Here is a 72,089-nt window from a genome sequence, read left to right on the forward strand (position 1 = left end):
AAGGCCACAACTTCATAGAAGTGATCTTGATACACCCTTGAGATGAATCTCTCCATCTCCCATGACTCGGAGATAGAAGCTTTTGCCTTCCCTTTCCTCTTTCTAGAGGTTTCTCCGGCCTTGGATGCCATAAATGGTTATGGAAAAACAAAAAGCAATGCTTTTACCACACCAAACTTAAAGGGTTTGCTCGTCCTCGAGCAAAATAAGAAAGAAGAGAGTAGAAGAAGAAGAAATGAGAAAGAAGGGAATGGCTTTGTGTTCGGCCAAAAAGGGGGAGAAGTAGTGTTTAGGTTGTGTGAAAATGAAGGAGTGAAGATGGGTTTATATAGGAGAGGGGGGCTCATGGTTCGGTCATGTATGGGTGGGTTTGGGAGGGAAAGTGGTTTGAATTTGAAGGGTGAGGTAGGTGGGGTTTTATGAAGGATGGATGTGAGTGATGAAGAGAAGGATGGGATTTGATAGGTGAAGGGTTTTTGGGGAAGAGGTGTTGAGGTGATTGGTGAATGGGTGAAGAAGAGAGAGAGTAGTAGGGTAGGTGGGGAACCTGTGGGGTCCACAGATCCTGAGGTGTCAAGGAAAAGTCATCCCTGCACCAAATGGCATGCAAAATTGCGTTTTTAGCCATTTCTGGCGTTAAACGCCGGGCTGGTGCCCATTTCTGGCATTTAACGCCAGCTTCTTGCCCTTTTCTGGCGTTTAACGCCAGTCTGGTGCCCCTTTCTGGCGTTAAACGCCCAGAATGGTGCCAGACTGGGCGTTAAACGCCCAACAGCTAGCCTTACTGGCGTTTAAACGCCAGCACGCTCTCCTCCAGGGTGTGCTATTTTTCTTTCTGCTTTTCATTCTGTTTTTGCTTTTTTTATTGATTTTGTAACTTCTCATGATCATCAACCTACAAAAAATATAAAATAACAAAGAAAAATAGATAAAAACATAAGATTGGGTTGCCTCCCAACAAGCGCTTCTTTAATGTCAGTAGCTTGACAGAGGACTCTCATGGAGCCTCACAGATACTCAGAGCAATGTTGGAACCTCCCAACACCAAACTTAGAGTTTGAATGTGGGGGTTCAACACCAAACTTAGAATTTGGTTGTGGCCTCCCAACACCAAACTTAGAGTTTGACTGTGGGGGCTCTGTTTGGCTCTGTTTTGAGAGAAGCTCTTCATGCTTCCTCTCCATGATGATAGAGGGATATCCTTGAGCCTCAAACACAAAGGATTCCTCATTCACTTGAATGATCAATTCTCCTCTATCAACATCAATCACAGCCTTTGCTGTGGCTAGGAAGGGTCTGCCAAGGATGATGGATTCATCCATGCACTTCCCAGTCTCTAGAACTATGAAATCAGTAGGGATGTAATGGTCTTCAACTTTTACCAGAACACCCTCTACAAGTCCATAAGCTTGTTTTCTTGAGTTGTCTGCCATCTCTAGTGAGATTTTTGCAGCTTGCACCTCAAAGATCCCTAGCTTCTCCATTACAGAGAGAGGCATGAGGTTTACACTTGACCCTAAGTCACACAAGGCCTTTTTGAAGGTCATGGTGCCTATGGTGCAAGGTATTGAAAACTTCCCAGGATCCTGTCTCTTTTGAGGTAGTTTCTGCCTAGAAAAGTCATCCAGTTCTTTGGTGAGCAAAGGGGGTTCATCCTCCCAAGTCTCATTTCCAAATAACTTGTCATTTAGCTTCATGATTGCCCCAAGGTATTTAGCAACTTGCTCTTCAGTGACATACTCATCCTCTTCAGAGGAAGAATACTCATCAGAGCTCATGAATGGAAGAAGTAAGTCCAATGGAATCTCTATGGTCTCATTTTGAGCTTCAGATTCCCATGGTTCCTCATTGGGGAACTCATTGGAGGCCAGTGGACGTCCATTGAGGTCTTCCTCAGTGGCGTTCACTGCCTCTTCCCCCTCTCCAAATTCGGCCATGTTGATGGCCTTGCACTCTCCTTTTGGATTTTCTTCTGTATTGCTTGGGAGAGTACTAGGAGGGAGTTCAGTAATTTTCTTGCTCAGCTGACCCACTTGTGCCTCCAAGTTTCTAATGGAGGACCTTGTTTCAGTCATGAAACTTTGAGTGGTTTTGATTAGATCAGAGACCATGGTTGCTAAGTCAGAGGTATTCTGCTTAGAACTCTCTTTCTGTTGCTGAGAAGATGATGGAAAAGGCTTGCTATTGCTAAACCTGTTTCTTCCACCATTATTATTGTTGAAACCTTGTTGAGGTCTCTGTTGATCCTTCCATGAGAAATTTGGATGATTTCTCCATGAAGGATTATAGGTGTTCCCATAGGGTTCTCCCATGTAATTCACCTCTTCCATTGAAGGGTTCTCAGGATCATAAGCTTCTTCCTCAGATGAAGCTTCTTTAGTACTGCTTGGTGCATTTTGCATTCCAGACAGACTTTGAGAAATCATATTGACTTGTTGAGTCAATATTTTGTTCTGAGCCAATATGACATTCAGAGTGTCAATCTCAAGAACTCCTTTCTTCTGACTAGTCCCATTGTTCACAGGATTCCTTTCAGAAGTGTACATGAATTAGTTATTTGCAACCATTTCAATCAGCTCTTGAGCTTCTGTAGGCGTCTTCTTCAGATGAAGAGATCCTCCAGCAGAGCTATCCAAAGACATCTTGGACAGTTCAGAGAGACCATCATAGAAAATACCTATGATGCTCCATTCAGAAAGCATATCAGAAGGACACTTTCTGATTAATTGTTTGTATCTTTCCCAAGCTTCATAGAGGGATTCTCCTTCCTTCTGTCTGAAGGTTTGGACTTTCACTCTAAGCTTACTCAATTTTTGAGGTGGAAAGAACTTTGCCAAGAAGGCATTGACTAGCTTTTCCCAAGAGTTCAGGCTTTCTTTAGGTTGAGAGTCCAACCATGTCCTAGCTCTGTCTCTTACAGCAAAAGGGAATAGCATAAGTCTGTAGACCTCAGGGTCAACCCCATTAGTCTTGACAGTGTCACAGATTTGCAAGAACTCAGCTAAAAACTGATGAGGATCTTCCAATAGAAGTCCATGGAACTTGCAATTCTATTGCATTAGAGAAACTAATTGAGGCTTAAGCTCAAAGTTGTTTGCTCCAATGGCAGGGATAGAGATGCTTCTCCTATAGAAGTCGGGAGTAGGTGCAGTAAAGTCACCCAGCACCTTCCTTGCATTGTTGGCATTGTTGTTGTTTTCGGCTGCCATGGGTTCTTCTTCTTTGAAGATTTCTGTTAGGTCCTCTACAGAGAGTTGTGCCTTGGCTTCTCTTAGCTTTCGCTTCAAGGTCCTTTCAGGTTCAGGATCAGCCTCAACAAGAATGCTTTTGTCCTTGCTCCTGCTCATAAGAAAGAGAAGAGAACAAGAAAATGTGGAATCCTCTATGTCACAGTATAGAGATTCCTTGAGGTGTCAGAGGAAAAGAAAAATAGAAGGCAGAAGTAGAAAATGCGAACTTATCAAAGAAGATGGAGTTTGAATTTTGCATTAAGGAATAGTGTTAGTCCACAAATAGAAGGATGTGAGAAGAGGGGAAGTAATTTTCGAAAATCAAGTAAAAGATTTTGAAAACATTTTGAAAAAAACACTAATTGATTTTCGAAAATAAGAGTGGGAAAGAGATCAAGTGATTTTTGAAAAAGATTTTGAAATTAGAAATAAAAAAGATTTGATTGAAAACTATTTTGAACAAGATGTGGTTAAGAAGATATGATTAGTTTTAAAAAGATGTGATTGAGAAGATATGATTTGAAAAACATTTTAAAAAAAGATTTGATTTTGAAAATTAATGACTTGGCTATCAAGAAAAGATATGATTCAAACATTAAACATTTCTCAACAGAAAAGGCAACATACTTGAAATGTTGAATCAAATCATTAATTGATAGCAAGTATCTTTGAAAAGGGAAAGAAATTGATTTTGAAAAAGATTTGATTGAAAAGATATGATTTGAAAAAGATTTGATTTTGAAAAGATTTTGAAAACTTGAAAAAATTTGCATTGAAAACAAAATCTTCCCTCTTGTGCCATCCTGGCGTTAAACGCCCAGAATGGTGCACATTCTGGCGTTTAACGCCCAAAATGCTACCCTTTTGGGTGTTAAACGCCCAACCAGGTACCCTGGCTGGCGTTTAAACGCCAGTCTGTCCTTCTTCACTAGGCGTTTTGAACGCCCAGCTTTTTTTGTATAATTCCTCTGCTGTATGTTCTGAATCTTCAATTATCTGTATTATTGACTTGAAAAGACACAAATTAAAAATATTTTTGGATTTTTAATAATCAAAATGCAACTAAAATCAAATAACAATGCATGCAAGACACCAAACTTAGCAGTTTGTATACTACTGACACTAACAAAATGAGAATGCATATGAGACACATAAACACTCAAGTCAAGAGAAATTAAAAATCAGAGCAATGAAATCATCAAGAACAACTTGAAGATTAATGAAGACACATGCATGAATGCAAGAAGAACAGAAACATGCAATTGACACCAAACTTAAAATGAAACACTAGACTCAAAAAGAAACATAAAATATTTTTGGTTTTTATGATTTTGTAAAATTTTTTTGGATTTTTCGAAAATTAAGTGGAAAAAGAAAATAAAGATATCAAAATTCTTAATGAGAATTCCAGGAATCATGCAATGTTAGTCTAAAGCTTTTAGTCTAAAGAAATTAGACATGGCTAAACAAGCTTCAGCAGGACATTGCATTCAAGAGCTAAATTGATGAAAATCAATCAGCTTTGGTGATGATAAGAACATCACCTTGAAACACTAGAATTCATTCTTAAGAACTCTGAAGAAAAATACCTAATCTAAGCAACAAGATGAACCGTTAGTTGTCCATACTCGAACAATCCCCGGCAACGGCGCCAAGAACTTGGTATGCGAAATTGTGATCACTACAACTTCGCACAACTAACCAGCAAGTGTACTGGGTCGTCCAAGTAATAAACCTTACGCGAGTAAGGGTCGATCCCACAGAGATTGTTGGTATGAAGCAAGCTATGGTCACCTTGTAAATCTTAGTCAGGCAGACTCAAATGGATATGAATGATGATATACGAAAACATAAAGATAAAGATAGAGATACTTATGTAATTCATTGGTAGGAATTTCAGATAAGCGTATGAAGATGCTTGTCCCTTCCGTCTCTCTGCTTTCCTACTGTCCTCATCCAATCCTTCTTACTCCTTTCCATGGCAAGCTTAAGCAAGGGTTTCACCATTGTCAGTGGCTACCTCCCATCCTCTCAGTGGAAATGTTCAACGCACCCTGTCACGGCACGGCTATCCATCTGTCGGTTCTCGATCAGGCCGGAATAGAATCCAGTGATTCTTTTGCGTCTGTCACTAACGCCCCGCCTTCAGGAGTTTGAAGCTCGTCACAGTCATTCAATCATTGAATCCTACTCAGAATACCACAGACAAGGTTAGACCTTCCGGATTCTCTTGAATGCCGCCATCAGTTCTAGCCTATACCACGAAGACTCTGATCTCACGGAATGGCTGGCTCGGTTGTCAGGCGAGCACTCGGTTGTCAGGCGATCAACCATGCATCGTGTATCAGGAATCCAAGAGATATTCACCCAATCTAAGGTAGAACGGAGGTGGTTGTCAGGCACACGTTCATAGGTGAGAATGATGATGAGTGTCACGGATCATCACATTCATCAAGTTGAAGAACAAGTGATATCTTGGAACAAGAACAAGCGGAATTGAATAGAAGAACAATAGTAATTGCATTAATACTCGAGGTACAGCAGAGCTCCACACCTTAATCTATGGTGTGTAGAAACTCCACCGTTGAAAATACATAAGAACAAGGTCTAGGCATGGCCGAATGGCCAGCCTCCCAAAGAGGGTTCAATCATAAAAACATGATCAAAAGCTCTAATACAATAGTAAAAGGTCCTATATATAGAGAACTAGTAGCCTAGGGTGTACAGAGATGAGTAAATGACATAAAAATCCACTTCCGAGCCCATTTGGTGTGTGCTTGGGCTGAGCAATGAAGTATTTTCGTGTAGAGACTCTTCTTGGAGTTAAACGCCAGCTTTTATGCCAGTTTGGGCGTTTAACTCCCATTCTTGTGCCAGTTCCGGCGTTTAACGCTGGAAATCCTGAGGGTGACTTTGAACGCCGGTTTGGGCCATCAAATCTTGGGCAAAGTATGGACTATCATATATTGCTGGAAAGCCCAGGATGTCTACTTTCCAACGCCGTTTAGAGCGCGCCAATTGGTCTTCTGTAGCTCCAGAAAATCCACTTTGAGTGCAGGGAGGTCAGAATCCAACAGCATCTGCAGTCCTTTTTAGTCTCTAAATCAGATTTTTGCTCAGGTCCCTCAATTTCAGCCAGAAAATACCTGAAATCACAGAAAAACACACAAACTCATAGTAAAGTCCAGAAAAGTGAATTTTAACTAAAAACTAATAAAAATATACTAAAAACTAACTAGATCATACTAAAAACATACTAAAAACAATGCCAAAAAGCGTACAAATTATCCGCTCATCAAGAAACAAAGGCTATCATTCCACCTTCACTTAAGAAATACTCGAGATTCCCATCCTAATGATAATCTTTTAGGGAGGTTCATTGTATTTTTCATAAAGTATTCATAAAAAGTTCTTCTCTTTCTAACTTCCTGTGGCTTGTTAAAAAATTTGTCCTGTTCTAATTTTTTATTCAACTAAAGTTATTTCCTCTAATGCTTTACCAAAGCTACAAAAAATATGTCAGCATGAATCATAAAACATCCTATCAATATTTATGATTTAATAATTATATCCAACTATACACCTCATTTTAATGAATTATTTAGTACTTTTTTTGGTTTGTGCCACTACACCTGCTTAATTTAGGCCTACTAAAAAATTTATATTCAACAATCGAAATGATATTTTTGACAAAATTTTGAAACAAATTTGTTAGTAATTTTTCTTAGTTTATATTTAGGAATCACGAATTCAGTAAGTTACTCTTTTCATTTGTATTTATTAGTGATGTCATACCCAAACTATATGAAAATCAGGCTCAGTATTCACCAGCTTGACTTTATTGTAGTTTCTTGAAAATTGCTTTAGATCAAATTCTGCAGCATCAGGCAGCACCTATACTGATCAGTCTTTATGCAGACTGCTCTGCTTTCTAACTTATTAATTTCTCTATCTTTGTATGTATCCCTTAGTTGCTTCTGAATTCATGGAAGCATTGAGTGATGGCTATTTTGAAAAAATTTCTTTTATCAGATAGAACACCATACATATAGAGTCTCAGTTAGTATTTTGTCTATAGTATGAATTTCTTAATTATCATCATATGTGTCCCTCCAATATTGACAATGTGATCAGAGCACTTTATTTTCATATTAGTTAGCTCTAACCCAAACTTTATAAAAAACGATTTTAGTATCCACAATGTTATTTTTATCCTAATTTCTTGAAAACTGATTTAATATCACCTTCTGCAATATTGAGCCATACAATTCTGACCACTCCTTATACAACTTGATCTAAATTTTGAATTATTACTAGTAAAGTAGTAATATGATATATATAACATCCCTTAAAAATCTTAAATCTCGTGAAAACATTGACTGATAGCTAGTTTGGAGAAATTTCTTTTGTCAGTCTGAACACCATACAAATAGAGCTTGGATTGGCATTGTACCTAGACTCTGAATCCTTTACTGATTATGATATATGTTTTATGAATATTGACCAAGTGATCAGAGTACTTGTTTGTCAAGTTATTTCGATATCCTTGTTGGAAACATGAAAATTTTTCTCCGTTCTTTAAAAAAGTAATATCAAATAATGCTTTTTCATGAAATATTTTACCATGAATAAGAACCCGACTGAACACTCATCATGCATATTGTTTTATTTGTCAAAATATTTTGATATCTTTATTCGGAACATGAAAATCTTCTTCAATTTATAATCTTTACTTTTCAAAAATCTGTTTTTCATAAAGTGCTTTACCAAAACTATGTTAAATTTTATTAATTATTATTTTTTATTTTTTTTCATTATATCTTTTTTATATGTTTATATTTTAGTTTGAAACTATCTATTTAGGGACACTCATCATTCAAAAAAACTAAGTAAATTTGGACAAGAAAAGCACAATAACTTTTTTAATGCGTTACTTGTCATGATGTGGAACCTTTCGCATGTTGAGTGTTTAGTATAATACTTACTTACCAACATAACTACATCCACCACAATTATCTTGGTCAAAATCACCTAGTTTTGATAAAATCCTCCACCAGACATTAAAAATCACAAATGTCCGTTGTTAACACTATTTCTTGCTTTCCATATTAGTCAACTCTAACCTAAACTTCAAAAAAATGGTTTTAGTATCCACAATGTTATCTTAATCCTAGTTTGTTGAAAACTGGTTTAATATCACCTTCTGCATCACTGAGCCACACAATTCTAACCACTCATTATGCAATCTGGTCTAAATTTTGAATTATTAGTGGTAATATGATATGTATGGCATTCTTTAAAAACCTTAAACCTCGTGAAAGCATTGACTGATTGGTAGAGAAATTTCTTCCGTAAGTATGAACAGCATAGAAATAGAGCCTGGATTGGTGTTGAACCTAGACTTTGAATGTGGAGTATAGAATAAGACTTCATGATTTGTTTACTTCAGACACCAATAATTTGCTTAATTCATTACTTATGATGAGTTAGAACCTTTAGCATGCTGAGTGTGTAGCATAAGACTTCATGACCAATAAAATTACAAAATTATACAATGATAGGACTTTAAATGTCTACTTTTGATGAAATCTCCTGTTTACCTCATTTCTTGATAGATGTATTAGTGAGGTGTAGTCCAAACTGGATGCAAAATCGGATTTGGTGCACACGATCTTATTTGTATCCTAATTTCTTCAAAACTGCTTTAAGATCACCTTCTGCAGCATAAATCTATACATTAGCAACATGTTCTAAATTTTGAATTATTACTCATTGTATCATTAGTATGACATGGTTAAATTACTTTTTATTTCATCAAGACTTTGACAATGTAGCCTCCATTATAGTATCACGCTAATAACTTTCTTCACTATTTAGGCATGCTTATCTCCAACATTGATAATCTGAGCAGATTACTTTATTTCTTCTATCTCAAACAATTAGACTTGACACATTTTTTACTAAATTGTTCAAATTTTGTACTACATCCAATATTAACAATGTGATCATGCATACTTTATTTTCTCTCTCAATAAAAATTAGACTTGACACTCTTCGTATAAAGTATTTCAATTTTTTCTAACTTACTATTACGATGAAACATGAGAAAACCATTTTTCAACTCTAATTTTATGGCAGTATTATTAAATTACAGTTATGAAGTAAATTTCTATATCATAAAGTCCACCCCTATAATGGTATCTCTTTTAGAATTTATAGTATATGTGATCCATTAAGAACCACAAACTTATAAACTTTTTCAAAAACTAATTTTTTTTCTTCTTTTGATAATTGTAAATTCAAATGTACATTACTTATGTAAAGCGGTTGTAATATTGATAGTACTTAGTTACTATGAAACATGGCATCACCTAGATCACCACTCTTGTGATGTCTATGATGTTAAATAAAGTCTTTAAAATCAACATTTTATATAGAGAATCTTACTATTGATGGACTTAATTTAACATTGTTAGTATATATAATACAACACTAAGTGGTTTAGCTCTCTTGTCTTCAAGGTGCGGTAGGAGATGGTCAACCAACTCACCAAACAAAATGCAATTGTTCCTATTATTCCTAAGTATAACACAATCAAGGATAAGGTTCTGTCACCATAACTTGTCAAGAAAATAATTTTTACTTAAATCTTTAAATGTGTATATAATACATACTCGAGGTCTTGCTTAGTCTCCTTCCCTTTACTAGTGATCAAATCTCTAGGATCTTCCTTACCAACAACCTCTCCGATCAGATCTACACTTGTTAATAATGGTATTAGCTTCTGTGAAACATAAATCCAAACTTTTTTAAATGCATAATCTATCCTATAAGTATATATGATACTCACAAAATATTTCAGAATCAGGTAATTTATTAGCATTTAGAAGATCCACATAGGACTTAAGACAGAAAGCCTCGAGGAAAAAGTTTGACTTCTTAATATGATTGACCAAAGTCCTTTGAGAGAATGTCAACACCATCCTACTCACATTATTCTTCTTCTTATACTTCTGATCGAACACAATAAAATTAGTCATTGTGTACATTTGAAACTCAAGAATAACACCACGTTATTTTTTTACCAATCCCCAAAAAATAGTACAATGAATTCTACCATCCTGTTTTAGCATTACAAACATATTTAGAAATAAGTAATATATTTTATCTATTTCATGTATCACACTACTATAAAAATATTAATAATAATTAGAAAGAATACATATTTCAGTATGAGAATGATATCTTTGCATCTTGGAGAACCATTTTAATCGATCTAATCTTTTTCTCATTGTAGTTGTTAAGAATCTCTCATATTCTAACAACATATACTTTGCTATTGAAACTTTTTTGGATTCACATTAGTTACTAAATCAAATGTTTCTTTCATTTTTTTCAAGTTCTACATGAAATTGATGGGAAGAAAATGAATGAAAGATATATTTTATAAAATACTTACTTCCCAAGACATGGGACAAGCTATTTAAATGGCATCTTGAAAAAGTTGATGTGTCATTTTTTTTATAAAATGTTTACTTTGAATAATTTAAATAGGTTATACTCAGTTGGCTTGTAAAATTTTTACTGTCCAAATACATGACTCTATTATTTGTTTTCTCTTGCTGTTATTTAACAACTAAATAGCTATACACTTCTCATATACAAAAATTATACATTTGTCAACAAAGAAACATGCACTAGTTGTTTATTATATATTAATTGATATATATGATAGGATTTCAGGTATTTCGTTGTTTTTCCTATACGGCAATGGCCTGATAACTACTTTTGTTATAATAAAATGTTTTAAAATTATATGAAACTAATGTATATATTCGTATGATATATAAGAAATATCTACTTAATTCATATTTTTATAATATTTTTAATTTTACTTTTATTAATTTATATAAAAATATTAAAAATCTTAATTCATCCTCTTAATTTTTAAATAAAAAAAAATTGTGTATTTTTTATCTTTTTAATATTTTTAAAAAATAACACATATATTTAATTGCTTTTTTTATTTAAGTATTAAAAGGATCATTAAAAATAAATAAATAACCGTACTATTTTTAATCATAAAAATTTTAGGCGTTGACAAATTTAACTATAAAAAAAATAAAATTAATATTATATTCATAAAAGATAAGTTTTTATCGACAAAATTATACACAATTTTTAAAACCTATCACCACCATTCCAACCCTTTCCAACAATAAAAAGTAGTAATGAAAGAATCCACCAAAATTCCATATAGCCACTGTTATAGCTATGCACCCTCGTAAACTCGTTTTTCGCCTCCATAGCCTCCCTGGATTCATCTTTGTCTCTCTTTTTCAACTCACGCTGCTGGAACACAAACTCTGACAACAAGCTCATGGTGCCAACCACATTCTCCGGCGAGAATGTTATAGCTGTTGACCTGTTGTGGCAGAAGAATTTAAAGTCTTCGATCTCAGCATCTCCTTATTATACGCCTCCAGTGATAACAAATTAGGTCCATTCTATTCTTAGGCACGAGCTTTTCGAGTTTCCACAAGCCATCGTGAATGACACCGAAGTTGAAAGTCTCTTTCTTCCATCGTGCACCATAACGGAAAAATTCACGCCCGCATGGTTCGATTTGTAGAGATCATTGAATGAATGTGGTTTGACCGGTGGAGTTTTCGCATTGAATGAATGAGGGACAAATGTTGAATTTGACAAGGTGTGGGTGATTTTGCTATTGGGTTCACGTACAAACAAAGGAAGAGCAGAGGTAGTTGATGGTGGCTGCTATTAATGGAATTCTAGTAGGAGAAGTTTTAACTATTCAAATCACATGAGAATATTAATATTGGAATGTTGTAGCACTAATTTTGTACAATGTTATTGTGCCTTTAACTGATCTTGGTTTTACTAATTGATACGAGTTATGTGGGACAAAGAATTGGCATATATGCCGATTGGTGTAATTACAAGAGTAACAATTAAGAGAGTAAAAGAATGTTTTGCAAACATGACTAAATCATTTGTTTAGGAGATGCATTAAGAATTGGATAAGATAATGATTAATAATTATAGAAAGTCAAACATGTTACTATTTACAAGATGCATTAAAAATTCTCGTTAGTCAAGATGAATCAAATAGGCATCACTTTTTTAATATTTATTTTATGTTTAGGGAAAAGCTCAGTATACAAGCGATTAGGGCTTGTAACTATTACAAGTTTATTAATGCCTAATCCACCAAAACGTGTTGCAACTCCTACGTCACTTACACGCGCTTTATTCATGCCGTTTCACATTTTTTTTGTGCCTCTTTTTCTTCTTTTTCTTTCTCCGTGCTTCCTCTTCTTCTTCCTCTTCCTCTTCCTCTTCTTCTTTCTCTGTGTCTCTTTTTTTTCTCTTCCTCCCTCTTTTTTTTATTGAAATTTCTTCTCCTCTTTTCGTTTTCTCTTTCTCCTTCATCAAAATCACTAGAAAAAACGAAGAAATATTATTCAAGGTACGTTTCTTGCCTTCTCTTTCTCATTCTTCTTCTTCTTCTTGCTACACGTTCTTCTTACTCTTTCTGTTCTTCTTCTTCATTTACGTGCTTTTCTCTCTGTTTTCTTTTTTCGTTATTCTCGATTTCTATTGTTTTTTGACATCAAGCTCTGAAATCGTTTTTGAAGAAGAAGAAGTAGCAGAAGATGAGGAGGAGAAAGAGAAAGAGTTCTGAATTATGCATGATTTTGGGTGTATTTTCTTAAATCCTTTGGGTGTATTTTCTGTAATCTTTTGGGTGTATTTCTATAATCGTTTGGGTGAATTCCTGTAACCGTTTGGGTGTATTTCTGTAATCTCTTGGGTGTATTTTATGTAATCGTTTGGGTGTATTTCTGTAATCTCTTGGGTGTATTTTATGTAATCGTTTGGGTGTATTTCTGTAATGCCTGCTATTTTTTCTGAAATGAAAAATACACCCATAGATATCAGTAAGATACACCCATAGATATGAGTCAGATACACCCATAGATATCAGTCAGATATCACTCAAATACACCCAAATGATTACAGAAATACACCCAAAAGATTACAGAAAATACACCCAAACGGTTACAAGAATTCACCCAAACGATTATAGAATACACCCAAAGAGTTACAGAAAATACACCCAAAGGATTTAAGAAAATACACCCAAAATTCGTTGAAGTACATCTTATGCATAATTCAGAACTCTTTCTCTTTCTCCTCCTCATCTTCTGCTGCTTCTTCTTCTTCAAAAACGATTTTACCATGAAAAATTGAAAAAAACGAGAAAACAGAGAGAAAAGACGTAAATGAAGAAGAAGAAAAAGAAATCGAGGAAGAAGAACGTGCAGAAACGAAAGAAAAGGAGAAGAAGAAGAGTAAGAGGAAGAAGAACGTGCAGCAAGAAGAAGAAGAATTTCAGAAACCATGAAAATCGAAAAAAACGAAAAAGAAGAAGAAGAAGAGGAGGAGGAGGAAGAGGAAGAGGAAGAGGAAGAAGAAGAAGACGAAGACGAAGACGAAGAAGAAGAAGAAGAGAAGAAGAAGAAGAAGAAGAAGAAGAAGAAGAAGAAGAAGAGGAAGAGGAAGAGGAAGAGGAAGAGGAAGAAGAAGAAGAAGAAGACGAAGAGGAACCGTTTGAGTGGGGCGCGTGTAGTTATGCTCCATTCAAAATGAGTTAGTGCGCGTGTTAATAAAGTTTGGGCTGATAACTTGTAAAACTTGTACGGTCTTTTTACTTGTATGTGTAGCAGGCCCCTTATGTTTATTTTATTTTAATTTGTTTTATTTGTTTTAGACCCAATTATGACTTGATCCATTTTTATTTTAATGAACTTATGAGTTAGGATTTTAAATCTAAGAGGTATAAGATTTTTCTAAAACCTGATAGCCACTTTTTTTTTAATTTTGATGAATGAAAATTTTTTGGAGTTTCTTTAAAAAATTTGGGTATGAACTGAATAGATACAGTAATTTTCTTAACTATTATATTAGAAAATCAAATTAAAATAGAACAGTTATTTTTTTTATTTTCTATTTTACTCTGAGTTATGTTCATTATCATTTGTTATTAGATTTCAAGTATTAAATTAATCTTATTAATCTATATTTATTTTTTTGTACTTACAAAAAATCAACATCTCTTCCTTCTTTGTCATCTTCCTTTATTTTGTTATTGCCTTGTTCTTCCTTGTCGCTTTTTTTGTTCAAATTAAAAAAAAAAAACCAAAAAACAAAAGGCAGCATTAGTGTCAGCGTCATCATTACTCTTATTTATCATTTGTCCCCATTTGAAGTTTCGTGATATTGTTCCCTTACTTTTTTAATTTTCTTCTTTTTGTTCTTATTATTATTGTTAACTATCTTCTTTGATTGGTTTCATTTTATAAAAATAAAATACCAAATATATTTAGAGTAATCACGGTCAAATTGTAAACAAAAAAAAGAGAGAAAATTGTTTTATCATAAAAAAAAAAACAAAATCTTAAGAGGGAGTGTTTTAAATGCAAGAAAGCAAATTAAAAGAGAGGGAAAGTAATCAAAATCATATCCATACTTAATCTTATGTGGTAATTGACTCTCAAGTGGGAATATTATTACGGTCCAAATTTTAAACTAGGTCGTAGACCATAATTCGCCCAAAAGCACTTGCAGGTGTGTGTTATTATATAGAAGACATAATTAAAATAATATCTATGTTAATCTCATGCATTTTTTATTTCTTATACGAATCCTTTCAAATTTTTTGATTATCACCTTTCAAATACTAGAAATAAAAGGACATAATAAGTGTCAGAATTTTTTATAGGTACTTCTACCAACTCGTTCGAGGAGGTTTAGAAAGAGTTTTTGTCTTTCTCATTCAAATAACTTCACTGAATAATTATTTTTTATATTAGTTGCATGAATGAATCTTCTAAAAGAAAATTGACCGATTATATGAAACATGTTACACACTTACACTTCAACAAAATTAAAACTTTGAAAAAATAATTTCTCTTTAATTTAAGAAGGATAAAAGAGCAATGAGCCAATGACCATATTAAGGCTGGATTTGGTAAAGCTTTTTCAGGAGGTGTTTGTGCTTTTAAAAAGCACAAGCACGTCAGCGTTTGGTAAATTAAAAAGCTCAAGTGTTTGTGCTTGCGGCTTTTAAAAGTTAGGGGTACTTTTGAAAGTACCTAGGAGGGAACTTTTCAAAGCTGACTTATGTTTACCAAATTTTTTTCATTTTTCCGCACATATTTCTCGCTATTATATTGTCATTAAAATCTTCATATATTTCTAACTTCTCTTCCTAACCTTCATAAAATCTAACACAATCTTCATATATTTTTTATTTTTCAACCTAATCTTCACAAATTTCAACACAAATACATCTCTATCACATATTAGGTATGAACTTCTATCTATTTATATTATATAAAATTTTAAAGAATTTGAAAAAAAAATTATTTTTTTGTTATAAACATGTTTATTATAATTTTTTCAACTTTTAAAAGCTATTTTACCAAACACAATTATGGTGCTTGTACTTATTAAAAGTCATTTTTAATTTGATTTTACCAAATGTAAGTGCTGCAACTTTTAAAAAGCTGTCTTTTAAAAAACAGCTTTCATAAGCTACCTTTAAAAAATAAAAGCTTTACCAAACTAAGCCTAAGTTATTAACAAATCCTTTTGTGCAGTCCCTGGGCCGAAATTACTACCGCCTCCCGCCACTATACGAACGCGATTGAGATGATTGGCGCGAAACTTCTAGCGCAGTCACAGTAGAGAGCGCTGAAAATATTTCAATTTCAATGCTAACCATTCCCAAATTCCTCGTAATCGTCACCGCCAATCACCCTAATAATCTCCCCAACCCTATCACTTCCCTCTTCCTCCCACACTCTCCGTTTCTCCCGCGGTTCGCACTCCGCGCATCCTCCCCCGTTTCGAAACGTCTCTTCTGGTGGACCAGAAAGCCAAACCCAAAACCATTTCAGTCCACAATGCCTGGTTCGTCTATGTTGGCGGAGTACGCGAAGTCCAACCGGTCAACGTGCAAGGCGTGCTCGAAGGCGATCGAGTCGAAGGCGCTGAGACTGGGCGTTGTCGCAAAGGGCAAAGGAGGGTTCGACATTACCAAATGGCACCACCTCGATTGCTTCCCTTTCCCCTCTGACTCTGAATCCCTTCTTGCTTCCCCTGAGGACGCTATCAAAGGCTTCTCCTCATTGAAGGTTTCGCATTTTCTTCTCTCCTTTAAGTCCTGGTGAAATTTGTTAGGTTTTCACTTTTTTTCTGAGTTTAGAATTTAGGGTTTAACCATTTTATTGCGGGTATATATCAGTCCTTAACCATTGAGACTCGGATAGTTCCCAACGGAAAGAATTGTGTCTTCCGCATTCAGTGTTCAGGATTAAGTTTTATTTGGGACTTAGTGTTCCCTTGAATAATGGTCACTTATTTGTCTTTCACTTGTAAGACTTCTTACTTCTTAGAGGTATAGGTTTTCACATTTTGGGTTAAACTTGAATCTAAAATTTCCAATCATACACTTCATTAAACCGCTATAGTTGACAATGCATTAGTTTATTCTTTTAGTTTTCTAATCAGTCAAACAAGTTTTTAATGTTATCATTTCGATTTTAAGAACATCCCCCCCCCCCCCCCCCCAATTTTTCCTTCCCAAAATTTCAAGATACAAATATATATTTTTTTATATTGTTGTATGATGCAACCAGTGAAAAATGAGTCAAGTTTGTTAATATTGCAATTTGAATTTTGAAGCTTATGATGAGAATTTTGTATCAACTTTATTGAGGTGAAGTTTGGCACGTTTTTTGTTTCTTCAGAGTACTGACCAGGAAGCTTTGAAGAAGATATTGGTAGGTGCACATGACAAGTCTCAAAAGAAGGTGAGATTTCCATTATTTCTTTAAAAACAAATCAAATATAAATGTTGAGAGAGATTATGTCATAGAGCAAAGTTAACTTGTGATGCCAGTATAATGAGTTATTCTTTCTTTTCCAATTTTCTGTGTTATTGAACTTAATCAAACCTGTCTCTTTTCAAATTTTACTGACTGTTTGTGTGTACACTTCTTTGATAGGTTGATAAAGCTATAGAGGACATAAAAAAGGATGAAGGCAGGGATACAAAGCGAAGGAAGGCAAGCATGTGTACTCATTCGTTATTTTTGTTTCCACACATGTCAGAATTGTGGATTTGATTAAGCAACAACATTTGAGAAAATGATATTGTATTATTTAATATCAATTTGTAAACAACTTTGAACAGTTCAACTAGAAACCACAAATTGTTGGTTTAGGTTGTTTGCCGATGCTTGTTTTCTCCATCAAATGCTATACGTCAGCTTAAATTGGATTTACTGTTAACTCCCTTTGTTCTTCATGTTTATTGCATGCAGCTGTGTGAATCAGACATTGAAGCAGTAGAGGAAATTAACTTTTCAGTTTCTGAAGTGAAGAACAACTACAAGGTAAGATTTTCCCTTTCTCGTGTTTATTTCATGACCTATTAATGGCTTTAGTGTCTAATGGTGAAAAACTGAAAATTTATCATGTTTATATCATTATGGTCATAATTCTTATCCTCTTAACTATTTCTATATTTCTCTATTTTTTTTTGGCTCTTCCTATATTCAACGAATGATTACCTGATACAGGATGCTACCCTCTTACCAAAATGGAAAGCATTTCAGACAGTCATATATCTTGAACGGGTGAGATTACTGGGTACCTTTTTTTTTTTCTATCAAATAGATATAGGTCAGAATTTGCAGCATTACATCTTCTGGTTGATATAGATTTGCAGATAGCCAATTGAAAAAAATGAGGTACTCCATCATCCAGAATTCATGCAGCCTTTATATTTTCACCCATTTCACTTTATTCTATGTTATGGATTCTTATAACTGCAGGATGATGGCCTGAATGACTCAAGCAAAATTGCTGCATTTGATTTTGATGGGTGTCTTGCAAAAACTGCTGTGAATAAGTATGCTTGAATCTGAAGTCTAAAATTTGCTATTATATTTGTTGATGCTGTTGGTTTACCTTTTGGTAGCGTCAGGTCTTGTGACCTTATGTGGTGCTTTCGCTGCAAAGAAGTTCTTGGATTTAATATCTTTTATAAATTACAACCTTTTGATTTGATGTATTAAGAAGCTTATTTATTTATTTATTTACAGAGTGGGTGCAGATGCTTGGTCCCTCATGTATCCTTCAATTCCTGATAAATTACAAAGCTTATACAAGGATGGGTACAAGCTGGTGTGTCTGTTTTATTTTTAAAAAAAATGGCTGTAGAATTTTCTTTGATTTTTAGAACTCTTCTATGCTCATCCTCCTTTATTCGTATCTTGTGATGGTCACAATTTAACTAAAATGAATAGATAATAATGGCATTTCTGGTTCTTATGCTGTTTATTGTCTTGCTATTGTTTATTATAGGTAATTTTCACCAATGAATCCAATATTGAACGTTGGAAAAATAAGAGACAAGTAGCTGTGGACTCAAAAATTGGACGTCTCAATAATTTTATTGAGAAAGTGAAGGTTCCAATTCAGGTGACTTCTTTGAGACTCCACACATCTGTCTTCTACTATTATTAGCAATGCAAATATTTCTTTTTCTTACTAGCTATAACAATCGTTTTCTGGTTCAATTGTTTTCTGTGTTTGGGATATTGCTTTGTTGACAGTGTTCATATTAGTTAAACAAAATTGGGTGATGTTAAAATTTGATGATATCTTTGGTGGTGCTCAAGGTTAAATATCCTTGTTCTATCTTTCACCTGTTGGTAATAGTTATTAGGAAACATGGGTAATTGGGCATACGACACCTAACACAGATACAATGCAACATCATCTGTTTAAGGCCTTCTCTAACCAATATATCCAACGGGATTGGCTTACATAGTTAGATAGTTTCTTTTTTTAGGTGTTAACCCTTTATTTTGTATATGTGAGGAAATCTCATCCTCATTTTTGTCTTTCTTTTCTTTTAATTTCATTTCCTAAAGAAAAAGATACGCTAGGTAATATAGGATTAGGAATGAATGCATTCCAAAGAAAATTAAGGTAGCAATTTACATGATAGAGGTGGTTTTATCTTGTATTTAGCTCATTTGATCAGTATGAAGAAGACTGATAGGCTCCCATAGATATTAACCTGAAAAGTGCAAGAGAATATAACAAGGAATAACGGACAATGACAGAACCTAAATTAGAGCACTATACTAGTTCTCACTCTCCTAAGCCTGTGACAACATAGCAGTTAGACATGCCAAAGCCTTGAGAGTAGATGAGGTTTTTTTAATCGGAATTGCATTAATCATGATATGAAACATAGTGCAAGTATGAAACTTGGCTATGTATATCCAAGTAGAATTGATATTGCTCATGTATCAACGTTGTTGTATCTCTTGAATCGGGTTTGTTGTATAGAAGGGTTGTTGTATCTCTCGAATCGTGTTTGTTGTATAAAAGGATCTTCATGTGAAGAACTGTTATATCCAGCAGATTGGAGTGGTGTATTATAGACTTAGTCTCACATAATACACCATAAACAATAGAAAAATGCTGACCTCCATATATGTGACTCACTCCCTCCCCCTACCAAATCTTATAGAATATGATATTCTGTCCTTGTCAACAAATAACAAACTACACCATATAACCACATGTTTATGTTACATTTCTATCTGCTATAACTATCTTGGGTCCTATTACTTTCTTCCTTACATGCAAAATGTATTTACTCTTACTAAGCTTGCTCCTATGTTAGTGGCTATTGCGACCAAGAAACTATTTGAAAAACCATGAAAAATTATTTGGAATTAATTGTATATCTATAATTGTGGCCTTATGGCTGATGCAAAGGCGCTATCTTATCATCCAATCTATATAGGCTATCTCCCCTGGACTCGAGGCTTGGTGGTTGTTGTTACTGGAATACTGGTTTCTTGCTCAAGCAGTTACATGCTTTATGCAGCAAGTGACAAATATTAAAAAGGAAACAAAAAGTTGCAGTACATTCTTCAATAAAGTTTTAGGAAATAGGTGAGGATCCGACCTGAGAAACAATGTTTCATCTGTATGCAGGTGTTTATTGCTTGTGGGGTAGGTAAAGGTAAAGCAGACGGAAAAGACGATCCTTTTCGCAAACCTAAATCAGGGATGTGGCATCTGATGAAGCAGCACTTTAACTCCGGCATTGCCATTGACATGGATCAGTTATTTTTTCCCCCTTCCATGTGATAGCACTTTTGAGTGCTACATTTTCATTGTTATAAATTTTTGTTTACACCCATGAAGGTTCGAGAATGTAAAGCACACGTTTTTCTTGATGTAGATCATTTTATGTTGGTGATGCAGCTGGGAGAGAATCAGATCACAGTGATGCAGATATCAAATTTGCAGAGGTATTTAAACCATTTTAGCCATACTGAATTTGCTTCATAAATTTTATGCCAGTATTTAGCACTTGTCTTCCAGATAATGTGAACTTTAATCATTACATCTAAGTAACCTATTGAAAAGAATGAAGATGATAGCTGGGACTCAGTTATTCTTCTCGAGAAGGTTATAGGTTGTTGAGATTGTTAATAGTATCATCGCCTTCTTTACTAGTTTTTATGTTGTTTGACATTAGAAATTGCTTTATTTGTTCCTCACATGTTTATTGTCTGATTTGTTTTCCTTCATTGATTTTAGGCCATTGGTTTAAAATTTTTTGTCCCTGAAGAGTATTTCGATGCCTGATATCAAATCTCGGATCATTTAAAGCCATGTTTGCTAGACATTGCTAACTGGGAGAGTCATGTAATTTACATGCTATTGTCTTTAATATATCAGTTGGAAGAATGTAAATGGATTAATTATTGTAATTTAGATTGTAGGCATCTAATTTGGAGCAATCTTAAATTTCTTTGTAATACTGCAATTCTATGATCATGTCGAGTAATCATTTTGAAATTTATGGCGACAAAAGAACCAACATCGTTGCTGCGTGGTTTTATGGTTCATACATGTAGTGACGGAGTTTGAAACGAAATTTTGGGGAGTAAGATAGAATATAATTATCAAAATACTTTTGATATGGATCCCATTTAAGATAAGTTCGTCTAACCTCATCTCTTTGATTTAAATGATATTGCCAAATTTAAGGCTATTTTTTAGGGTATCGTTCCAAAGAATTAAGGTTAAACTCATCAGATGCAACTCTTTAACTTTTGAAGGTTGTATCTTATTTTTTTTGTGATTCATTAAAGTAGAAGAACTATCTATAAGTGTTGATATTGTAAAAGTTAAAAGTTATATGTTTTCATTTTGAATATTAGCCTTCTTCTTAAAAAATGCATCATCAACTCTTTGATTTTTTATGATTATTTTATATAAAAATTTAAATATATATCCGATAAAATATGTAAAAAAGAAATTAGAAGGACAAATATTAAAGTTTATAATATTTATTAAATTTTTATCAATTTATACAAATACAATAATATCAATACTTATTGAATATTTTAATATTTTTATCATATAAAAAATTAAATTAAATAAACAATAAAATATAAAATAATATTAAATTACATAAATAAAAAATACCTAATTTTTTATATTTGAACTCAGGTAGAGGGAGTGTTGCTTATTGAATAGAGAGCTGCGAAATACGAATACACTCAATTCAGTTCAAATTCAATATGTTTTGAATGTTTAAAATTAAAAATTATTGTGCAATAAAAATAAGAGATGAAGATTGAACTTTAGTATTTTAAGTCATAATAAATATTTGAGCCAACTGAATTATTTTTTATTTTTTAAAAAATTTTACTAAATTTTTTAATAAAGGTTTGGGAGGACCATAATCTCCCCTTATCTGAACTAAGCTCCGTAACTTTTTATATGGTGCATGTTGTGAAGGTTATGGAAACAACGATGGTTATATAATTTTGACAACACTTAAAAAATAGTTAAAATTAAGGTAGTATTGCTTTTGGTCACTTCAAATTGATTTTTATGGTTAAATTAGTCAATAACTACATTACTAAAGGACAAAACTGAAAGGGGACTTGGTAGTACAAGAAACATCGTATTCCGCACTTTTGGGTATATACTAAATATTTTATAGAATTGAGAATTTTGAAATTACTAAGAGAGGAACTAATTGTTTTACGAGTCATATATTTCAATTTTTCTTTCGATATCTAGATAAATATAAAAAACATATTTGATTGATCATTGTAAAATTTTTATTTTGATTTAAAATATTTAAAAAATTAGCTAAAATATAACTTAAGTTATGTACCATTAAATATAAGTTAAAATATTTTTAATTATTTTTAGAGTTTAATTTTGATATATTGACAATATAAAGCATTTTATACAGTTATATAATTACATCTATTTTTTTAGATGACAATTTAACCGGTAAAAAAAAGGGTAGTTACTTTAAGGGATAAGTACTTTTTTCGTTTCCAACGTCTTGAGTCAAAATCAATTTTGTCCCTAATTTTTTTTTGTTATTAAAATCATCCTCAATTTTTACAAACACATTAAAATCGTCCTCCTCCCATTTACGAAAATTTTTTGACACATTTACCCCTGAGGGTCCCTAACGCTTCGTTTTTCTTTCCCGCGAAAGGCATTCACTATATCATTTGTCATTACACACTTCAAAGGTGATGTTTCATGTTCAATGATGCCCTAGCAGTGGTGTGTCGTCACCGGAAGAGTATCGGAACTGGATTTGGAGGTCACTAGCAATGGTGAGGAAGGAGGTCGGTCCGGCATTGTCATCAATATTCAGGTATCTATGTAGCATTTGTTACGATTTTGTTTCGAGGTTGAACGTAATAATGTTTGAACAGATTCTCTTAATATCTTAGAATTGCGAGGGTTTGATTTACATTTTTTTGTGTCTTTAAGAAATGGAAAGCTTTACTCTGACTGTCCACCATGGGGTCGATTTGGATATGAAGATGGGACGTTGCAGTATATAGGGGGACAAAAGACAGTCATTGAAGATGTTGAGAATGATTGCTGGTCTATATTTGAGGCATATGCAGAACTAAGGCAGTTCGGATACACCAGAGAGAACATTTCAGCTCTGTGGTATAAGGATCCAGCTAGTCAATGGTTAGAGAAGGCCCTGAAATTATTTGTTACGGATAAAGATGCACTTAAGATGTGCAGAATAGCGAACTTGAGGAGTCATGTTGAGGTGTTTGTGGTGCATGTGGTTGAGGATGCAGAAGAATTTTCTGAAGTTGGGTTTATTGATGTTGGAGGCCAAACAAAAGAGAATCCCGGTAATCAGTTGGTGGTTTATGAGGGTGAAAAAGGTCAAGAGGTGGAAAATGATGATGTGCAACAAGGCAATGAAGGAGATAAGTTAAAAACAGATGTGGCTGCTGAAAATGAATGGGCTGAGACAAATATCGATGATGACAGCGATGATGAGGAGTTTATTCCGTCTGATCTTGAGGTTGATAGTGCAGGCGACATTCATTTTACAGATAGTGACGAGGAATATGATGATGAGAGTGGGTTTGAGGAAGATACAAGTGCCAAGAATAGTAAGAGGGTTGATAAAGGCAAAGGGGTTATGAATGGCGATTTTAGTGATGAGAAAGGCTTCAATAGCGATGAAGTGGATTTGGAGTATGAGGTTGGTGTTGATTCAGATGATGAGGAAGGACAAGGGGAAGATAACAATGAGACAAGGAGCTATCCAATTCATAAGGATTGTAAGGACATGAGTAGTTACAAGTGGGAGGTGGGAACAATTTTTGCTTCAAGAGAGGAATTTAAGGACACTGTGACGTCGTATGTAGTACAAACAATAAGGGGACTCAGGTATGCCAAGCTTGAGTTGGTTAGAGTGAGGGCTGTTTGTCAGCCTGGTTGTCTTTTTTGGTTATATGCTGCTAAGATGAAAGAGGAAGTAACTTGGCAGCTTCGGTCCATGAACCTTAAGCATACCTGTGGCCAGTTGCATAGGATTGGGATAATGCATACTTTGTGGCTGAGTAGAGTTTTTAAGAATAAGGTGGAACATAATCCGAAGGTTAAGATCAAGGAATTGGTGAACAATGCACAAAGGAAGTGGAATCTGACAGTTACAACCTCAATGGCAGCCAGGTCATGGCAAGCTGCGTTGGATGACATACAGGGAGAGTATAGGAAGCAATACAAGAGGATTGCTAATTACTGCTCGGAGTTGCTACGTGCTAATCCAGGATCATCAATGACGCTCAAGGTATAGAGGTCCCCTAACTTTGAGATTAAGAAGCAACACTCATCCTTGAACAACTACTGCATATTTCAAAGACTTTATGTATGGCTAGACGCTTGCGAAAAAAGCTTTGTGCACTGTAGGAAGTTCATTGAGCTAGATGGATGCTTTCTGAAAACACCTCAAGGGGGGCAGCTGTTGACTGCTATAGGTTGGGACCCCAATGATCAAATGCTCCCTATCGCCTATGCCGTGTGGAGTCAGAGATGAAAGATACCTGGACTTGGTTTCTGAAGCTGCTAATTGATGATTTCGGGTCTGAGACAATTGGCAGGGCAACCTTCATGTCTGATCAGCAGAAGGTAATAATAATTGTGGTAAATTGAATTAATATCCTCAATTAACATACTTATGCATAGACAATTTTACCTCCTTTTGCTAGGGTTTACTGCCAGCTTTTGATGAAGTAATCCCAGGTGTAGATCACAGGTTTTGCATGCGCCATCTCTACAGCAACTTCAAAAAAAAGTTTCCTGGACTGTAATTGAACCGATTGATGTAGAGGTGTGCAAAGACTACACACTGGAAGGATTGGGAGAGAGAAATGGCAGTGGTTCGAGCGGTCAATGTGGATGCTCACAGGCACCTCAACTCTATTCCTCCTAGATTTTGGAGCAGGTCCAGATTTAACTTCCATTCCAAATGTGATACTCTTGTAAATAATATGTGTGAAAGCTTTAATGGAGGCAAATTGGAGTCTAGGAAAAAGTCCATTATTACTATGCTAGAAGAAATTAGGGTGTACCTAATGAGTAGATGGACTATTAATAAAGAAAGAATTCAAAAGTTCAATGGAACAATTTTACCTCGAATTAGGAAGAAGATATAGAGAAGAGATAGGGCAGCCGGTGAGTGGAGGCCTTATTGGTCTGCAGACTTATGAGGTTGTCAATGGGTTGAGCAAATATGCTGTTGATTTATCTCTTCATGAGTGTTCATGTAGGAAATGGCAGCTAAGTGAAATTTCATGCACACATGCCATCAGCTGTATAAACTTCAAGGGTCTTGAATTGGATTCGTATGTGAATGACTGCTACAAGAGAGAGGCCTATGTCAAGTGCTATGAGGCGGTAATCAACCCTTTCAATGGCCCAGATCTGTGGGAGCACACTAACTTCGATGATGTCATGCCACCACGCTATCGGAAGTCTAGCCACAGATCAGTGAAGAAAAGGAAAAGAGGTCCTGATGAATCAGAGGCTAGATGCCAGACACACTTGTCTAGGAGGGAGAAAATACAGAGGTGTTCAAACTGTGGTGCATCAGGTCACAAGAGAGGAAGGTGCAGCAATTCACCCCTCCTTGTAAGTTCAGTTCTCCACATGACTGTTAGGCTTTATTGCAATGTTTTCCATATGTATGTTAGTGTTTATCTGTCTCCTTGTTGTTGTATTGCAGGCCCAACCACTTAAACAATCTGCTGTGAAGAAGAAAACTAATGGAGGAAGGAAGAGATCAATTTCACAACCTGCTGTGCACTCTGCTACCAGAGGGAGGAAGAGGTCCAAACCACAAGAAAAGTCATCATCACAGCCCCAACCAGCCACCAGCTCAACACCCATAACCAGGTCCAAGTCATCCCATTCTCAGCCTATCTCCAAGCCCACAACACATGCATCTAAGCCCAAGACAACACCAGCAGCTACTCCCCAGCGAAGGCCCAAGATGAAGCCCATCAAAAGCTCAACCCAACCACCACCAGCTACCAAGGAAAAGGGTGCATCTAGCTCAAGCCAACCAGTTATGAACAAAGTCTCCTTCACTCACAACATTGCACTACATGTTTCTCCAAGAAAGTTGAGACTGATGGCAAAACTGCCTCCAAGGGATTAGGGAAAACTTTAACAATGTTTAGACACTATTTAAGTTGTTAGCTGGTTAATGTAGAGGTAAGTTGATCATACTGTATGGTTGTGAGATTTCATTTTGATTGCAACTTATTACATACTCTTTATGCTTAATGTTGGGTAAAAGTGAACCGAATTAGTGTTGTTTTGTTCTAAGTCCAACTGTCATCTGATTTAATGAATGGTTTAAGGTTATTACGCTTGGTTTGTTAATGAATGAAGTCTCATGGTTGTGTTTTGATGTATCTGTTTTTGCTTTCATTCTAATGTTGAGCAAGTAATACATACTACATATTATGCATTATTAAACCAGACACAATTCTTCAGTCATAATTCTGGGCAACCATTTTCACTTTCATTACCAATTTCTTGTGAAATTACAGACACACACCATCACTTACATACACATAAACTAACCTACAAAAACCAGTTTCATTACCAAAATACTATCCAGCCACAGCAGCAGATTTTAATTACATAAAGTAGACTTCAATGTCTAAGTACAAACTAACTAAAATTGCCCTATTTTCTACCTAACTTTCATCAACCCAGTTTCAGAGGTAGCAAACATGGTAAACCCTGCCTGTGATTCAACGAAACCTGCAACCAGCAAAATAAACAACCAACCCAGCCAACCATGCCTAACACTGCAGCAACCTTCAACTTCCACTCAGATGCCTTCACGTCTGCCTTCAGGGCTACAACTTTTCTCTTCAACCTTGCAACATGCGGATGTTCGCTTTCAGCTTCTGGGTCTGTCCAACGAAAAAACTAACACTCATCTTTAACCTACATGAACCCACCAAAGTCAGTGCCCAGAAACAAAACGTTGGGGTCAGCTGAGAACAATACAACATGAACTTACTTCATAGTAGACGCAGCCCCAGAATCGGCGACCTGGGTTTTCTTTGGTTCCCGAAACTCGTAACACTGGTCTCTCTCCATGCCCACAAAGAAGCCCCCTCTTCTGCGCAGACCCCCTGGTCCAAGACGACCTTGAGCTCTCCGACGCCATTACTACACTGGAACCCTAGCCCTAGCACACGCTTTATGATTCTGGTTTACGGGTGAGGTTTTTAATTAAAAATAAAACTTAATTTTCTATACCATTATGTGGTTCAACTACCGGTAACAACCTCAGGGGTAAATGTGTCCAAAAACTTTTGTAAATGGGGGGAGGACGATTTTAATGTGTTTTTAAAGATTGAGGATGATTTTAATAACAAAAAAAGATTAGGGACGAAATTGATTTTGACCCCAAACCTTGGGGACGAAAAAAGTACTTAACTACACATCCAAGCATTTTTGTATCCAAGTCCAATCAAGCAGGCTCAAACTCAACAAAAAACACTTTAATTACACCAGTGTGTACACACGCATTTCAATAACGCTTCTTTGTTTTCATGTTTTTTCTTCTTCGCGTTCTTCCTTCTTCTTCTTTGCCTTTCCTCCTTCTTCTTCTTCGCATGTTTTCTCTCAATCGTCTTTCTTTTATTGTTATTGTTGTCGCTGCGTTTTTTTTCCCTCTTTTTAATTGAGGTTCATTTGAATCCAAAATTGAATTCAATGTGGTGTTGTTGATGATTGAGTCTTTTTTATTGCTTGTTGAAAATTGAACTAATTTCAGTTCATTTGTGAATTGATTGAGGTTCACTTGATACTGCTGATAAGTATTGACCAAATTTTTTATTTCTTAAGTAAGTTTAGTTTATTTCTTAGTTTAATTGAAATTCATTTGGATCCAGAAATAAATTATATGCGTTTTTGTTGATAATTGAGTCTTTTTTACTGCTTTGTTCAAAGTTGAACTTATTTCGGTTCATTTGTGTGTTAATTGAGATTCAGTGGATGCTGCTGTTAGGTTTTGACAAAGTTTTTTGTTCCTTAAGTAATTTTGGTTCATTTAGAATTCAATGTGTTAGTTTTTTGTTCCTTAAGTAATTTTGGTTCATTTAGAATTCAATGTGTTTTTGTTGATAATTGAGTCTTTTTGATTGCTTGTTCAAAATTGAACTAATTGAATGAAATAGAATGGAATCTAATGCCATTGAATAAAGTGATAATGAATAATTTCATTCTTCTTTGCTAAAAAATTTGATCAATACTTATTTGCAAGTAAATCTCAATTAGCACACACATAAACCAAAATTAGTTTAGGTTTGAACAAACAGTTAAAAAGACTCGATCATTAACAAAAACACATCGAATTCATTTTTGGATCCAAATAAACCTCAATTATATTTTTGGTCAATACTTATCAGCAGCATCAAGTGAACCTCAATTAATACACAAATGAACCGAAATAAACAAAAAAATGAACCGAAATTATTTAATAATGGCATTAACTATAAAAAAGTTAGCAAAATGTTAGTGTTATTGGTGATGAAAATAACGAAAAAGGAAAGAAAAAAAAGAAGACGCAACATTGGGGAAGAAGAAAAATTTTGTGAATTTGGAAGAAGAAGAAAGAGAATGAGAAGAAGAAGGGAAGAAAAAGAACCTCCAAACACGAATTTGAAAAAAAGAAGTTGAAAAAAAAAAAGAGGAGAAGGAAAAAGAAATAAAGAAGGAGAATGAGAAAATAAAGAAGAAGAAAAAGCTAAAAAGAAAAAATGAGACACTTGATTTAAAAAGTTATTATAACAACTTAGTTAGATTTTGTTAAATATTTTGTTTAGAATGTAGAGTTTTATTATTATTATTATTATTATTATTATTATTATTATTAATTTGATTATACGAACTCGGCGTGCCAAGCTCGAGAATGTCACTAGTTGTTGGACAAAATTGGGATATTACTTTCATTTTCAATTGACGCGAACGGACCGAAAAGAAGAAGAAAAAAGAAAAGCAAGGTGGAAGCAAGCAACATCGTCATCCTCATGGTTTTGGTATTGTGATGACGGATTGGTGATCCACTTGTGTTCGATCGCAGCAAAACAGAGCAGAAGCAATGGCAAGGCGATCCTACAAGATCGACTTGGGCTGCATAGCCTGCGACGAGCTCACCGAAATCGGCGCCGGCAAGTCAGGCTGGCTCGTTGACAACCCAAACCTTCTCTGCGCCATCGACACTCATTCCCTCGCCCTCGCCAACCGCTCCTCTATTCTCCTCATCCTCTCCTGGTCCGACTCCAACGCATCTCGCGTCATGATCCGACCCGAATTGTCTCCTATCGAGGCCGAATTCATCTCTGCCATCGAGTGGTTCGTCTTGGATGACGTCAGCGTCGTCGTCGCCGGCACCTCCTGCGGTTACCTGCTTGTTTTCTCGCTCCGTGGGGAACTCATTCATAGACAGGTAATTGACAGAACTGGTTTGATTTGTGCATTTTGAATGGGAAACAAAAACAAAACTTTGATCTATTGATGCGTTGAATTGCTATTGTTCTTGTTGAAAAGAAAGAAAAACCTATTTTAATTCCTCATGAAAACTTTGATCTATCTTGAAGTCGAATGTGCGTTCGTGTGCGTGCGTGTTTGTTTGGGATACAAATTTGGTTTAAAGGGTCAAATATTTTTTCTTTTCTAGATACAGCAGAGATATTTATTTCTCAGCATTTCGGCTTTCGTGAATGCATTATTCGATAATAGAAACTGTAATCTGCTTGGTATTATTATAACCTCATGCGGATGTTTTGCTTCTCTGTATCAAATAATCCATCAAAACCACCACCTCTATATCAAATACTCCACCTGCAGATACAACACAGTTATTAACGCAGCACCGACTGGCAAACCATGACTACTACATCATAAATATAATAATCCTCTGCCCTCCTTCCTCTGTTATGACTTATGAGTGGGTCTCACCGTAAAAAGGTCGCTACTCCTTTTCTTTATTGTCTAAAACTGAGGCCAGTTCCTTTCTCAAAGCTAGAGAGTTTGAATGTTGGGTAGAGGTGATGAAGGGTTTCGTTGTGATTGCCGTTGGATGCTAGTGGGTATAAAAGAGTTAAGTTATGTGTGGGAGGCTGGTTCCTATCTCAGAGCTAGGTAATGAAGGCAAAGGGTGTGATTGCTGTTGGATGCTACATGCTAGTGGGTATATAAGATTAAGCTGTGAATGAGCTGGTAGAAAGCTCGTCTCATTGCTACGGGCAAGGGCCATTCAGACTAAAGGACTGACATTTTTAACACCTCTCTTGTGAGAAAAAAATGTTTGTAGTTCAAAGTTTGGACATTGCTGACCTGTGTAGTGGTCCAAGGGTGGTTTCTTTGTCAATTGGATGTTAATAACTCCTTGCAACTGGGGTTGGAAGGAGATGCACTAAGAAGATAACACTCACCGCTAAGTCTTGGCTAAATCATGGCAAGCATCCAAGTTACTCAAGTCATTTTATTACCTTAACAAGCATGCTGAAGGTTGCATTCACGAAATTTTCCCCATTTCTTGTTGAGTGTGGATATGTCCCAATATATGGGAAACATTTATGTCTAGTAATGCTGATATGATAATTCAGTTGAGAAGTTGGTCGTTTATCTTGTGACAGAAATTGTAATTTTCGGGTTCTTAATCATATGTTCCCCAAAAATTTATTCAAATACTTTGTTCTTCTTTCAAAAAACCTTTATGACAGAATTAAAACTTTCAGTGCTACCTTGTCATCTTAAGCGTGGGAAACTCCACAGGGTATACAAATCAGATTATGAGTAAAATCCTCAAAACAAATTTAGATTTATATTTGTTATATTCTTTTGCTATTTGTTAATATGTCTTATATAATTTGCTTCTACATAGATGATTTATCCTGGACGAGTTTTAAAGTTAAGAGTTCGGGGAACAAAGAAAGACTTAATTCAAGATACTTCATCAGAAGAATTTTGTGTCATTATGCCAGGTGTAGTTGCCCGCTTTGATGGCTCCGATATTCAGGTAAACATCAACTTCTGTATTTCAGCTATTTATAACTTTCTGAACTGTAGTCCTTGTGTTAAATGTAAAACTTAGGATGCTTTCTTGGGTATTAGAATACTTTATCTTGTTTACTGTAAAATTGTTTGCTGCATTTAAGTGGATCTTGAAAAAGATTAAAGTAAATCGGAAAAATGCTACAATCTTAAAATGTAGATTTTGAGTCTAATAGTATCCATTGCAATGTTGAAATGTAGAATATGCTTCAGAAATGGTTTGAAGAAGAATATCCTCAATTTTGGGTTCAAAAGCCAAAGAGCCAAGATTCAGAGGATTTTGAAAATCAATATGTAAAATTACCTTACCAGTTATGGAATATTGGCAAGTATGGTACTTGTGCTGATGCAGCACTCACAGGCATAATGCCTCCACCACTATTGGAAAACCAGGTAAAATCCATTCAATAATAATGATGTCAAGTCTGCATCACTGATGATACAAATTCCTTTCATGAAACACAAACATCATTTTGTTTGCTTTTTGCATTGTATAATCGCATGTAACCTTTTTGAAGTCACCCTTTTTTATTTCTTTCTTCCATTTAGCTATTACTCCTTTAGTTGCTAGTTAGCATATTTAGGCATTCTTTTGCCGTTCCTCCATAATCTGAATGACTATCAAATTCCTGCTGACTAGGAAAATCACATATAATTGTGTCTCTCAATACAGAAATGATAATAAATTTTATTTGATAAATTTCCTTGATTTCCTTTTTGATTTAATTTATTTGTTTTTATTTATTTATTTTTATTTTTTCAATTGCGCAGCTCATCTTTCACAGTTTCACTTTATCTTACTGTGATTTTCATCTTCCATAATGATTGTTTTTGGTTAAATCCTAGAAAGTGGATGCTTTCTGAAGTCATTTCTGGTATTTGAATTCAGCTGCTTTTATTCTTGGGCAGTCCAGTCAACGTTATTATTGTGCAGTGGCTGTTGGAGAGGATGCTGTGATCTCAGCATACAGGTACTTCGTGGATTATGTAATGTGCTTCTTCAATATTTATATGTGCCCTGATGTGCTTCATTAAGTTTTTTATTGATCAAGTTTGGTTTGACCATTTGGAAGACTCTCTGAGGACAAAGGCAGGTCTTTAGTGGGAGAACTCTTGTCTAAAGTTGTACCCGCAGCATTTTCCACAGTAGCATCTTTTTCGAAGTTGATTTGGCGGAGTGAACAGACCTCTCCCAAGAAATCTCCAAAGAAATCAGAGGAGAAGCCACAGCCCTTTGCTCGAGGTAGGAGGAACTAATATCATAGTCTTTGCTTGTTGTGGTTATAACGACACTTGAACTTGCAAAATATTTTGGATATGAAATAAATAAAGCTTAAACCAAGTAAAAGGAAAGGGAAATTTTATAATTTCCTGGTAGTTGGAATTATTTAGTTGCTGAAGTTTAACCATGATGCTTGAATAGAGACCAGGGTCCTTGAGTTTTTACATCAGTTTGGTCCCTGAGTTTTAAGCATACTCAATTTGGTTAATAATTGTGAATCAAGTTAATTCTTCTGTCTCCAATTTAGTTAATAGAATGCTTATGTGTACCTCACCACTTTCTATCTTGAATCAAGTGCTCCTCCCTAACCCACCTCCATTGCCTCCCTACCCGCTCCACCTTCCTCTGCCCTCCTTGCTCCTCTCCCTCCTTTTTTTTCCTAGTCTTTCTTCTAAATTGACCATTTTGCCCCTAGACCACCTCTCCACCTTTGAAAACAGCAAGCGTGCTTCGACACCATCGAAGTTGCTGGGGTGAGGAATTTGGGGATTCACAGGTTACGAACCCTATGAGTGTGAATGCAAATGGAAATGGGTTATCTAATCACAAGAATGGTTTTGGAGGTAACAAAGGGAGTTCAACTGCAACCGCATCTCAAATGAGTGAAGATGTGAACGTGGAGCATGTATAGAGCAATGATGGTAGTAGATAGTTGATTCTGGTGTTGGTTCGGCCAAACCAAATTGGATTGAGTTCCATTTGTTAATTGATTGTCAATTGAATGTTGAGATGAATTCTACTAATTCAGTGATGGTGATGGTTTTTATGTTGAATATAGCGGAAGGGGTAGTTTGGGAATTTAACATGCCACACTTGCTTATCTCTTAATGGAGTCAACATAGATTTAACATTTGGATACTTTTTGTTAGACGAGGCTCTTTTCTGAGTACAAAGTGAGTTTAATTCTTTTGTTAATAATTTTGTGTTTTTAATTTTCGTCTTTCTAGAGTAGACATAGTAGTGTTTTTGTCAAAGGGGGCCAAAGAACCTAGAGGATATTTGAGAACCCTCTCAACCCTCCTCACTTTTTTGCTATTCATTTCAAGTCTCCCCTTATATATAGTAATTCCATACAAATCCCACCGTTGGATTAGAGGCTTATATATTGTAGATAACGTCTATAGGATTTCACATTAATCCAAAATAATTTGACATAATTTTTATAGTTCAAAATTGAAGGTAATATAAAAGTTTATAATGTGTTTGAATATGAGTTGCTAGTTCATGATTTTATTGATGTTCAAGTTTACAAGATTTGGAATGATCTTCATGATAGATGATTGTAATTCAATGGTGTCATCAATAAAAAAAGAATAATTTTAGAGGTGCGAGTGGTGTAATTTGTTTAGAGAGATAGAGGTTATGTTATGTTGGTTGTGTTGCTTCTATTGTATACTATAAAACGTGTTATGTTGGTTGTTTGCTACAAGAGAGTTGTGCTCAAAGGCACAACGTGTAAAATTTACCTACATATAGAGGAGGGTAACATTTATCCCAACTAAGAAAATTTATTCCCCATATTTTGTTCATTTATTCAAACCAAAAATATATTTTTTCCAATAAAATAGGAGATACCTCTTTTAACTCAATCTTTCCTAATCTTTATTATCTATCTTCCTTGCATAATTCTCCTATTCCATCCTTTTAGATTTACTCAGGCTTCCTCTTTCTCTTTCAGACTTCCATTTCTTTCATAATCTTAATGATAGGGAATCTTATGAACTTAATTTTGATTCTCTTAGGTCTTCTTGATGGTTTTCCGTCTTTTAACCTCGACAAAAGTGTATGGTCTCTTTACATCTCTAGTAGTTATACTTGTAAATCCTTTTCCAATTTCTTACCGATTCACCCAACACAACTTTCCATCTAGACCCCATTTGGAAGTCCAAAGCTCCTTCTAAAGTAAAATCTTTTATATGGATAGCTCTGCTTAACGGAATTAATACCAAATGGCATGTTACTGGTTTGAAGGCCACATAAGGATATCTTCCCTGATGTTTATGTTATGTGTGGGGAAAATTCAGAGTCAAATTCATGTGTTTTTTCATTGCCCGATGGCCTCTTTTATATTGAAACAATTTGTTTAGCATCTTTGATGGTCCTGCAACCCTAGGCAAATTTCTATTTACTAGGTTTGTTTGGTTTGCTAGTAGAAAATATGCAAAATTTTTGTGGCACTGTGCAGTTTTTGCCATTATCTGGACAATTTGGTCGGAGCGTAATACACACACCTTCAATGACAGATTTTTTGACTAGCATATTTTATGGGCTAGGATTAGACACGTGGCATCTACCTGGTGTAAAACTCATGATTTTATGAGGGACTTCCCCCCTCAGAGGCTTATTTTGATGTAATTTGATATTAAGAAGCTTATTTTGAGTGTTCTTTTAATTAAATTCAAATGATGGACACTTGAGTCTAATCAAGAAAACGAAAGAAATGTTGTTGGACCTACCCTTTTCTAGCAATAGATGAATTGATAAACTGGTTGTAGGGTTAATGTCCTCCTTAGTTGTCTGAGTTTGCTATCATTGTTAAATGCAGCTTCACCTTTGACTTGTTTTAAGGATCACCCTAGGAAGGGTGAGAAGCTTACCTTATCCCCAAGTGGTACATTGGCTGCTATAACAGATTCACTTGGTCGCATATTGCTGCTTGATACTCAAGCACTTGTGGTTGTGCGCTTGTGGAAGGTTCTCTCTTGAACCCCAATTTTCCCTCCCTGAAATATCAAAATATAGTATCTGTTTTATTCTCTTACTATGGAATTCGCAGGGATATAGGGACGCCAGCTGTCTATTCATGGAGATGTTGGTTAATAAAGACACCACATCGTCAAGCTCTAATCACTATGAACCTGTGAAGAGTGATTACTGTTTGTGTTTGGCTATTCATGCACCTAGAAAAGGAATCATTGAGGTACATTACATATTTTACCTTTACATTGCAATTAAAAACTTGAATTACTAAAATGATATTATGACTAATTTTCTGAGTTCTCTCATTTGTTGTTAGTGTAACACTGACATTTGACAGTTGAACTTTATTAGCATGCATAAATAATTGAATAAACTTTCTTTTATGAGGAGGGTTGTGTTAGGTCTTCGGCAACCAACATAAAAATATAGCCGAACCCCATGACATGACATGAAACTTTCTTTTATGAAAAATAAATAAACAAATAAGTGAATAAACTTTTTAATTGCATGAAGTGGCTTAATTTCTTTCCTTTGTGAATGACATGAAGATCTGGCAAATGAGAACTGGACCTCGTCTTAGAACAATTCCTTGTGCAAAAGGTAGCAAAATGTTGCAACCAACGTACAGGGTTGGTGCTTCAACGTCTTCCGCTCCATATGTGCCACTTGAAGTTTTCTTCTTAAATGGGGACTCGGGTGTGATTTCAGTCTTAAGTCGAACCTTGGATTCTTGAAAGGTTTTAAGTTTATTTTATTTTTCTCTCACCTTCTATACTAAACTATAATACATGCATTGTTAAAATTTCAATTTAGTTAATGGTGATTGTTGTTTTATCTTTGTATTCAGTTAAGGTCAATGGTCGCATATTAACAAATACCAATATCACATAGTAACATTAAGATCTGTAAGTTTCTCTTAGAAAAAAATGAAAAAAAAAAGGACAAAAGGGGATCCCTAACCGTAATGATTTCCTAATAAAATTTGCATGCCGATGGGGGGTAAATGTGCTTGATTAAGGTTGACTGTATTTTCTTCGTTTTGGAATTGGTGATCATAATTGTTTTTTATTTCTTAATCAACAAATTTTCTCTAGAAAATGGTTATGGATCGATGCGATGGGGACGTGGAAGAATGCTGCATTAGCTTTCACTGCACTTCTATAAGTTGAATTGGTTCCACAATTGAATAATGTACAAAATTTGTTTCCATGGCAAATTGACTGTCAACTAATCAAATGGCTAACATGGCTCGAATGAGTTGCGCTTTTGGGCTTTTAATTTTTTCATTTAAATAAAATAAAAAAGCTGCTAAATGTACAAGAGCATAGTAGTATAGAAACCATGGTTCTAAATCCGAACCGAATTGGCAAGGTGAATTGGTTCAACTAGAAATCGATGCTTAATTCGGTTCGATTCTTAACAAAATCGGCAGGTAACTACAAAACTGTCGGAAATTGGTATCTTAGACTACAGCTTTTGAACTTTTTTCAACTTCATACTGTTGAACTCTTTCTTAATCCGAATATTTGTGTCAAAATTTTGGCTCAAAATGGTTAGGAAGCAATTCATATCTTCATTACCGATTGATAAGTACCAAGGTTTATTAATTCAATTTTTTTATTCATTGAAATTAATGATACCTACGTTCATAACCTTTCATAAATTCAAAGTGACAAGCCTTCATTTACCTTTCATGGATACTAACTTTTGTATTATATTGTACAATTGTTTTTGGCACACATGTTCTCTCTCTCATACAATTATACCCAATCTTATCCCCTTCTAATTTGTGTATACACATCTAACACAGTGTATTGCTCAATCAACTTAAAAGTTAAAACCATAAATAGCAAAAAAAGAAAAAAGCAGACAACAAAATCTAAATCAATCAACTTATGATCCATGTTTGAGAAAATCCGTAATCAAATAGAAAACCAAAAAAAATGAAATCTATAAAACAAGGAACTCATAGTAAAAGAATTACATGCATGTATGGTTACAAAAAAAAAAATATCCAGGTAAGATTATCCTAAAGAAAACTGCTATACATACAAATTTTTTTATGAATTAAGTCTAACTAAATTAAATAATAAAGTTTGAGTGAGTAAGTAAATGAGAGTGATGAGAATGATTTTTATTGATATTAGACCAACTTAATTAAACTTAGTTAACAAAAAGACTTGTATGTGTAGTATTATTCTATTCTAAAAGTATCAATCAAAAAGTGTGATGTCCATTGTCACTAAACTGTCTAAATAAATATCATAATATATAATACCAAAAAAATTATATATGATAATACATATTATTATATATATTGTCTCTGAACTAAAAAAATCATTCACATAAATTAAATAATAATGTCGATTCATTTACACTAAGAGCAATGTGTCTTAGTTTACATTTTATAAATACCAAGCAATAAGAACCTTAATTCATCGACTTATTATAAACACCAAGCTAAGTTTCATTAATTTAACTTTACAACTATGATATTAAACTAAATAATTTATCTTTTCAGTATTTTTGACTATATAATAACATAACGTTGTTAATCATTATACCTTATTAGCATTATTGATTAAAACTTAGAAAAATGTTAAAGACTATCAGAATTTATTATTTTTGACAACCACTTAGTCATTAATATCAATTTTTTTAATTTAATAATCTAATAACATACTTTATCTCATACTTTTAAACATTAATAACTAACCGATGACCAAAACAAATAAATTCTAATAATTCTCTAGCATTTCTCTCTGATTTGACATACAACAAATAAAAAAAGTGACATGCCAAACAATGGAATGAGTTTTATCTATATATGCCTCTCTACCCTAGAGTTGCATATATGTGGAAAATGTATCATAATTAAGGGTTGTTGGCACTGGATGTTTTATAATGGCCAAGTTCTCTACGACAAACCTCTTTTTACTTGTCCTTTTGGCTTCAGGTTCTCACATCATTCTATCACATCTGATATTCATATTTTTTGTCTAATCTGTATATATTTTCCCCCTCGTTCTATGATCTATTTCAAAACGTCATGTTTAATTTCACTCTATTTTCAGTTTTCTCAAGGACAATTCAAGTTGTTAAGGGAGCATTTTGTAGAGTACAGACGGGTAACTTTTGCATACAAGACAACATTTGCGAAGAAAAGTGTGAAAAGTTTCAACTGGGAACTTATGCCCTTGGATATTGTGGTAATTCATTTTGTATTTGCACCTACATTTGTGGATTGTAGTCTTGTAGATTAGAATTTCGGATTACCTACAATCGCAATGTTGTTACAACATGGAAGACTAAAGATTTAAATAATTATCATTTATGTGTTTGAAGTGAAATTGTATTGAAGAATGGAATGAATATCAATAAAGTGTGTTGTCCATTTACCTTTAAAATTAGTATTTTTGCCCTCTAATAATATTACGAGAATATAAATTTTAAAAAATTACATTAACTTTGTCCTACCATTATAGATTATAACAAAAAATATAAAATGAAACTATTTTTACAAAAAAAAAGTCATAAAAGACAAAAGTTTTTCACAGCTAAAAAGACAAAGATTTTTGTAGATAAAAAAAATCAAATAATAATTTTTTAGTTATTATTTTTCTATAAAGGAGTTTAAATTTTTTATTAATAATAAATTTTAATATTCATTATCTAAAACTTGAAAGAATTTGATGTGTATACTTTTATATTTGATTAGGTGTTAACTTTATTACACAAATAAAAATAATTAACTTTTATATTTGTTATTTAAAAATAATATTTTTTTCTCTATAAAAATATGGTTACATATTAGTATAAAAAATATATCGATAGTTATAAAATTAACTTAAAATTAATTTTTTTTTAAAATAATTCAATCTTGATTCTAATTATTAATTACAATATTAATATTTTCTTCAAATTATATGTAATAAATATTTGAAAAAAATGAAAATATAAATAAAAAAGATAAGAGGTAAAAATTTAAAATTAAATAAAAAACTAAAAAAATATGCATATAATAATATATTTTTATGTGAATAATATTAAATAATTACTTTTTAATTATATTAAATTATACATTTAATGTATTTCTATAATTTTATAAATTTATTTGAAAATATTTAAATTTATGTCTTTTATGGTATTTTTAAATTTTAAAAACTATTCTACCAAATATAATTGTTACTATTTGTGTTTATTAAAATTTATTTTTAATTTAATTTATTAAATATAAATACTATATTTTTTAAAAATTATCTCTTAAAAAGTAATTTTTACAAATTATTCTTAAAAAATAAAAATTTTCTCAAACTAAGTCTTAGTGTTAACCAAATTGCACACCATTTTTAAAGTGTCGGCAAATCTCAATCAGCAATTGACAAAAAAACCAATTGCCACCACACGACAAAAGATTGGTAACTAGATAATATATTTCAAAAACGTGCCAATTTAGTAATTGGATCTAAAATCAGTGGCAAATAGGTTAAAAAGAACCTTGATTGACCAACAAACTCAATGTGGTTGGAGAATGGGGGAATTTAGGACAACTTTCACAATCAAAAGAAATTTCAATTATAAGATAGCATTAACAGCTTCAGCAGTAGTAACCACCAATTCCTAGAAAACGTGAAAGCTTTCTTTTTTTTTGTTTTTGGTAAGAAAAACAATGGAATGACTCCATCCATTTTTTAATTTGAATATGGAAACATGAGTGGTGTTGGATTCAGATATAGAAAAAAAAGATGCTTCACAACATTGTGGTGTCAGTAAAATCAGAATTTGGACAGTACGATTTGATGTTCCATTTTATATACAAAAAAATCAAGATTAGACAATACAGAAGATCCGATTTCAACCTTCCAAAATTCAAATTTCTCAACTTATAAATTGAACCATGCAATTTATTATGCAAAATTTTAAAACAAAAGAACTCGTACGGTCTAAATTTTTCTTTTCCACACTACCAAAAGGCTGTCCCACATATTTGTCTTGTTTCCCATAAATCTATATGGGAGAAGATCACACATAGATCTTCCATTTCCATAAAATTGAACCTGAATCCATCCAACAAAAGTTCAAAGCCCGGCCTTATAAAAAATGAGGAAGTCTTCCAACCAAAAAACCCAACATCTTACTCAACATCATTAATCCACCTTGTCCGACAGCAGTCGAAGCTTGGAGCTAGTGGTAATCTCTACTGTTTCACAAGAAGTTGTACCCGAATTTAAATTCTATAAAAAGATAAATAAATCTTTAAATAAACTTATGTAATGCATGTGTGAATATATTGTGTAAGTGTATATTATATAAACAATACTTAAAATTAAAAACTGTCTAATCTATCTGACAAAAAAAAATCCACCTTGTCCGACACTTTCTGCATGCTGCTGAGACAGCATTCCACGCGTCACGATTTCCAGCTATCCACGCATCTTCCTCACCTGCAGAATAGAATTTGCTTCGTCATGTTGGCATTACCCATATATCATGGCCATCTATGGCCGATTCATTCCAAAATTGGACCAATGAATTGATTAATACTCACATTATCAATATTTATATTATTAAGATTATTAATATTTTATTTTAAATTGATGATAATTTTATTTATTAATTGGACTAATATTTATGTACCTATTTGTCAGAGATTTTTTTAAAGAATTCACAAAACATTTATTTTATTCGTAGATTCATTTATTTTAAGGTTAAACAATTAATTAGTTGATATAAATTATTATTATAATTAATTTAATTTAATAAATAAAATAAAATAAATTAAAAAATATATCACATCAAATTTTATTACGAAGTGTAAAAACAGAACTGCTACACATTCAAGTATTTTTTATCTAAGTTTATCTAAGGAGGTTCAACACTAACAAAAACTAGTCTCATTAAAAAAAGTGTCATTACACACGCTTTTTCTTCTCCTTCTCCCCGACGCTTCTTCTTCTCCTCTGCGCTTCTTCTTCTTTCAAATAAACGCATACGTCATCTTCTTCTTTTAAATTCACGCATACCTCCTCCTCCTTTTTCTTCTTTGCACATGCAAATTCTTCTTCTGCTTCTCCTCCTCCTCTTCCTCCTCCTTCTCTTCTTCTTCTCTATCGTTATCGTCATCACCAACAATACCAATATTTTGCTAATGGATTATTTTTTCAATCAAATTGAATAGAATACAATTGCTAAATGAATTAAATTGAATGGACGTAGGTGTTCTGAATTGAATTGAATTGAATTGATAAATCTCTACATTGTAGACACATGTGTTTTGAATTTGATTTTATATAATGAATAATGTTCCGTTCAATTAGTACTATACAATTGTTTCACCTTAATAACGTGTTCGGTTAATTATGTAGAAAGCTGTTTTGAATTTGATTTTATATAATGGATAATGTTCCGTTCATTTAGTACTATACAGTTTTTTACCTTAATCACATGTTCGATTCATTATGCAGAAAGCTGTTTTGAATTTGATTTTATATAATGATAATGTTCCATTCATTTAGTACTATATATACAATTGTTTCACTTTAATCACGTGTTCGGTTCATTATGCAGAAAGCTGTTTTGAATTTGATTTTATATAATAGATAATGTTCCGTTCATTTAGTACTATACAGTTGTTTCACCTTAATAACGTGTTCGGTTTATTATGCAAAAAGCTGTTTTGAATTTGATTTTATATAATGGATAATGTTTCATTCATTTAGTACTATACAGTTGTTTCACCTTAATAATATGTTCGGTTCATTATGAATTGAATTGAATAGAAGTATGTGTTCTAGTTTACCTGCGTATGCAAATTGGGAAGAAGAAGAAGTTTGTGTATGTTTCGTTGGAAGAAGAAGAAGAAAGAGGAGGAGAAGAAGAAGGAGGAGAAGAAGAAGGGAAGAAGAAGAACTTACGCAAATTTAAAAGAAGAAGGAGAAGAAATGCGAGGAGGAGGAAAAGGAGAAGAAGTGCGTGATTTGAAAAGTTGCAACTTTGATAGATTTGGTTAAGGATTTTGTTTAGATATAGAGCTTTATTCGCGTAGAAATATGATTTCATCTACTTAATATACTAAAACTGGGTTTTCCCCCCAACTAATGAAGGTGAGGTGTCGATCTTTCGTAACTCTGTTTTTTCTCCAAAATGAACTTTCCTATTCTCTATTCTAAATTATTTTATAAAAAAATATCTTTATTATAATTATATTATAATTAATATTTAATGAATAATACATAATTATACTAATTTAGAAACATATCTTTATTATAATTATATCAAATCAATATTTAATGCATTATTAAACTACTTATCAATTATCAATTAAAAATATTTTTAATAACTTTAATAATAATAATAATAATAATATATGATAATGATATGATAATTACACCGATCGTAGTAATCATGATAAGAATATTTGAATCTAATCATAAAATGATCAAATTTTATGATATTAATAACGCACATTAATTTTAAATATTTTTAGTCATTTTAAATATATTAATTTTAAAAATATTAATATAATTCTAATTCTTATTTATTATCCAATAATAATAATAATAACAATAACTTGAAAAATCCGTATATAAACTATTTCAATTACCCGTGTATTATTATTACAATTCTATATGTTCCTAAATATAAGTCTTGAAAAACACGACATGGCACGGGCTATTAGTGTAGAGTTGTTTAGGTTTGTTTAGGAAGATATAATCGAATTTATATTTCTAAATTTCAAGACATATATTTCTATTTCAATCTGTGTATATCAGGAATAATATTCTTATTCATTGTCCGAGATTTCTTTAATTATGATAGAAGATAATGATTCTAATCATATTATGAAAAATTATATAATTTTAACAAAATTAATATCTGATATATAATTATTGTATATAAAAAAATTACCTTAGTAATAAATAATTTATATATTTATTTTTGTTTTACTAAAGTCAATATATAGTATTTTTCTGTGGTACATGAATATAAATTTGAGAGTCAAACTCATAATTTTATATTTATTAATTTTTTTTACTACTTCATAAAATAAGAATATATTCTTCGTTAGTTTTTCATCGAAGTTGATCCTTTTAAGGTACAATTTATAATTTTGATACACTATTAGTGTAAAGTAGTTTTACACAAATATTCAATGACGTAATATTATATCAAAAAAAATAACTATCTTTTATATTGATTGTATTCACCTAAATAATAATAAAAAAATAGACATAATTAAACAATTATATAAAATATTTTATACTATCAATAATTAAAACTAGTCTCTAATTTGTATCTAAAAATATAAGATAAAATTATATATTAAATTAATTTAATAAAAACAAAATATTATTGTAACATTATTTAATTAATAAATTTATTTAGTTAAAGGTTATATCTTTGTTTTTTTTTTCAATTCCACTTTTATATTTACTAGTAAATTGAAGAATTTTGTATTGGATATCTATTTTTATAATTAGTTCTCAAACATAAATTAAAATAAAAATTAATTAAAATATTAACGTATTTTGTACTTTTATCTATATAAGTAACTAATTCTATTATTATTATTATTATTATTATTATTATTATTATTATTATTATTATTATTATTATTATTATTATTATTATTATTATTATTATTATTATTATTTGAAATTAATTTTTTGTCTTTCTTTTATTAAATAATTAAATAATAATTAAATAATCTATAAAATATATAATGATGATATGAGAAATTTAGTATAGATTTTTTTTTAAAATATCATTTATTGTATATAATTCATAAAAAATATATTTCACTTTTATTATTGATTAGAAGATAATCTATTTATATTTTGATTAATTTCATTTATTATTATTATTATATTTAATTTACAGAAAGATAACTTAATAACCATATTATTATTTATCAATATATTAATATTGATAATAATTACATAAAAATTATTTAATATTTAATATTTTTATATTATTTATTTTTTATATATTTTGATATATTTATAAATATTTGTTATTATTTTTATATGCTATATGTTTATTCCCATTATTTAAAATTTCTGGATCTGTCACTATTTTTGAGCGTGTTTTTTAATTTATCTTTTATAATTCATTGAATACAATTTATTACAGTAAATTAATTATATCAACTAATTGATTTGATTAGATATTTAAATATCACACGATTTATTATAATTCATATCAATCAAATAATTGTAATTTATTATATCAATTATTATTTGTTACTTATAATGATTAAATACAATAAATACAGATTAATTTAGTTAAAAAAATCATTGTCTCATATGTTTTCCTATTTATTTTTTTAATTTATTAAATCCAATCAACTATAATAAATTAATTATATCAACTAATTAATTCAATCAATATAATTTATTTTTTAAATTCAATAAATCAAATAAAATCAATTATACTAATTATTTGTATCAACTAACTAATTTGATTAATTCTTAAAAATATTTTTGTTTAATTTATTTTATTTATTTAAATACATGAATTGTAACTGATTAGTTATTTAATTTTATTACGATAAATATCAAATTCTATTCCAAATATAAAAATATAAAATTTTATTCCTTTCGTTTTTATTTTACCACTATAAAAGACCATATATATGCTAAAAAATATCATTCATTTACCAATTACTCTTTCATTAGGTAGCTTTTACAACAATTCTTTTTCTTCCTTTGAGGCATCGTCGCAAGAAGGCAACTATCGTGGACACAAATCACCACACACTTTTCAACTCTCGTGCTCATCATTCAAAACAATATATGATATGTTATCCATGAAGCATCTTATAGATCATGGTGTTATCATGTTTGCATAAATTAAAAAAAAAATACGTAATTAAGCTTAAGTCACTTATCTGTTTGTGTGGTATATTATACTGTGAAATTACTTTCAATTTGTGTTGTGCAATGATATTATGGTTTAATTTAATCTTTTGTTTAAGAACTGTATTATGATTTTATCTTATCATTTTCTCTTAGATATCAAGTTGGTGTATTTTTATTTATTATTATTGAAATGAATGTGATATAAAATTTGTAATAAAAAAAAACTCTCACACTCAATTTATTTTATTATAGTCTTTTATCTCTTCTATTTTTTTTATTTTCTTCTTATTCATTTTATTTTTTTAAATATCATATAATTTATTATAATTTATACCAATTAATTAATTATAATTCATTATATCAGTTAGTTTAATTCATTAATTTATAATATGCATGATAAAATAGATTATTTGTTACTTATATGTTCTTCTAAAATCTAAATCTGAATAATTATATTTTTAGTTTTAGTTATGAACAAAATATTTTTAATAATAAATAATAATTAACCACTCATACTTTTAATCAAAGTGTTTAAATAATTTTTATATTTATTAATATTAATTGTTAATTATTTTTTGTCAATAAATTGTATTATAATTTTATGTTAGTTCATAATTGATTAATGATTAATATTCATGAAGCTATGTTATTCTAAATTTTATATTTTATAAATATTTTATTTAAATATTTTTTAAACATAAAAATGTATTATTTTTAATAATATCTTACTTTTACTTTTTTAATTAATCTAAATGAATATTTTATCAAATACTAATTAAACCCATCCTTCCATTTGCTTTTACTAATTTATTATCTAATTATTATATAAAATTAAAATCGTATTAATGAATTTAATATTAAAGTTAATTTGACTTTTTATTTAGAGTATTTTTTGATTTTTTTTAGTCTAATCAACCAGAACTATTCAATTATAAATAGTCATTTCTATCTTATTTTATATTATTAACTAATTAAAATTACTAAAATTTAATAATACAATTCTGTTTTATATTTTTATATTTAATTCAATCCATCTAAGCTATATAATAACCATTTTAATTTTTATATTTTATAATATAATACTACATCCATTAATAGTAAAATAACATAATAAATTTTCATGTTTTAATATTAAATATAAAATTAATACGTACAAAAATTTTTAAACTTTTAAATCAATACGAATTATTGTAAATAATACTTATTTATGGCATAAACAAAGAAATACAGAATCTTAAGTTTTGCATATAAAAATTTAGGAACATGTTATATGTACAAATGTAATTGCATAGTATTTTTTTTAATGGTGTAGACCAACAACTCTAATTTTATTTAATGGTCAAATTTAAAAAAAAGTCATAATTTTAAAGGTAGTAAAAAAAACAACAAAATTAATAAAAAAATAGTTAACTTATATTATTCTATTAATTTATTTAATATATTAAATTATTTTTATTTATATTAAGATTAATTTTAAATATTTTAAAATAAAAAATATAATTAATTATAATTTGCATCTTAAATTATATTGAGTACATGATATTCTATTGTGCTGCTAAAAGTAAAAATGAGATAACATATATAATTTTATCTCTTAATTCAGTATATTTATTTATATTTTATACTTTTTTTACGATTAATTTTGTACGGTGTTGGTATATTAAATAAAAATATCTGTTATAATAACAATAAATAAAATAAAATTTCAACCAATAATTTTATATTTTATATTTTTTTTCAATTTTATTTTGAATTTTAATTTATTACTAAAAGATAGTGAAATTCTATTGATATTGAAATAAAGTTGCAAAAAGGTCCATAAGCTAATAAGTAAAATAATGTGATACCCACATTACAACATCCAAATAAAACAACCTAGGATCTAAAATGTTTATCTTTCTCTTTCTCTCCGTCTATTATATTATCGATTCTATTATATAAAAATTATTTTTTTACATTTAATGATAGAGTCAACGTAGTATGTTTCTGAGCGTGTTTCTTAATTTATTTTATTTAACTCATTAAATATAATTTATTATGATGCATTAATTATATCAACTAATTGATTTGATTAGATATTTAAGTATCACACAATTTAAAATTATGTATATTGATTTGATTTTTATGATATATAAATTTAAGGAATAAATTAAAATAATATAATTTATTACTTATTTAAATTGAATACAACAAATACAAAATTAATTTAGTCAAAAATTTATTATTTTCTAATCTTATATACATAAAAATGACAAAACAAAATTGTAAAAATAATCTTTTTATCGTTTTTGCTATTTTAATTTTATTTTCTTTGCTTTTTTTATGTGTAATTCTATTTTACATTAACTTTGTGTATTTAATAACAAAATACACTCATGTTAATTCTATCATATAATAATATATTTTTCTCCTATGTTAATCAAAGATTTTTAATAGTTATCAACTACATCTAATCAGTGGCGGAACCAGAAATTTCATAAGAGGGGGGCCAATTAAATATAAAATATAACAAAAAATTAACAAAATATGATTTGTAGCATATATATCAAAAAAGTAATTATATTATATAAAAGTCAATGTTCAACTACATACTTTAAGATTTTGATATTTTTAAACTTGCTCGACGATGCTTCATGGAACTAAAATCATCAATTATCATCTCTGAAGTGAATTTTGAAGCAATTTCCTTTTCAATATATACAATCATACAATCTGCTAAAAATTCATCTTCCATCTTGTTTCGAAGCCTTGTTTTAATAATCTTCATAGCTGAAAAGGCCCGTTCAGTTGTTGCTGTTGTCACAGGAAGAGTCAAAACAAGACGAATTAATCTATCAATTAAAGGATATATATTTGATTTTCCTGTCTCTGTCAATTTTTGACACAATTCAGCAAGAGTAGACAAATTCTGAAAATCTGGAGCTTTAACCACATCAAGTTCATAATGTTGTAACTCATAATCCAATTGAATCTTTTCTTGCTCAGAAAAATCTAAAGAATAGAAATTCTTTACAAGATTGCATATGTTGCAAACACTGAATAACTTGAAAGCATCTTTAGGATCTAGAGATGTACTCAGTATGAGGAGCTCGGTTGCTTGCTCACTAAATCTACTATTTAGCTCTTTCAATTGAAAATCTATCACGCTAGTAAAAATGTCAACACGATAGTGGTGTTCAACAGTGACAACATCCTTTTTACGACGAGACCGAATTATGTCACTAAAAGAAGCACTCATATCAGGTATCTGAATAGCATGATCATTGCAGAAAGAACTAACTTTCTCCAAAAGTGCTCCCCAACTACTATCTCTTAACTGTTGAATCAATGACTTTGTACTAGAAACCAGATGCATAGCATTCAAAATGTCTTGAGATTTTTGTTGCAATGCTTGACAAAGTTTATCAGTGATTCCCATGATTTCTTTCATCATATGCAAAATGAAAACAAAATCAAATGATAATAAAGATTTAAGAGCATAAGTAGCATCACCACGTTGAGAATATGTAGATCCATTAGTAGCCAAATCTTCCAGAACTGAAGTTGTTGCTCCAAACATACGTAAAAGGCTACAAATTGAGTTGAAGTGAGAGCTCCACCTGGTATCTCCTGATCTTTTTAATGTGCCAATTTGATTTGCTTCTCTTCCTGTTTCAATTTGATTAGTTGCAACTAAATGGGAAATTTCAGTTGCATAAGCAGATCGTAATTCATCATTGCGTTTGCAAGAAGAGCACACAACATTGATAATATTACTCAAACTTTGGAAAAAAGCATGAACATCAACAACTTCTTTAGCCGCAGCAACAAGAGCTAGCTGTAATTGATGAGCAAAGCAATGAACATAATATGCATAAGGACATTCTTGAATAATTAAAGCTTGTAACCCTTTCCACTCTCCACGCATATTACTAGCTCCGTCATACCCTTGACCTCGAACATTTTGAATGTTGAGATTGTGATGAGATAATGCAGAACAAATCTCTTGTTTTAGAGTAGCAGAAGTAGTATCTTTGACATGAACAACATCTATTAGCCTTTCTTTGACAAATCCATGCTTATCAACAAATCTAACAACAAGTGCCATTTGTTCTCTTCTAGATTCATCTCTAGCTTCATCAACAATCAAACAAAACTTTGCATTACCAATCTCATTGCGAATTTCATTTTGCACCTTTCTAGCAAAAACATGTAGAATTTCCTTTTGAATAGAAGGTGATGTGTATATTGCATTTTGAGGAGCATTATCCAAAACAACTGCATCCACTTCTTTATTGTAAGAAGCTAATAATTTTAACATTTCAAGAAAATTTCCTCGATTCTGAGACTCATGACTCTCGTCATGTCCCCTAAAAGCACAAGCTTGAAACGTTAACCATTTGACAGTATCAATAGAGGCTTTAAGACGCAATCTATTGCTTAAAACTTGTTGTGAGCTTTGCTTAGCCAATACTTTGTCAATGTGACATAATTGATTAAGCAAATCTTTACAAGACTTAACAGCAATATTATGAGGAGAATTAAGAGATTTACCCACATGAGATAAAAATGCACAATCCTTTCCATTATTCACTTTTTTCCAATTGCGAAATCCTCCTGATGTGAATGGACTTGATTTTCTAGAAAATAAATAACATGGAAGACAAAATGCAGCATCCACTTCTGGCGAATATTCTAGCCAAGAAAAACTCTTAAACCAATGAGCTTTGAAACGACGAGGATGACTTTCTAGACCAGAAAGAGGGTACTCATCCATAATAAATTGATATGGTCCAAACTTTATGTATGCTCTACGGATTTTATCTTGTTGATTGATAGGATAATTCCAAATTTGCGGACGCTTTCCGGGATCACGCATCAATGTATCAATATTAACTTGATCTATTTCAGTCCTTGCTATTTTGGAAGCAGGGGGTTGAATATCTTGCTCAACAAGTTGTGTCACAGGTTGTTCAATAATATTTTGAACATTACTCAAAGAATCTGAAGCTGAATTTTGTTCATCATATATTCTCTCTTTTCTCTTGAAAAATGAGTGAATTGTTTTCATCTTTGACATTTTTAACTTAACTTGAACTATCTAACAAAAAAAACAAAAATAATTGCATATATATTATTTTCTTAAAAAAAATATTAAACCTATTGAGCAATAACAAATAATTTTAGAAACACAAATATATAATAACCAAAAATAAAGTTATTGATTTACCTGATTATTTTTTGTTCCAAGTCTCACAAAAAAATAATTCTATTGAGTTTTGTCCTCACTTCAATCTTTGAACACTGTCCATTATAAAAAAAAATAAATTAATTATTTTAAATAAATAATGTAAATAATACTTGACATTGTCATTAACTTAAAAAAAATTGAAATATACCTCTTTGAATCTTTGTTGTGCATTCAATGGTTAATATTTTGTTGTTCACTTCTCTTCAATGGTTTTTCTTCATATGTCTTGTTTTGGTATGGAAAGAAAATTAGAATGAGAAGAGTAGAAGACCAAAAGTTTGGGAATCACTAAAAGAGAGAGAAAAGTGGCGCTATGCCTATGATAGTTTGAAACAAATATTTGAAAAATGTACTAGGGTTACTTTAATTAATAGTATGGGCTTGGGCTAGTATAATAGAACCATTTTTATTAATTATTAGAATGGGCTATTTGTTAACAAGAGCAACAATAATTCAAATATCTAATACATAATGCAGTTTTTAGTTTTTTTAATTTATAAAATTTTGTAAGTTATATTTTTTTTAATATTATATATAAAAAAATTTAATATTATTAATTATTACTATTTACTATTTTTTTTAAAAAAATTTGGGGGGGACCATGGCCACCTTAGGTCCCCCCGTGGATCCGCCACTGCATCTAATAGAATGACTGAAAAGTGAGAACTACAATAAGTTAAACCCAGGTTCAAAATGTTGAAACGAAGGAAAGAAAACAGTGGATATATGATTAGAGAAAATATATAATAACGAGAAATATACTAAAATTAGATTTTTCCTCCAACTAATAAAAGTGAGGTTCAATTCTTCGTAAATTCATTTTTCCTCTAAAATGAAATCACTATTTTCTCTTCTAAATTTATTTTAGAAAAATATATTTATTATAATTATATTACAATTAACATTTAACGAATAATGCATGATTATACTAATTTAAGAAAATATCTTTGTTATAATTATATAAAATCAATATTTAATACATTATCAACTAATAAAAGTGAAGTGTCAATTCTTCATGAATTCATTTTCCCTCCAAAATGAAAGCACTATTCTCTCTTCTAAATTTATGTAAGAAAAATATCTTTATTGTAATTATATTACAATATTACAATTATATTACAAGTAGCATTTAATGAATAATGCATAATTATAGTAATTTAGAAAAATAAAATAAAGTTCAGTAATTTATCTTTCGACTGCACACGTATGTAGAATAACTTTTAAGAATGAGTCACGTATAGTAAATACGGTCGATGATTGTAAAACTGTATATTAACATTGATATAATATTATTTCAGGTATATGTTTTGCAGGTATAAAAAAAGTGTTGAGTTATTTTTTAATGGGTTTAAATTATTTATTGTTTATCAGAGAATTTGTGCATTAGAATTATTTATTTTGAGCTGATTTTGATATGTTCTTATTTAACAGTAAAATAATATATAAAAATTTATTGGTCGGTCTAAGTATTACTAGGTTTTTTATAGTATATATGTTTTTGATTTATTGAAAAAAGTAAATTACTAAAATTAATTAATAACTATTTTAGAGTTAATACATTTAATATTAGATTAAAAAAAACAAACAATAGATAATATGTTACATTTTTATTAATCAAATTATTATAATTCAAATTAATCTTAACAAAAGAATTTAAGATTATAATTTTAATCTTATCACGTGCATGACACGGGCTATTACACTTGTTAATATAAAAAAATGTATAAATAAATAGATAATAAATATCTTTTTTACTAATAAACTCTTTTCATTATTTTAAAATTTTATTTAAATTATAATTATCATATTTATTTAAAAAAATATTATTCGTATATTAAACACTATTGATACTCGTATAAAAATATAACTGTTATTAATTAATTATATATTTTAATTATTTTAAAATTAAAAAATAATTCAAGTTCAGAATTATGGAGAATATACTTCCTAAATAAGAGTTAGCATACAACATATTCCTATCTTCTAGGATTTCAGTTTATGTTCAATTTTAATTTTTCAAATTGAACAGAATATATTATTGTACTTCCTTAAAATTTGAATTGTTAATTTTAAAATTTAAAATTTTGATTTGATTTGAAGAGAGATTTAAGGAGGGAATATTATCCCAGAGACTATTTGTTATTAATGTATGTTTTCGTATAGGAGTAATACATTAAATTATATAAAAACTTTTTATTAAAATTTAAATAAAAAATATATATAATAAGTTATTTGGAGTTCTAATTTCATTTTATGTGTATAATAATTCATTAGTTAGTGACATATTCTTAATAAATAGAGCGTCAATATGTGGTGGATTAGTCATCGACTTGTCGAGTTAAGAAATCCGTAGAAAAAATTATATTTATCTTTAAAATAGATTAATTTTTCGTTAATAGCAATATTTTTAGACTTTTACCTTTGTTAAAATTTAGGACAATTTTATTTGTTAATATCGTATTCATTCTTAAAAAAAATAATGTTAATTAGAGGGCGCAGACTTAATTGAATTGTTTATTTAATAAGAGTTCGGAGTTTTAGCATTTCTTGTGGGATTTTTTTTATAGATAAATAATTTAAATATTTTATTTTAAAATATAGATAATTTGTAATATATTTATTATTTTTTATTTATTTTTATATATTTTGTTTATACTGTAAACAAATTAAAATTGCTGCTTATATCTAGTTTATATTATAAACGAGATATTTAAAATTTTAAAATATATATATATATATATATATATATATATATATATATCTCGTTTACAGTATAAACAAGATATATGTATTATTACGAAAAGAATATGATTAATATAATATTTATGGTATGATTTAAATTGATTTATGAAATAAAAAATGATACAATTTATTATTATTTAGATCAAATTAAATAAATTTACAAGTAAAATTTGGATATAATATAAATTTAATTAAAAAATTAGTGATAAATTGGTACTTTTACAATTTACGAGACCTAGTTCTTAAAAAAAATCATTAATAATTATTTCTCTTATTCCATTTTCAAGTGCTTTCTATCTTCCAACATTGTAAAGTTAGATGGTTAATTTCTCCTAAATAGTTAATGGTTCTTACAAATTTATAAATCTTTTATTTTTGAGTAAATTACCATTTTTATCCACGAAAGTTGAAGACGCTCACATATTTACTCATCGAAGACAAAAATTACCATTTGTATCTATAAAAATGGCTTTTGCAAGTAAAATTATCCAAACCCTAAAAATTTAAATAAAATTCTTAAACTACATTTCTCTTCAGTCTCCACCACTACTACCATCGTCTTCCCCCCCCCCTCTTCCTTTTCACCCATTCCCACACCAAAATCTGTTCCAGAGAGTCAGCCTCCCCCTTTTCTCTTTTCTCTCTATTACGTGCTATTGTTTTCTCTGGTGGCCGTCGGAACCCACGATCAGACCTTCCTATCCGAATCAACAAGGTCCGGCACCAACGCCCAACCGAGAAGCAAATCAACAATATTAGGAAAATGAGGCTAAAAGCACCTCAAGAACTTTAATGATATCAAAGTGATAACCCAACAAGCCTATGCAACAAGCTCAATGAAGTTCTCTCATCCTCAAGCTACACCTGACAAGCTTTGAAAATTGGCAAAGCATATCTCTCAGCTCCACCAATATCCCCAACATTAAGAAACTCACGCAAACCTTTCAATACCAATTTCTTCGTCCCATCAACGGCGTTGACATTACTTAACAAGGACAACGCCTAACCTATGAAACGGTCAATCAAACCACCAAGTATAACATAATTCTGTCTACTCCCGTTTTATGTCACAGAAACCGAACTGATCATTGCATATAGTGCACCGTATGCTACAACAACCGTTTGCCTAACCTCGTACAACCTAAAGTAAAGAACTACAAAAGATGAAATTTTTATGGAAAAATTGGAGAAATTTTTGAAAATTAAAAATTGGAGAGTGAAAATTAGGGTTTAACTTACTTGTCAGAGAGGAGTTGGGAGAGACATTGGGAGAGGAAGTGAGCGGAGTGAGTAACAAGGAGAGAGTTGTGAGGGTAGAGGATGGTGCAGTGCAAAGAAGCGATGGCGGCAAGGCGAGGGGAAGGGTCTGGGAGCGAAACCAATGAGACTGAGGTGGTAGGGGAGGAGAGAGTGGGAGTATTGTGTCGAAGGGGAGGGCTGCGAAGAGAAAGGCAGCAAGCTGGTTATGGTGGTGGTAGTTGGGGATGAGAGTAGTAGTGAAGAAGACTTTGGGTGGTGACGAGATTTGAGATTAAAAAAGTAGTGGTGAAGATAACGGTAATTTAGGGATTTTAAGTGATTTTTTAGTATTTGGATAATTTTGTTGCAGAATCCATATTTCATGAGTACAAAAGTAATTTTCTTCTTTTATGAATAGATATTTCAACGTTTTCAACTTTTGTGGGTAAAAATGGTAATTTATTCATTATTTTTTTTAACATTTTTAATGTGATAAATGACCAACCAACAAACAAAATTTAAAATATATATAATTTAAATTTAAATTTAAAAATTAATACTTAATACATAAAAAATTTAAAATTTTGTTTTAAACTTTTTATGTATTCTTATGAGTACTAATTTTTAAATTTAAATTGAAAAATATGAGAAAAACTAAAAGATTAGTAGATTTGTAGGAGAAATTAACCGAATGTTATAACAAATAATAAAAACTACTTGTGGGTGGCGATGTAGTTATTAATGATTTTTTTTTCGAAAATTATGTGTGCACCAATAAATAATAATTGATTACATACAATTAAAGTGGATGAATAAAAGACTACCATGAGAAGCTAAGCGAGATTTAAAAAATAAACTAAAATGAAATAGTAGAGTAAGTGGCCCGGTAGTGGCAGCCACCGTCGCAACCGCGATAGCACCCATGAATCTAGTGCATTTCCATATCCTGATGTCTTGACCGTAGCTGGCGATGAATTCCGAAAATTCTAAAAAATATTTATCAATTTGATTAATTAATAATATTAATATTATTGATATTATTGATATTATTTTAAATTATTAATAGGAGTACAATAAATATGACTTCTTTAATATTGTCTATGAAAATGACAACTATGGTAAATTAAAAAAATATACATAAGAATAAGTTATATTTAATAAGAATTTTTTTATTATAAAATAAAAAATAATTATTTTTTTTAAAAAAATACAACTTATTCTTATGTATTCATATGTACTCCTATATATTCTTGCATATAATATGTATAAATAAGTTTTTTTGTTTATTATTTCAAATACACAAGTACTAAACATCTATTTTACTTAATTATTAAGAGATTTTTTTTAAGAGAATTAAAATTTTTTTATTATTATTAATTAAAAAATTCTTAAATTTTATTGTATCTTAAAAAATATTGTTATCAACTTTATAGCAACTAAATATGGAATAAATATCTCTGTAAAAAAAATTTAATCGTACCTTGAATCTTTCTGTAATGTTGATTTTTTCTATGTGAAAAATAAATATCTCAGAATTGCACAAACCATCCAAGGAGTAAAATATTTCAAAATCACCGCTATACAAGCAACAAAAGCATTAGAAAGTAAAAAAAAAAAACAAAAACATTAGAAACTTCGTTTCCTCGAAAAGGCTACAACATAACGGGAACTCCAATCCATATTGAAACCGCTTGTTAACGTGAATATTTATAGTAGGTGTTAAAATATAAAAATTTTGTGCAGTTGTATTTTTTAAGAACTAGATATAGATAACGTGTTTCATAGTACCAATTTATTTTTAAATTTTATTTTGTATAATTTAAATTATATTATATCTAATAAATTAATCTAATTTAATTTAAATAATAATAAATTATATCTTTTTTATATAGATTTTTTTATTAAAGTAGATCAAATTAAATTTTACTTGTAAATTTATCTAATTTGAATATAAATAATAATAAATTGTATCATTTTTTATTTTATAAATTAAAGTAAACGAGATATATATATTTTTTATTTCGTTTATACAGTAAATAAAATATATACAATTTTAGTTGGTCTACTGTATAAATAAAATATGTAAAAAAAAAATAATAAATATACTACAAATTACCTATATTCATAAATAAATATTTAAATTATTTATTTATAAAAAAATCTAAAATTGGACCAATAAATTGATTAATAGACACATTATCAATATTTATATAATTAAAATTATTAATATTTTATTTTAAATTGATGATAATTTTATTTGTTAATTAGACTAATATGTATTTACCTATTTATCAGAGAATTTTCAAAGAATTCACAAAACATTTATTTTATTCGTAGATTCATTTATTTTGGTGAAAATTCAGTACAGTAAATTTTATATGAAGTTGATAGTTGAAAATCTACAGATAAAAATTTAATTACATTAGTCAAATTATTTAACGACTATTAACTATCAACTTCATATGAAGTTGACTGCACCTGAATTTTCACATTTATTTTAATATTTGATGATTTAAATAATTAATTAATTGATATAAATTATTATTATAATTAATTTAATTTAATAAATAAAATAAAATAAAACAAATTAAAAAATATATCACGCCAAATTTTATTATTAAGCGTAGAAATATGATTTCATTAATATAAGAAATGTATAGATAGATAGATAATAAGTATCTTTTCTATTAATAAACTGTTTTCATTATTTAAAAAATGTAATTAAATTATAATTAACATATTTATTTTTAAAAAATACTATTCGTATACTAAACACTATTGATACTCGTATAAAGATATAACTATTATTAATTAATTACATATTTTAATTATTTTAAAATAAAAAAATAGGTTCAAGTTCACAGTTACGGATTCTACACTTCCTAAATCATAGTTAACATACAACATATTCCTATCTTCTAGAGTTCTAGGATTTATGTTTATGTTCAATTTTAATTTTTCAAATTGAACACAATATTATTGTATTTCCTTGAAATTTGAATGGTTAATTTTAAAATTTAAAATTTAAAATTTAAAATTTTGATTTTGATTTGATTTGATTTGAAGAGAGATTTAAGGAGTGAATATTATCCTAAAGACACTATTTACTAGGGTCAAAATAATGTCAATTAAAGGTTGTACACTTAACTGAATTGTTTATTTAAGAAGAGCTGGGAGCTTGAGCATTTCTTGTGTTATACCCGTTGTGTTGTTTTGTTTCCTCCTCCGCGAGAGTAACAAGGAGGGGGCATAATTATCGTCGCAAATCACCAAACCAAACCAATATCACGATGGCCAATAATGCCGTGTTCCTCTTGTTCTTCCTCTTCGTGCTGCCGCATTTCCTTCTTCAACACCCAACTTCCGCTTCAAATCTCCACAAAATGAAGCAACTCACTTCAGATTTGGTTCCCCAAGCCACACTCGCCGACGACTCTAAGACTAAACAACCAATCGAGTACTTCGAGGTGACAAAACCCATTGAACTCCCCAAAACAAAACCCTGCTCATACCTTGTTCTAAGCCATGACTTCGCTGACACATATGGCAGACCACCCGTTCTTGCAAATTACACGCCTCCCTCTGACTGCCCTTCTCAGAAGTTCTCGAAAATCGTCCTTGAGTGGAAGGCCACGTGTAAAGGAAGGCAGTTCGACCGCATTTTCGGCGTTTGGCTCGGCGGCGTTGAGCTTCTCCGGAGCTGCACGGCTGAGCCTACGCCCACCGGAATTGTTTGGACTGTCAAGAAAGACATCACAAGGTACCATTCTTTGTTACTGCAAAGTGGTCAAACCTTTGCTGTTTATATGGGAAATCTTGTTGACAAAACATACACTGGGGTGTACCATGTTGATATCTCTATTCACTTTTACCCTGATGAACATGAATCCAAATCTGGAAATTTAGCCCCTGGGAACGGTTGCCCTGCGGATCTGATCTTACCTGTTTCAAGGAAGCTTCCGTTGGATGGCGGATTGTGGTTTCAAATCCAGAATTCCACTGATGTTAGTTTGAAGAATTTCAAGATCCCCCAGAATGCTTACAGGGCTGTGCTTGAGGTTTATGTGTCTTTTCATGAGAATGATGAGTTTTGGTATACTAATCCTCCCAATGATTATTCCGATGCGAATAATCTTTCGTTAGTGAACGGAGCCTTTAGGGAGGTGCTGGTTACTCTTGATGATAATCTTGTTGGATCAGTTTGGCCATTCACTGTGATTTTCACCGGAGGTGTTAATCCCCTCATGTGGAGACCCATTACTGGGATTGGCTCCTTTGATCTTCCAACCTATGATATCGAAATTACCCCCTTCTTGGGGACTATTTTAGATGGGAAGGTTCACTCATTCGGATTCAGTGTGACTAATGCTGTGAATGTTTGGTATATAGATGCAAATTTGCATCTTTGGTTGGACAGTAAAAGCAGTAGAACAGAGGGGAAAGTGCTCAATTACATGGCTAAACCTTTGGTTGAACATTTGGTATCAGACTTCAGTGGAGCGAATGGAACTTTTTTAACAAAGACAAGTAGGTCGATTTCGGCTACTGGGTGGGTGAGATCCTCCTATGGTAACATCACAACCACTTTGGTTCAAGATTTCATTTACAACAATTCTATGGAAATGGGGAACAATGGTAACAAAGAGACTGTGAATCAAACAATCTCTTTCAACGACAGCGTTCATTCTGAATCTCCATCACAGTCTCATAATTTTATTGATGAAACCTTCAGAACATTTATCCTTTACGTGAACGAAGACGACACGGATCAGGGCAATGATACTTTTTTATCTCTTACAAATGTTACTCTTGGATTCTACGAGAACAAGTCGAAGACTTCAGATTTAGGTTTATCAAAGAGCTCTCTCAAGAATGTTCAAGAAGGCCAGGGTACTATTCTTGTTAAAAATAATTTGGTCCTTGTGGGACAAGGAAAAAATAAGCAGGATTACAGCTACATAAGCAATGAAGAAGCTTGCTATTCTAGAAAAGTTGGCAGCTCAAATTTATCTATTGTATATGATAAAGTCAGTGATCCATGCCACACAAGAGGACGATCCCGTTTTGGTGTTGGTTTTATCAACAAACCACCTGTTATGCTCTAAGTTCCTTCTTTATGCACTGTCACTGTTTTGTTTTATGAAGGTTTCGCTCTCGTATTGCAATGCAATTATGTGCTTTAGTTATGTGCTGGCTGTGCTCCTAATTTCTTTCAATCTGTAATCATTCGTTATGAGTTTCAACTTTCAATTTTTCCATGTTGTCCTAGAATGTTTAAGCTGCTATCGTTCTGCACCATAGCAGGTTTGTTGGCATCCCTGGTAAAGGATATTAGGAAATTAAAAGAAAACTATAAAATCGATCCTAAAAGAATTTTAGATGGACCCTTTATTTTTCAATAAATTATTTTTTTTTAAAAGTTCTTGAGTATTATTCCCGAATCCTAATTCGTCTTATAATGATATTTTTTAGACTTAATCACTCTCAATCAAATTTTTAATAAATGCATAACAAATTTTATTATAAGATTATTAAGAGACCATTTTATTTTATGGGAGTAATTTTTAAGAAACTATAGAGAATAAAAAAACGGTTAGAAACTAAAATATCTAATTTAAAATTCATTGAAAACAAATTTAGGTATTAACTTACGTATGAGAAAATTATTTGAAATTGAGTTTAAAATTAAGTTCTCTACTTTTGAAAGAAAGTGTCAGACAACTATAACATATCATAGAACTATATTTCAAAGATAGAAAGGGTTTTTGAACCAAAATGATTAATTTTTTTTATTTCTCAACAAATTTTAAATCTTTGAACTTTTTCAATTATCTTATAAACAGACACAATAGTGATCTCTAGACCATTGTGAATGGCATATGAAAACTCAAGTTGGTTTAATCTTTTGATTATTGACTAACCATTAGTAACTTTAAAATTTAATATGCACCTATGCTTATGAATGTTATTTTCAAGTTGAATGGTTATGAGTAAGTTTGCCTGAATTTGATTATGTTGTTTTGATATGTTTAGCTTTCTTGTTTTCTTTTGGGGAAATATGCATAGTTTCGCAAATTTATTTAGATATACTAGATATAATGTGAATATTTTCTTTTGTTAATAATTTATATATTTATAGGAATAACTTTATTTCAGTTTATTTAAATTTTTTATTTTAAAATTTGGTTAGTTTCTTTTCTCAATAATGTTACATATGATCAAATTAATCAAGTTAGTCTAATAATTTATTGGCACAATAAAAATCAATTAGAAAAAGAAGACACTAATTTTTTTTTATTAAAATTCATTGCAAAATAATTTGATCACCTAACATTTTTTCTTCTCATATATTTTTACCTTTGAAGCATATTTTGCCAAGTTTTAACATGATTAATTTCAACTTGAAAATAATCCCCGTTAAATTAATAATAAAAGTATTAGTTAATAGACATCATTAGAGTATTTGTTGATATTATTATTGATAGGAGTTTTTAAATTCTTAGTATATATATAATTAATGTATTAATAATTTAATTAAAATAAGAAGGGCAAGATAGACATTTCATACCAAACCCTTTCTTCCACTCCTGCCTATAAAAGCACACTGTAATCTTAGGCAGGTTGCAAAGTGCCTTTGAAAGAACCAGGCGGCGTTGATTCAGCATTGGCTCCTGTGTTCCGTTGCGGGCACAAATTAAAACCCTAAATTCCCTTCTTCCGTCTGCAGTTAGATTGGCTGGCTTCTAATATGCGACATGGTAGAAGGGATTTACATATTCATATTGTAATATAATATCTACTGTACAAGTGTGCTGTATTTTTCTAGTCTTATGTATATGTTTTGATTTGTGGTTCATGTTGATGGCCGTTCCAATGGGTTCTCTGCAAAATGGTGTGTGAGAGCTCAATTTCACCCGGCCTAAATGTGGTTTTTGTGGGCAGCTTCAAGGTTTGACATGTCTTTTGCATCATGTTTCAATTTAGGGAAACTGCCCTAAATCTATTTGTTCTTTTAATCGTTTATTTGAAACTATTTTTCTAAAACCGTTACTTTCATGGCTTCACCTATGTCGATCCATTATACGTTTTTATGAAAATCAAATGAGGAATTGGCATCTAGATTTGTTCCTTCTGGTTTAAAGGGTGTGTCAAGGGCTCAAAATTTCAGGCTTTATTTGGACTTATTTTCTATTGGATTCATCTAATATATCCGTAGATCACTTGAGATCCCATTTCATTGTGAAGGTCATAATATTGTAACCATTTTCCTGCTGTGAACATGGGGATAGAATGATAGATTGAAAACTAGGTCTATCTGACTGAGAGCGGCAGCCTTGGATGTGGAGTACTTTTTTTTCCTACCCAACATTGATACTGAATGTCTTTGTTTTGTATTTTTGTTTTTTTTTTTCGGCACGCATTTTTATCTGTTTGAATTGTACATGAACACAAATTTAGCTACCCTCACACCGCAACAAACCACCTGCATGTGAAATCTGATTTCTAGAAATCTGACGGATCGATTTTTGTACTATCAGATTCGTGGTTGAAACGTGTGGCCTGATCCACTGGTCAGGGAACTAATACTAAAATTAAAAAGCGGAAAAATATGAGTATATGTATATTAGATATTACACATCTCGATTACTTATATACACATATTTAAACAAGATATTTGTATATTTTATTTATCTTTATCTCCTATGCAGACCACGAATTTGAATTTAATTTTAATTGATTTATTAAAAAAAAAATCAGTTTTGCTAAGAACTAGAAAGTCTGTTATAATAAAAATCTTTTATTAACCTAATTTTTGAATAGTTAGTTTTTTAGATTTAAAAAAAAAATTGATATAATTTATTATAATTTAAATATAATAGTTTATTTTTTTATTTTTAATATAATTTAATTTTATTCAGACAATTTAAAATTTTTGAATTATAAATTTTATAATTTAAAAATTTTAAGTAAGTTTACCGTTAAAAATGTCTTTGAAATATAACCTCTATTTTTATTTTAAAAAATCTTTAATTAATTTAAAAATAGAGATAATACTCAATTTGTCAACTACCAGTATGTAAATTTTAATTTAGTCCTTAAAATTTTAATTGCTTCTATTTAGTTTTTAAACTTTGTAAATGACTCATTAATTTTTTGGATAATTTTCGACAAACATAAATAGAGGCATTGTTTTGGGTTATTCAAATGCTAAAACTAAAACCGAAGCAAGTGATTCGGCATCATTTTGGGTTATTTAAACGCTAAAATTAAAATGACATCGTTTTACAAATTTCAGCATGGCATTTAGTTGTTTATGTCAATGCTTTATTTACATTTTTGTGCCCAAATTGTTGAGTTATTACAAAATTTAAAAAAGTTGACCCAAATAATTCATATGATTACAATTTTATTCTTAAAACCACTATGATAATAATTTTAACCAAAACTTATTTCAATTACATTTTTAGCCTTCCTTTTATTCGAAAATGATCATAACTCCTTTTTTACTTTATCACACCCAAATCATTAGATTAAAATTATTCTTTCTAACCTTTTTTTAAACTTTTTACACATTACTTTTTAGGTTTTTAGTGGCTGAGATTTTTATAGGTGCAATTTTATATTTTTATCCACTTTTTAGAGAAAAATAAATTTCATATTTCACTTAAATAATAAGTCAAATAAAATTAAATCATAGGATTTTCAAAATTTTAAAATAAGTACAAATTTATCACAAAATAACTCATATGAACACCAAATCAAACATAAACATATTCTAACTAATCCTAATCTTTACCTCTAGTTTACTTCAGTCCTTAAACGCTTTAAACTTCAAAATTTACTCAAACAAATGGAAAAAGACAATTAATAAATTTTTAGTGCTTTTTGGCCAAAATAGTATCACAAAAGGTGATGAACTTCAACTACTTTAAGCTTGAATTTTTTTGATTTTTTAGGTGTGCTTCATATGTGCTTTAAGAGGGATTTTTTAGACGTAGAAAAGAGCAAGAATTTACCTTAAAATCAATTTGAAAAAGCGAAAAGAATGGATAAAGAACAAAGGCATAAAGAACAAAGGCTTACCTTATTGGAATTTCGGTTAAAGTGCAACAATTAGCAAAAATGAACAAGAAATTGTTCTTGAATAGCTTGGATTCTTGAAGAATAGCTTGAATGTGGGTTGGAAGTCCTGAAAAAAGTGTCGAATCCTCTCTGCCTCTCTCTAAAACACAATTATCTTTCTCTTTTTGCCTAATATTTTTGTCAAATTGTTGTTTAACAATTCTCTTAACTAAAACGCTAAAATTAATTTAATGTGGTAAATGGATGAAAAAAACCAGAGAACAATGGGCTGAAAAAAAGAGAAGGGCGCGTGATTCCAAAGAAGCAGTCAGTCTCAGTCAGTCTCATAATGATGTGATTATCTGTAGTTAACTGGAGTTAGTTACTCAGGATTAAAAATACTGTAGAGAGGGGATATATAGCAGAAATAATCTCAGCTATATGAGTGAGAGAGAGGGACGTTTTGCTTGAAAAACAAGCAAGACTATTCAGGGTATCTAGGAGGTATTTACAGAATTCTAGTCAAAAGTTTATTTAGGAGTAATTTTTACCACGTGGTAAAATAATGAGCAATTGAAATTTATTGTTAAAGAAATAAATCAAGAATGAATGTCTAATATTATTATTTTGACACAATTATTAAGGTAGAAATTACTTTTGCCACTGATTCCAAGATTTTTGGGTGCTAACTTTTTTTTTGACGTGCATAAAACTATCGCTAAAAGTAATTTTCGACTCAAAAAGTCTCTAATGAATAATAATGAACCAATAGAGAATGAGTATTTATTTTTACTAATTAAATTTATTTTGAAAAAGTAATTACTTTCATAAAATCAAACTTGACCTATTAATTACTAGTTTTTATTTATTTTTATTTTTTTATCATTGGATTTGTCTCACTAATCCTTAATGGACCATAGTCATAAATTTTATGAAATAAATTATACAATAGTAAAACAAATTAGTTTACCAAAAATTGAAATAGAACTTATACATCAAAGAGTGCAGCATCGTGGAAGCAGGAATTAGATGACATGCAGCAAGCCGGTGTACGTGCTCAACATCTCTTAATGTTAATTATGTTATTTATTTTCTAATTATCTGGTGATAACCTTGTTCAAAAAATAAAATATTGTAGTTTGTTTGGGGCCATACGAAGGATTTATTTTAGCCGACAAATTTGTTGGACAGCTGCATATTTGTGATACAATGGCGTCATCGCTGTTATTCTAGTGTGTCAAATAGTATAGTGTAGACCGAGTGATAGACAGTTCAGTTAGGGCTGTACACGGATCGGATCGGATCAGATATAGGCTAAAATTCTATCCGATTCGCATTGCTCCCAACGAATCGAATCGGATACCATATCCGCATTTTTTTAGGTCGGATCCGATCCGATCCGATCTGCATATTTGCGGATCGGATCGGATCTGATATCAGATATATCCATGTAATAAAAGATTTGTTTTAAGGCCCTGTTTTTTCTTGTTTTTGAAAAAAATGTCCATAAATATCATAAAATTAAAAATTAAAAATAAAACAGCAACTCAACAATTAAAAATTAAAAATAAAATATCATAAAATTTATGACAATACTTGGTGAAACAACACATTAAATCAGTAATTTAACATACTAAAACAACAACTCAACAATTCAGCACACTAAATCATACTAAAACAGCAATTCCAATATACTAAAAACACTAAAACAGGAACTCAACAAGTTCCAATTGACACATCTCTTCCAGTCTTCTAATTGACACTATATCAACAAGCATTCATTCCTATTAAGAAATAACAAGTGAGAAAAATTAGTAAAACATGTTAGAATAATAAATTATTATATACCAATACAATACAAGCACCATTGAATACCTAAGATGGTTGATGAGATTGCATTCCACTTTGAACTTCAGGATCTCCGACACTAGTAACTCCAGAAAATTCTATTCAATTCAACAATAACAAAATATGTCATGGTATGTCAATGCTCTAAAATGAAAGACAAAAAATGAATAATAATTAATAAAATACAAATGAACTAATTCATTATATACCTGAATCAACAGCGGCATCTCCTTCATCAAGCTCAACCAATATCTTAGCAGGCTTCAACCAATTTTGAGTGCAAATTAACGCCTCTATAGTGATGGGACTCAAACAACTGCGATAAGGGTCAAGGACACGATCTCCCGTGCTAAAAACTGACTCAGATGCCACAGTAGAAACAGGAATGGCTAATATATCTCTAGCCATGCAAGAGAGAACACGATACCTCAAAGTCTTTCCTCTCCACCACCTCAATATATCAAATCCACTAAAATCTTCCGCCACTTCATCTTCCAAATATCTATCCATTTCATTTTTCTTCAACTCACTTAATTTTATCCTTTGAATTTGCTTCCACTTGCTCATAAGATCTTCAATCGTAATACTATCATTCTTACTCATTTCTACACTAGGATTTGGTGTAGTATCCGAAGAAATGCTAGCATCTTGAGTGTCTTCAGGGGGTCGAGGATTCCATATGCTATATTGCTCAAACAATTTAGCAATGATATCCTTCAATTTTCTAAAGATCCTTGAAGATTTCTCACCTTGACCATACATCTCAGATAAAGTAAACTGAATATATTCCAATTTATACCGCGGATCAAGAAAAACAGCAACAAGTAATAGATAGTTCAGAGATGGCTTGTTCACTGAAGTCAAAGGAGTAGAAGTATAAGAATGATCAGAATCATCCAAATACTTATCAAATTTAGCCTTCATCGTTGTTGCCATTCCATTCAACACTAAATCATCACTCATAATCCATTTATTCAAAGTGCATAAAATCTTACACAATACATGGAAAAAAGTATTTGAAGTGACATTCAAAGAACTAGAGAATGAACGCGTTGCATGATAGAAAATTTGTAAAAAACGTATAAAGATACGAGCTCTACTCCAATCCTCATCACTAGGAGGCCCCCTATCATCTTCAAGGTATCTTTCAAAATGGCATCTTCCCTAGCAAGATGAGCAAATGCCTTTTCAAATTTTTCGGCCACTTCCAACATCATATAAGTAGAATTCCACCTCGTCGGCACATCAAGAATAATCATTTGTCGACTTGTAATGTTTGCCTCATGTGCACACCTCCTAAAGGTTGCTAACCTTGACGGATACGACTTTACAAACTTACAAGAAGTTCTAATCCTAGCAATAGATGACTGTAGATCTTTCAAACCATCACAAACAATCAGATTTAAAATATGGGCAGCACATCTCAAATGAACGAATTCCCCACCCAACATAGTACAACCATTCCATTCTCGCATGATTTTAACCAAAGTGTTTACAGCAACAAAGTTTGCACTAGCATTATCCACAGTTACAGTACAAAGTTTTCGAATACCCCAATCTTTTAAACATTTCTCTAGAGCTTTTCCTATGGTAACACCAGTATGATCAACAATCAAATTAAAAGACATGATCTTCTTATTCAATGCCCACCCATCATCAATATAATGAGCTGTTACACACATATAGTTCATGTTTTGAACAGACGTCCAAGTATTAGTAGTTAAAGAAACCATCTGATGATTCAGCTCCAAAAGGGACTTAAGTTTGGTTTTTTCCTCTACATACAACTGCATACAATCCCTAGCAACTGTCATACGACTCGGAATCTTAAATTGAGGTTGCATTTCACCACAAAATCCCCTAAAACCAGTATTTTCCACAAACCTAAATGGAAGCTCATCAATTATCACCATCTTACAAAGTGCAAGCCTACACCGATCTTGATTAAAGTCTACTGCTTTTAATGTTGGTGGTTCCTCTAAATTAGAATTTGTGAACACAAGAGTTTTCTGTTTTTTATCAACATGATTTTTCGGGTTCTTCGCACAAGTTCCAATATGTTTTTTTAGGTTAGAGGTCCCATCCCTACGACTATGACATTGTAACCATTTCAAACAATGCTTACATTGAGCCTTAGTTTCCTCATCATTTTTTTGAAGTGATCCCAAACAATAGAAGGGGGTCTAGTAGACTTTCTTTTACCTGACTGGCCAGATTGTGCTGCTGTCACCAAAGAAGGAGCATCGCTTGAAGCTGGATTGGTATTTGTTTCTCCTCCCCTTGTTGATTCTTCTGGTGTAGATCCAGCGACACTAGGTGGAGTAGGAATGCTCCCAACTTCAGACCCACTTGCATTAGTTGTAAGCGCTTGATTATCAGCCATTCTAATTTTCCAACACAATTCTACAGTTAAATAAGCCATAACACTATATCAGTTTACAAACAATAGACCCTCAGTGCCATATGAATTCAATTAAATAAACCATCTTAATTTTTAAACAATTAAACCTTTAAACCATATAAATCCTCAGTGCCATATCTGTTCACAGTTGAATAAACCATTCAAATTTACAGATTTTAATACATAATAACAGTATAACACAATGATTCAAGTACTTTAAAATAAGCCATAACACTATATCAGTTTACAAACAACAGACCCTCAGTGCTATATGACTTCAATTAAATAAACCATCTTAATTTTCAAACAATTTAACCTTTAAACCATATAAATCCTCGGTGCCATATCTGTTCACAGTTGAATAAACCATTCAAATTTACAGATTTTAATACATAATAACAGTATAACACAATGATTCAAGTACTTTAAAATAAGCCATAACACTATATCAGTTTACAAATATTAATATTATTATCGTTATAAGAACAAACAATGAAATCAAACCATATCCTTCATAGGGTCTAGGGATAGAGACAGCAAATGAGAAATCACATGGTATTGTCTTCAAGGATTACTTGCCATTTGAGAAATGAATCCAACATTTTTTTCCACCCTCGGAAATAAAGTTTACAAATTATATCACATATGCTAATAACTAAATTTAAAATATTAGAATTCAGGCCACCATAGTTGACACCTTCAGAAAAAGACTTTACAAGGACCAAGTTAATAATTATGTAGTCAAAGTAATGCTTAATTTCTATCTTTGAGATTGGCTCAAAACATATCATTGGTTCTCTATTCTCTGATGCAATAATTCTTGGATCTATTGATCATGAAATGAAGTTGATTGCTCTTAAATAATGGACTACATTTTGTGAAAATCACTAATAATTTGAAGTCATGAAATATTTTCCTAAAACTAGCCAACAATTTCATCAATTATTAAAACAGTTTTAAAAAGAGAAAATAAAATAAAATTAATTTACCCATAATACCTGATCAGTTGAAGAGCCAAGAGCAAAAACGATGGAGAAGAAAGACGGCTGGTCTGGCTCTGATAAATTCACGAAGCTGCTTGGAGAGAACGAGAAATGATGAACGCGACCGTGAGCGATGGAGGAGGTGACCGCACTACTGGAGGAGACCACCGACCCTGAGCGCTGCGCCAGTGAAGAACGCGACCTATGAAGAACGCGTATGGAGAACGATGCGACCGTCGTCCACCGCGTCGATGGAGGAGGTGACGACCGTGCAGTTGGAGCCTGGAAGAACAATAAATGATGACCTTAGGAGACGGTGATGGACAGCGAACACTGGTGATAGAACAAGGTAGAGCCGATCAGAGAGGAGAAGGAGAGCCAGAGTTTGAGAGTCTAAGTGAGTGAGTGAGGATCTGAGATTGAGAGGAGAGTCCAGAGTTCAGTTTAGAGAGTGAAAGAGGTGAGGTCGTGAGGAGCGCCGTAACGAGGGATTTAGGGTTAGGTCACAACAACATAACATTAGCTATTTATATGATGTGTCATGTGCGGATCTGTGCAGATCTGCGGATCGGATCCGCGAGTATCATTGCTGAATCCGCGATCCGATCCTACCACAGTGCGGATCGGATAATATCCGCGAAATTTAGATCGGATGCGGATAATTACCGCGAATCTGCAGATATTATCCGATCCATGTGCAGCCCTAAATTCAGTTATGTACAATTCACTTCTGATGTTTTAAAAATGATTGAAACATCTGACTATTATGTGACTCTGTACTGAATTATAATTCAAATAACACAAATTTTTTTATATTCATCTAAAAATTGCGAATTTAAGTATCTCTAATTTTGTAAAAAAAAAAAGCAATTCTCCTAGCTCCAGGTTGGCATTCTCAAAGGCGGTGGAAGTGTACCTACAAGATACCCTAATATTCATGTCAATAATAGTTTAAGGATATTAGGATTAGGTACAGATGACATACTTCGTAACACCAATTTAAATCAAATTAATCATTTTATTCACTTTTTTCTAACATGTTACACTAAATAACAAGTGGTATATTAAGAACGTGACATGTAATAGACTTTACCTCTGATGATGTTAGTGACACATCAATAGAAAGTTAATGATAAAATTAATTGACGATATTATCTTTCAAAAACTAAATTAAAATGTTGCATCTTCGGGGGAATAAATTGATTTATGCATAATATTAGAGATCAATTTAAACATTAATCCTATTTTTTATGCATTTTTTAGTTTTTATTTTTCTACTAAACTTCTAGATACCCTATCTTTTACTTCAAATAAGAACTGGATTAATATTATTTTCACCTATTGAAACCTATAAAAACCAAAACAACTAACGCAGAAAACTTAATAAGCATTAATCCGGTGAACATTATTTTAACAAGCAGTAGCGATGTGTGTTCAAAATGAATAGTTTCAAGTTTGGCGAGATAATTGGCTGAAATTACCTTAAAATTTTCAATGTGATTCAAAGCATTTAGTTCAATCCGAAGGCTTGATCAAAACGTGCAACACTTTATTTATCAATTTAAGATGATGTTCTAACATCTCAAAATCTCACAACTCACACACTAATAACTCCATTATTCATTTACATTGCCAGCAGTTTATTGTCAAGATCAAACAAGAACCATATCTCATTCACCCTATCATCAAATTCGAAAGGCGAATTGTACTGAGCGACGATGTAAACAGAAGCATGTCCAGCTCTGTGGCTATTTTCAATAGCACTAGCCCACTCAGTGCCAGCAATAGCATCCTTCAATGCAGCAGCTTCCGCACCAACGGTTGAATCACTCACAAAGCCACCAAACTGCCTGACAGCCACGTGCACCGCCTCCCATCGCTGGACATGGAGTCCCTTAGCAGGAGGAGGGTTTGCTTGGTTCTGTTTTGGCACAAAGAAGCTCACAACAAATGAGGATTCGCAAAAGGGTCCATCACTGGGTGACACTTCAGTGATCACTGGTGCTGTCATCTCAATTTTTTGGTTGTACTCGTTCTTACCCTGAATATAATCAAATAGGCTGCGGAAACAAAAAGCCTGCTCATCTTTAATTCAATCTAAATTTAGACATTTTTTCTTACAAAAACAAAGAGCTAAAAATGTATTTCTACACAATTGGTATGGTAATTTTTGGTTTTCACTTAATATTTTTAATAATTATAGATGCACTTATTGCAGGATTGCTGATGTCATAAATACAATTTAGTTCCTATAAAAATAAATTTTCGCCATTTGATCGCTTTAAATCTTGAGGGTCATCGCATACTCTGTTTCTAGCTAGCCGAATTGTGCTTACTACGCTACATGGCAACTCCAACGATTAAAGAATTTTGTTTTTGTTTTTGTTTTTGTTTTTTGTTTTTATAATAATTAGTTTTTTCCATATATAAAGAACCCAGGAAATATAAAAAAGTATTTGTTAAGAAGTTGGAAAAAAAAAACGTATCTTAATTAAATTAGAGAAGAAAGAGAGACCGAAAAAAACCTGAAGAAACCAGTTCTGGTAGCTTCAACAAGAGAAATATCTGGAATTGGTGGATTTGAAATCCAAACAGTGGAATTATAGCGGCGAATTTCGTAGCCATTTCCGACGTGAACGACGTCGTAGGCAGGGCACTCTATGCGCTTGCATGTGGGAGGAGTAAACGTCACTACATTCTGGCGGGTATCTGACAACACAGTTGTGAAGATTGAAACTGAGAGGAGGCTCAAGAGTAGTGAAAGCTTGAATGCGACGCTTGTTCCCATTGCCATTCCCAGTGCTAGTGTTGCTCAACACCCCCAGAGACCACTAGGTTAAGATGATAAATATGTTGATTTTCTACGGTCACAAACAAACTTAGTTTAGCATCCACACGTTCGCCTTGCTTGATTGATTTGATGGAGCTCTCTCGTATCCTCTAGAAGAATAATAGAGGTACCACAAGAGGCTAATTTTTTTTTGCATCAGAAAAAATATTGGTGTTTTTGTTGAAAATGGAAGTATTTGGTGTAATTAGAAATGTGTAGATTTTTTTTGTGGGAAGTCAACGTGGTGCATTACGTAAGGAGTGTGGTGAACACGTGACAATATTTTGACCAACATATGAAGACGTATTGAACATATGACAGCATCTTAGCCAACACGTTCCACGTGTTGAATAATTTCCACAATACTATAATATACTTTAAATATCAATATTCAATCAAAATACCAATTCTCTTTCTATATTAAAAATAATTTCTAACCACAAGACAGCTATTTTGGTTTTTTTTTGTTTCTTTTGTTATTGTTGTTTGTTTGTTTTTTTTTTCTAATAAACGCTGTCTATGGACTAATAAATATCCTTGTTTAATAATTTTTGTAGCATTCCTTTTTATTCCTATTTGGGCTTCTTCCATCATTGCCACATCGGGTGACTTAGAT

At 31.5% G+C, this 72,089-nt stretch overlaps 5 protein-coding genes, 1 long non-coding RNA gene and 1 other non-coding gene across 7 annotated transcripts; 5 read left to right on the top strand and 2 right to left on the bottom strand.

The window, feature by feature from the left end:
• Positions 1–2,696: 2,696 nt before the first annotated feature.
• LOC112792828 (small nucleolar RNA R71) lies at positions 2,697–2,804 on the top strand. Its single transcript, XR_003197550.1, has one exon. It is a non-coding gene; the product is annotated as a small nucleolar RNA R71 (small nucleolar RNA).
• A 13,093-nt stretch (positions 2,805–15,897) lies between these two features.
• LOC112790068 (polynucleotide 3'-phosphatase ZDP) lies at positions 15,898–21,230 on the top strand. Its single transcript, XM_025832294.3, has 11 exons — positions 15,898–16,453; positions 17,069–17,131; positions 17,327–17,386; positions 17,645–17,716; positions 17,903–17,959; positions 18,158–18,234; positions 18,428–18,509; positions 18,690–18,806; positions 20,343–20,473; positions 20,593–20,662; positions 20,955–21,230. The coding sequence occupies exons 1-11, from the start codon at positions 16,031–16,033 to the stop codon at positions 21,000–21,002; spliced, it is 1,200 nt and encodes a 399-aa protein (XP_025688079.1). The 5' UTR covers positions 15,898–16,030; the 3' UTR covers positions 21,003–21,230.
• A 7,908-nt stretch (positions 21,231–29,138) lies between these two features.
• Positions 29,139–36,123, top strand: LOC112790069 (uncharacterized). Its single transcript, XM_025832296.3, has 8 exons — positions 29,139–29,685; positions 31,126–31,260; positions 31,497–31,688; positions 32,205–32,266; positions 32,369–32,538; positions 35,123–35,271; positions 35,354–35,497; positions 35,826–36,123. The coding sequence occupies exons 1-8, from the start codon at positions 29,338–29,340 to the stop codon at positions 36,009–36,011; spliced, it is 1,386 nt and encodes a 461-aa protein (XP_025688081.1). The 5' UTR covers positions 29,139–29,337; the 3' UTR covers positions 36,012–36,123.
• A 1,987-nt stretch (positions 36,124–38,110) lies between these two features.
• Positions 38,111–38,684, top strand: LOC112770078 (uncharacterized). Its single transcript, XR_003186576.3, has 2 exons — positions 38,111–38,233; positions 38,352–38,684. It is a non-coding gene; the product is annotated as an uncharacterized lncRNA (long non-coding RNA).
• Positions 38,685–40,700: 2,016 nt separating this feature from the next.
• On the bottom strand, positions 40,701–49,893 carry LOC112775636 (uncharacterized). The gene is made up of 2 exons (XM_025819413.3): positions 48,151–49,893; positions 40,701–40,721 (listed from the first exon to the last, which is right to left on the bottom strand). The coding sequence occupies exons 1-2, from the start codon at positions 49,891–49,893 to the stop codon at positions 40,701–40,703; spliced, it is 1,764 nt and encodes a 587-aa protein (XP_025675198.3).
• A 7,630-nt stretch (positions 49,894–57,523) lies between these two features.
• On the top strand, positions 57,524–59,616 carry LOC112790070 (peptide-N4-(N-acetyl-beta-glucosaminyl)asparagine amidase A). The gene has a single exon (XM_025832297.3). It carries the CDS (start codon positions 57,639–57,641, stop codon positions 59,451–59,453), a length of 1,815 nt encoding a protein of 604 aa, XP_025688082.1. The 5' UTR covers positions 57,524–57,638; the 3' UTR covers positions 59,454–59,616.
• A 10,555-nt stretch (positions 59,617–70,171) lies between these two features.
• LOC112790071 (uncharacterized) lies at positions 70,172–71,694 on the bottom strand. The gene is made up of 2 exons (XM_025832298.3): positions 71,169–71,694; positions 70,172–70,703 (listed from the first exon to the last, which is right to left on the bottom strand). Exons 1-2 carry the CDS (start codon positions 71,435–71,437, stop codon positions 70,268–70,270), a joined length of 705 nt encoding a protein of 234 aa, XP_025688083.1. The 5' UTR covers positions 71,438–71,694; the 3' UTR covers positions 70,172–70,267.
• Between the last annotated feature and the right edge of the window lie 395 nt (positions 71,695–72,089).

This window comes from Arachis hypogaea, chromosome 3 (genome assembly GCF_003086295.3).
Source record: "Arachis hypogaea cultivar Tifrunner chromosome 3, arahy.Tifrunner.gnm2.J5K5, whole genome shotgun sequence".
NCBI classification, from domain to species: Eukaryota; Viridiplantae; Streptophyta; class Magnoliopsida; order Fabales; family Fabaceae; genus Arachis; species Arachis hypogaea.

What these genes read in the sequence shown, in the direction of transcription:
- LOC112790070 (XM_025832297.3), top strand. Translation starts at nt 57,639, where the DNA reads ATGGCCAATAATGCCGTGTTCCTCTTGTTCTTCCTCTTCGTGCTGCCG.
- LOC112775636 (XM_025819413.3), bottom strand. Translation starts at nt 49,893, where the DNA reads ATGGATGAGTACCCTCTTTCTGGTCTAGAAAGTCATCCTCGTCGTTTC. An exon ending in TTTGCAACATATGCAATCTT is followed by an intron (nt 40,722 to 48,150) that starts GTAAAGAATTTC and finishes TCTATTCTGCAG; the next exon opens with GTGAGGAAGATGCGTGGATA.
- LOC112790069 (XM_025832296.3), top strand. Translation starts at nt 29,338, where the DNA reads ATGGCAAGGCGATCCTACAAGATCGACTTGGGCTGCATAGCCTGCGAC. An exon ending in GCTGTGATCTCAGCATACAG is followed by an intron (nt 32,267 to 32,368) that starts GTACTTCGTGGA and finishes ACCATTTGGAAG; the next exon opens with ACTCTCTGAGGACAAAGGCA. An exon ending in CTAGAAAAGGAATCATTGAG is followed by an intron (nt 35,498 to 35,825) that starts GTACATTACATA and finishes AATGACATGAAG; the next exon opens with ATCTGGCAAATGAGAACTGG.
- LOC112790068 (XM_025832294.3), top strand. Translation starts at nt 16,031, where the DNA reads ATGCTAACCATTCCCAAATTCCTCGTAATCGTCACCGCCAATCACCCT. An exon ending in ATGACAAGTCTCAAAAGAAG is followed by an intron (nt 17,132 to 17,326) that starts GTGAGATTTCCA and finishes CTTCTTTGATAG; the next exon opens with GTTGATAAAGCTATAGAGGA. An exon ending in ACAAGGATGGGTACAAGCTG is followed by an intron (nt 18,510 to 18,689) that starts GTGTGTCTGTTT and finishes TGTTTATTATAG; the next exon opens with GTAATTTTCACCAATGAATC.
- LOC112790071 (XM_025832298.3), bottom strand. Translation starts at nt 71,437, where the DNA reads ATGGCAATGGGAACAAGCGTCGCATTCAAGCTTTCACTACTCTTGAGC. An exon ending in ACCAGAACTGGTTTCTTCAG is followed by an intron (nt 70,704 to 71,168) that starts GTTTTTTTCGGT and finishes TTGTTTCCGCAG; the next exon opens with CCTATTTGATTATATTCAGG.